Source organism: Cibotium barometz, chromosome 5 (assembly GCF_041138505.1).
Source record: "Cibotium barometz isolate CiBa-2024 chromosome 5, ASM4113850v1, whole genome shotgun sequence".
NCBI lineage: Eukaryota > Viridiplantae > Streptophyta > Polypodiopsida > Cyatheales > Cibotiaceae > Cibotium > Cibotium barometz.
The window spans coordinates 55,546,484-55,606,321 of NC_141050.1; the positions used below are offsets into that span (position 1 = coordinate 55,546,484).

At 45.2% G+C, this 59,838-nt stretch overlaps 1 protein-coding gene across 2 annotated transcripts; it reads left to right on the top strand.

Annotated features, from left to right (window-relative positions):
• Positions 1–9,993: 9,993 nt before the first annotated feature.
• On the top strand, positions 9,994–55,595 carry LOC147638662 (Golgi SNAP receptor complex member 1-2-like). 2 transcript variants are annotated; one of them, XM_086798613.1, is made up of 7 exons: positions 9,994–10,191; positions 10,303–10,510; positions 32,315–32,517; positions 54,284–54,373; positions 54,454–54,537; positions 54,638–54,767; positions 54,905–55,595. In XM_086798613.1, the coding sequence occupies exons 2-7, from the start codon at positions 10,393–10,395 to the stop codon at positions 55,000–55,002; spliced, it is 723 nt and encodes a 240-aa protein (XP_086654739.1). In that variant the 5' UTR covers positions 9,994–10,191; positions 10,303–10,392; the 3' UTR covers positions 55,003–55,595. The 2 variants fall into 2 exon arrangements, with proteins under 2 accessions (XP_086654739.1, XP_086654740.1); XM_086798614.1 differs by having other exon boundaries at positions 9,999–10,191; positions 54,466–54,537.
• The last annotated feature ends 4,243 nt before the right edge of the window (positions 55,596–59,838 follow it).

Here is a 59,838-nt window from a genome sequence, read left to right on the forward strand (position 1 = left end):
ATGTCACAGCAGCACTCTCCTCTGTACTCTGCCTCTGTACTCGACAAGGCAACTGTGGGCTTCTTCTTGCTGCTCCATGTCACAGCAGCACTCTCCAATGAAAACATAAATCCATTGGTAGATCTCCTGTCTGAGATGCTACCTGTCCAATCTGCATCTGTGTATCTGCAGGTGACTTTGGTAAAACAGAGATTAAGCATTCAATGTTTGGTCAAATCTTGTGTTTCTTGGCTTAATCCTCTACTAGACTGATTGCTATTGATGGCCTTAAAAGCATTTGAGCTCATTTGAACTCTAAGGCCTCAGATCTGGGCTCCCCGCATACTCTGTTTTTTGCACACAAAACAGAGGATTAATTTGCTAATCAATTAATCAGTGCTAATCACTATTTTTTGGTGCAATTGAGGGTTCAAATTAACCATTAGGTATCTGATAAAGATCCCTATAACTTCATATTGCAATTCGGAGATGGTTTGATACTTCAACCATTCCGTATAAATTGGTTACCCTTGATTTAATGTTGTTTCTGGTGATTTTATGCTGATAAATCTATTTTTGTAATCATCTCCTAAACACCAGATTGAGTTGTAAAAGGGTAGACACTGCCCTTGAATCTTGAAATTGGATCAAGAGGTAAGACCCCCTTCACATTACCATGAGTACGGCACAAGAAATAGCCAAATTTAATGGGAAGCAATTTTACACATGGCAGACAAAAACCATGTATCTGCTCATGAGAGGAAAAATTTGTGGGGGCTAGTTGAGGGAAGAGATGAATGCCCAGAGGTGAGAGGGGAAAATGAGTGGAAGAGTAGAAATGAAAAAGCATTGGGACTTATCGCACTCAGTTTAAATGATGAAATCATTCATCACATCACAGGGATACAATGGGCAAAAGATGGATGATGGGATGAACTTAATAAATTATTTGGCACATAAGCTAAAAATTCAAAGATAAATCTATTAATGCAATTTTGCAAATTGGATATGAAGGAAAGTGAACCTTTAATCACACACTTGAACAGATATAAAAGCATTAAGCAACAACTGGCAGCTATTGGCAAAAAGGTAGAAGATGATGAGGCACTAGCAGTGCTTCTGAAGAGTGTGGACAAAGGTGAATAAGTGTTGAAATATACAAGTGAATAGGGTGTGTGCGAGAACAAGCCCTTGGCTAGAGGCTGTAAAAGAGAATCTGTAAATGTGAGAGAACCTGTGAAAAGGTGAGAAGTATCTACTGGGAGAGAATAAAGGGTAACATGAGGAGATTTAGGAGGTGTGAAGATATTCTGGGAGAGGTGGAGAGAATCAAGCAAAAGAGGTGGAGTGAATCAAGGAGAAATCAGTGGGATTAGATGCTTGGATGTAAACCCTATAAATTGAGGCATTGGCCTAATGAGAATTTGCTGGTTTTTGATTATCCATGCCTACATTAATCTATCAATTAATTGCTCACTAATCACAAGTTAATTATCGTCTAATCTCTTTGTTAAACAATCACAACTCTCACAGTTGCCATCTTTGCAACCGGGGCAAATGTCTCCTCATAATCAATCTCATGTGTCTGCGCATATCCTTTGGCTATGAATCTAGCCTTATACCTACTTATGCTACCATTATTGTATGTTTCACCTTAGACACCCACTTAGATCAAACTCCCCACAATCTTCATGTACATAGTGGGATCCTCCAACACATAACCTACATCCGCACTAAGCTTGCCATTTTGATCTAATGGCACCAAGATTGGCTTACAATCAGCCATCCCATACTTGGACAACATGTCCAATGCATATTGTCACTTATGCATTGGACAACATGTCCAATGCATACTGTCACTATGATGACAGCCAAATACCCTCAGCAGGTGTGCGAATGACCTCAATTCCCAAAAAATAATGCAGATATCCCAAATCCTTCATCTCAAACTTCCGTTTGAGAAGACTTTTCACATGCTCAATCTGATACAAGTTGTTAGCCCCAACAATAAGATCATCTACATATATGGTGATGAGATCACAATACCCTTATCACTCTTGCGCACATACAAAGAGTGATTTGCATCTACCAAATGAAAACCAATAGTGACAAGATACTCAACAATCTTGTCATGCCATGCTCGTGGAGCTTGCTTCAGCCCATACAAGGCCTTATGAAGCTTACACACATACTCTGGGTGACCTGTATCCTCAAAACCTGGTGGCTGATCCATATACACCTCTTCTTGCAAGTCACCATGCAAGAACACATTTTTTACATCCATCTGATGTAAAAACCACCTGCAATCCCAACTCTCATAGTTGCCATCTTTGCAATTGGGAAAAATGTCTCCTCATAATCAATCCCATGTGTCTGCACATATCCTTTGGGTACCAATCTAACCTTGTACCTGCTTATGCTACCATCACTGTTATGTTTCACCTCATACACCCACTTATAGCCAATAGCTTTCTTGCCTTCAGGTAATGGCACCAAATTTCAAGTCTAATTTCTAGACAGTGCGTCCATCTCCTCATCCATAGCTTTCTCCCAACACACATTTCCAATAGCCTCATCAAAACATGCGGGTTCTACATCCTGCACAACTTTTTCCATATATGCATAGTGATGTGCCACATAATCATCATAAGTCAACATCTGCACGAGATTTTTGACTCTTCTAGATTTTTGTAACTTTACATTCATGGCTTCGATAGCCTTCTTCACACCAGGTGTCCTCATTGCTGGAACCCAAGCTCCTCATCAAGGCTCATCTCCGAGCCACTAGACTCTCCATCAACAATACCAAGGGACTCAACCACTTTTTCTTTGCCTTTATGTGATGTACTAACTACATTTCTAGGACTGGTATTATGACAGCCTGCCACTCCATGGTATATCAATAGAACCACTGGATGAGGACTCTCCTGGTCCATTCAATGACTGTGGTTGCTGACTTGCATTCTGTGCAACCGCATTTCCACTTACATCAGCCCCAACATCATCTTTTTTAGTAGCATACCAACTACTTATCTCATCAAATACAACATCCCTGCTTACCCTCAATTCACAACGTGTAGAAGGATTATAGCATCTATATCCCTTTTGCTCAACGGAGTACCTAATAAAACACACATTTTTCTACCTTTGGATCCAGTGTAGTACGCAACTCATCTGGCACATGCACATATGCAATACATCCAAAAACTTTCAAGTGAGACAAATCAGGTTTCTTGCTAGTAAACTTCTCCTCTGGTGTTACATCATGTATGGTTGCAGTAGGAGTCCTGTTCATGATATAAACTGCTGTAGACACAGCCTCAGCCACCAATAGCTATGTGGCATATTCTTCTCTACCATCAATGCTCGTGCTATTTGTGCAATGTGCTTGTTTTTTCGCTTAACAACTCCATTTTGGTAAGAGTGTATCTACATGTAGATTGTCTCTGAATGCCATTCTTTTTCAGAGAACTCATTGGAGAAGTATTCTCCCCCTCCATCTAACCTTAGGCACTTCACATGCTTTTCTGTCTGTTTTTCAACCATCACGCTAAAATTCTGAAAATGAGTGAACACTTCACTCTTCTCCTTCATGAAATACACCCACACTTTCCTCGTGTGGTCTCATCAATGAATGTTACGTAATACATGCAACCCCCCATAGACATAGTCTTCGTAGGACCCCAAACATCTGAATGCATAACATCTAGTAAATTCCTGCTCACATTTTCTTTGCACATTTACATGCCCAATTCTCTTATGCCACATATCTGTATCTGCAACAACTCCTGAACAATTTGCAAACATTGCAGCACTCACTTCAGGCATATTTACATTCAATGTAAACATTCTTCCCACTCTGTTACCTTTTGCAACCAACCTACACTTAGCTTTAAAGTCTTCTACATAATAGCCACCATCAGGGTTAAACCGAACCTGCAAACCTTGCTCAATCATTTGGCCAACTCAAACGAGATTCTTTGTAATGTTTGGAACATAAAGTACATCTGCAAGGTACTTCACCTTACCATCCTACATAGACAATGGCACATCTCCAACATGGGCAATCGGATGAGCAGTGTCATCCCCTGTTTCGACAAAACCTTGTCTTTCAAGACTCTTCATTTCCTTGAACCACTCACCATGACTTGTCATGTGGTTCAAAGCACCTGAATCAACATACCATACATCATCCTTACATGCTACTACATCATTTCCAGACATAGCATTAACTACATGTTACATAACAAACAACCTCTCATTATCCTCATTATTTTCGTTAGAGGACGCATAGTTATTTTGCTGCACTTTTCCATGTCACATGTCACTTTGTTTCTTATAGAGCAATCTGCCTACACATGTCTACGCTTAGCATAGTAAAAACAGCCTCGTGTATCATTATGTTGCCTTTGCCAATTACCACCACGACCTCTTTGACTCCCCCTGCCTCTAAACTGGCCTCTTCCACCTGTGTGTTGTTGTTGTTGTTTGCGAATCCTAGGACTGTTGCTACAATGACCATAATTCTGATTACTTGTTTAGCTACCACGTTGGCCACGTCCACAACCTCTACCTCGTCCTCTACGTGCACTTGTGTAGAAGGCCTGCTGCTCGAAACTATTTTTGTTTTGTGAATACTGTTGATCTTCACCCAAGTTCTTCTCTTCAATGATCAACATTGACACCAAATCTGTGAAATTGGGATTGTTCTCCCGAGTATGAATAGACGTCTTAAACGCCTTGTATTGTGGCCCGAGACAACGTCGTATAGACACACTTCCACCTTATCATCATCACATCATCAACAGAAACACCAATTGATGCAAGGGATTCCATAATGCCCTTGATCCAAGGCATAATCATTCACAGACATATTTTTGTTCTCCACAGAATGAAGCTCATTCTTCAAACTGAATCTTTTGTGCCTTGGTGTTAGTTTCATACAGCTTCACCAAGGTGTCCCATGCCTCCTTAGGTGACGTGGCATCCTGTATATGCCCAATCATGATGTCCTGTATACTAATAGAAAGCCAATACATAAATTTCCTTGCTCCTTGATTGCAATCCTTGAATTCTTTTACATCTACAGCAATTGGATTAATCTTTAGTATCTTTTGTGCCTCCTCATGTTCACCTCCTTCAATGTAGTCCAAGTAACCTTTTCCCATCAGGAAATTGTCAATCTAAACCTCCAACCATGGAAGTTGTTCTTGTCGAGCTTCTCTGCAACAATCTAGTTTATTCCATCATTCGACATCTTCTCTATAATATAAATTTAGCAAAAACAACACTCTTGTTTAACTTGCACAAACTGTTGTATTCTCTGTCAGCGGTATACTGCACCCAAAATGTCATAACCAATGAACTGAAAAACGGAGGTCTAGACACGCCTAAAACGCGTTTTTGGCCAAAAATGTTTTGTCAAACAGACAATATAGTTTCCCTGTAGCTCTATTACCGCGAAGAAAGCTCCTCAATTGGAGTTTGTTTGTCGGTGCCTTTCGAAGAGCTCCCGACAAGGGTGTAGTAGCCAACACAAAGGGAGAAGAGTAGATGAAGCTCTTACCCTCGTACTGCTTCCTGTGCTTCTCTTGCTTGCTACTCAACCCTTAGACCAGGCTCTCATACCATGAAAAGATGCAAGGGAGAAGAGAGCTTGAGCTCTTGCAAAGCACACACACACTCACACAAACCCTAGACGAGAACACACAAGGTGAGAGGCTAAAATTTCTTCTTCTTCTTCACACAACAAAAGAGGTCTACAAAGAAGATAAAGTGACTAACGCACATAATAGAGTATATACAAGTGGTCCATAATGTGAACACGCTAAGTGGAGTGGGTAGATGTGGACTAGTCGGTGTAGTCCGGTTGTAGAATCTCTGGCAAAGATATGTTGGTGCGAGCTACCGAACCCGCCAGTGATGTAAATGTCGAACGATCATGCAGGCGCCTCGTGAGTGTTAGCTTATGTTGAGCTTGACATCTCAACATAATGATGGGGCTTGTGTATCGATTGAAGACGCTGTGACTTGGGTGCCAACTAAGAACCACCGGCTCTGCTATTGGATGGCACTAGCTGCTATCACCCGTGCTAGTTGTGGTGGCTCTATTGCCCACGGGTGCCCCCACATTTCTTTGGTGTTGATGTAGACTTGACGATGTTGCTATTTTCGTGGCTGTATATGCTAAGAATAGCCGTTAGATATGGCTATTGGGCGGTACACCATCTATTGAAGAGATAGCGATGCTGTCGAGACACTCTTGCAGTTGGTTGTGCAATGTTGAAAATAGCCGTGCTTGGATTTATGCGACGGCTGGAGAAATCTTATGGCCGGCTGCTGTATTGGTTGCGAACAAAAGAGAAAGACGAAAAGCTTGCTCTCTCACAGCTATGGTTGTCGTACGGACGCAGCTTGTTGTGAGATTTCACAGAGAAAGCGAAAGATGAGGAAAGAACCATGCTTTAATACCAGTGCGAGATCAGCCATAGACCAAACAAAAGCCTAGCCTGATGGAACATAATGTGTATGTGTATGTGTGTGTATGTGCATGTGCATGTGCATATACGGTCAATGATTTGCTCTATCTCATGGATGGAAAATAAGCTTTGATTCTGGGTAGCCATTAGATGAGCAGGTCAAGGGTATTTGTAAGCTTCAATGTTTTCTTTAAGAGAACAACCTCTTCATCTTTAAGGAATGAATCCTGCCACTTGACATCATGCTCATGTGCATACTTCTTTGACTTCTTTGTCAAAACCATATTTATCTCAATGTATGTTGCATAGTTGACCTTTCTCTTTATGAAGATGGTTTCTTTGGCTTCTTAAACAAATTCCAAAGATTCCATCGTATCAAGTTCAAGGGTGAATTGAACCTAAAGGATAGTAACCATGAACATTTTTATTATATAATATTGAAAATAAATCAAATTTTATCTCTTTTTTGTTCGAGATTTGTTTCCATATGATGAGTAAGCATGGTAGACACATGTTTAAATGTATGGTACATTGACTTGGAAGCTTCTAGCCACATGATAGGCAAGTTTGGGGTCATTGCACCCTTAAAGAAGTGGCATTTCTTAGCATGACCTTCAATGGAGAGAAGAGAAGTATAGTTAGGATAGGCAAGTTTGGAGTAGGGTGGTCATTACACCCTTAAAGAAGTGGCGTTTCTTATTAGCATAACCTTCAATGGAGAATTTATTACACTAAGGAAAATTTAACTTCTTTTGAGCTTAAAACTAATCTAAGATATCATTCACGGTGTTGGAAACATGTCCTATACTTTCAGTTACCTATTTCGTAAATTGTGTGAAAGCACTAATTTCTCTCCATTATATGTTTAAGAGTCCTTCCAAATAGGATTTCATATACTTTCAGTTCCCTATTATGGAGGTGACAGCGCTTATTTCTCTCCATTATATGTATTAAGAGTCCTTCCCAATAGCATTCCCTATACTTTCATTCCCCTATTATGGAGGTGAAAGTAAATTGTGTGAAAGTACTCATTTCTCTCCATAGGAAAGGTTATTAAAGACATGGCAACATTTCCATGATGATATGGGAGAGTGCTTCAACTTCTTATCAATGTTGTTAGAGTAAGGGAAGCCATTGTGGAGACCATGCACAAGCACCAACATTACCCATGCATTCTTCATGTAATTTGAATGTAAAAAGTAAACTTAGTGCTACCCATTAAGCTACATGTTAACCTTACCCATGCATTCTTCATTAAGCTACCCATTAAGCTACACGTTAACCTTACCCATGCATTCTTCATGTAATTTGAATGTAAAGTAAACTTAGTGCTACCCATTAAGCTACACGTTAACCTTAGCTAATGTGATCTATAATGGCAACAATAATCCACTCTAAAGATAGATGCTATTAATAAAAGATGCCTCTAAATATAGATTACACTCTTTATAAGGCCCTACTAATTAGAGTCAATGAAATCTCCATGTAAGATTAAACACCCATGGAGCATAAGCATCCAATTAGTACTTAGACAAATTAAATTTTGGTATGCTTGACAAGAAAATGATAGCCAGGAAACCCTAACGATGGATTGGGGAGTCATGGACAAACTAGGACTATGCTAGACATTGCTTACCACAAAACATTTCATGACTTTATCCAGTGAGAAAATGATAGCCAGGAAACCCTAACGATGGATTGGGGAGTCATGGACAAACTAGGACTATGCTAGACATTGCTTACCACAAAACATTTCATGACTTTATCCAGTGAGAAAAGGCTCATAAGGGGTCTTTAAAGGCCCCATATAACACGATTCACTAAGCTAATTAGTTGTTGTACTAGGTACTTAACCAAATGTGGACCCTCTCTATGAGCTTGCTTTGACATGGTGCGATCAAAGTGATGTTGCTCAACACATGGTTGATCTCTAGATTTATATGTCTTGCTACTTAGGGATACAATCCTCTCATATTGTGGGCTCTGTAGGCTTGTGAAGTATTCCATCATGATGGCATATAGGAGCATGATGTGTACAATGTTCTTGTACAAGACTTTGTGTGTACTTGGATTGATCCTAAGAGATAAGATATCAACTCACTATTAGACTTTAATTGGGTCTACTTAGTGTTTTATTGACCATCCTCTTCTCACCTAGTCTATAAAGGGTCCAAGATTGCCACAAACTCAAGGTTACTACTTAGAACAAAACTAGGTTCAACTATTTGGGTTGTTGTATCCACCTATTTTTGCAAGTGTCTACTGAAAGGGGAGTATCTACCTATCAGGACATGGGTAGGACTAGGGGGAGTCGGGTAGTTCAGGGGAGTTCGGACATGTGTGGACATCCAGGGCTATTTTAGCCGCTAGGGTCTATATCCGATGGTTGGGTGGAGAGTTTTCTTATTCTCTCTATCAGGTTTCATGGAGAAGTTAAGAGTTGATCACACACACACCCCAAGGGATTCACTCACAATAAAGGGGGATGTCACCTACGTGCATAAACCTCAAGAAAACCCCTTATATATGATGCTCATAAGATGATAACACCCCCTCATTAAGCTTATAAAGATACCTTTAAAAATGACTATGTCACCCCCTTTCTTATATCTATGTTTTTTCTCCAGCATTTACACATCCCCTCTCCTTAGATTAAAATGTTACCTTGAACCTTATTGAGTGAACATAAGTTCTTTATACATGCTACCAAGAAATAGATGTCAAATACTAGGAAATCACTGTAAATCAGCCCCCCTTCCCCCCCTCGAGGCCCCCTCCCCCTAACTTAAATTTAAGATTTAGTATTAACCTAAATACATGGCCTTACCCCCCTACCTTATAAGCTTATGCCGCATTTCAAAAAACCCCCTGTTGTACACTCACGTAATATCATAAGTTTTGTAAGAGTGAATCTCTCGAGACACGCACGTACGCACACACACACACACACACGTATGCACGTACTACGTACGTACACACACGTGTGTTCATGCACATGCGCACACATGTTTCATCAAGCAAGGCTTTTATTTACAGTCAAGAGTTGACTACACACACACACACACACACACACACACACACACACATTATGTTCCATCGAGCTAGGCTTTTACTTGAAGTAGTCAAGAGTTGATTACACACACAAACACACACACACACACACATGTACACGCATGCACACACATTATGCCTCACAATCCATGCATAACTAGCTAGGCTTCGTTCCCACATTCAAGATTTGTGCACACACACATTATGTCCTAGTGGCATTGTTGCCCCACCAATCCATGCATAACTAGCTAGGCTTCGTTCCCACATTCAAGATTTGATTGTATCTACACACACACACATTATGTCCTAGTGACGTTGTTAAGACTTGTGTCATCCATGCATAACCAGCCAGGCTAGGCTTCCATTCACATTCAAGAGTTGCGATGGCTGTCCATGTCGTTATGATTCGTGGAGGCCTCTCAAATACCAAGAGAATCTTGGACCTTTGTCTTGAGTTCAAAAGGTAGCCAAATCGGCCTAGATCCAAGATCTTTTTGTATACTTACATTGCTTCGTTTCATAACAATTGGCAAAAAGCTTTGTTTAGTCCCCCCGACCCCTTCGCCCGGCACTCACGCACGCACACACGCACGCACACTCACTCTTTCTCACACACACACACATGTATGGATCTACCTGCTTTCATTGCGAGGCTTGATCCCCCCTAGCTGTACTGTTTAAGGTGAACGTTTTTTTAGATTTTGCATTTTCTATTTGGGTATCTTGAATTTCTGCAATTTTACAAATTTTGGGTTTGATGAGCATCTCTTTGATCTAATCTTTGTCTGCTCAGGAAATGCGAACGTGACAAGACCCACAGATCCGTGGTTTGCGTGCGAAGATTAAGGATCAGATCTGTGGTTTTATTCAACCAGAGATCATCATGGAGGAGCTTGATACAGGATGGGAAGATCTGCGAAGAGAAGCACGCAAACTAGAAGGGGACCTGGACATGAAGCTCTCCTCTTATGCAAAGCTTGGAGGCATGCTCGTCCATGGTGGTGGGTTCTCTTGAAGCTATCTTAATGACATGAAGAGATGCATCTATTTTATGAATAAACGTGCTAATACTGCATTGAATGGGCCTTAGTACATGCTTAGGTCAGTAAACTAGCTTAATTAGTTTAGTAGGTCATACTTGATTTAGTACTCATGCTTTTTTTTTTTTTGGATTGCTTCTGCCCCATTCCTGTATTGCATCTGCATCTCGGACATGGTATCTTCTTATGGCCATTCATGCTAGCGTTTACAGTCTATCACTCTTAAGCATCCATCCAAAGCATTGCCAATTTAAAGCCAATCAATATTTTGAAAGTAGAATAGTGGGTGTACTGTAGCGTTTGATGTGGCCTTGAACTGCTATGTGAGTGAAAGGCCTATTTATTGATCAAGTGTATAACTGTCAAATGCCTCTCACTTCTCAGGGCCTTGAAAAAAGAGGTTCTAGAGCACCCCCCACCATTTGATAAAGCGAGTGCCATAGTATGCAATCTGCTTAGGTGCTGCCATCTAACTGGGCGCTCATCATTTGAGATATGAGACGGAGGGGACATGCAACTGAGCAGCATACTTTTTCAAAATGGCCAGCTTTTCATGGTATTGGACCTGCTTCTTTCACATCCCCGAGGGATGTGTTGACACTCGTACTTTTTTTTTTGGATGGCAAAAGGGGAAGACCATTGAAGTGTTACATCACCGAAAAGTACTTATACAAGACAGGCCATCCACACAGTCGGCGAGTACTGAGGGTTCTTTGATTGGGTCTCATAGGCCATATTCAATCTTAGAAGAGGTAGGCCGAAAACTGTCCCGGAGCCTTTTCCAAAAATCTGAGAGAAAACACAATGAGAGGCCATGAGACTGCCAATGTCCTGCTGCCACTGGGGTGCCCTCGACCTCGGGCATATGGATCCTGTGGCCTAGCTGTGCGGTGTATGCCAAGAACGGGGTACTCAGAGTCTCCTCTGTGTCTGCAGGAACACGCAAAGTCCACTCCCTTGGGTCCCATTGGAGGCATGTGAGGGGCCGGCTCTTTCAAATCCATAAACGCCAGAGTCTCTCCCTGGTCACCTTGGTCGGAGCCTCCAATGTGGCCAGGGAGAGACTCTGGCGTCAATGTGCCACTCATGTGCATGCAATCCGATCACCCTCACCCTCTGCAAGGTGCATCCATTGAAGTCATCGAAGGGGGGCTCTAATCTCTCTAATCTGCCATGGGGCCCAATCGAGAAAGTGAGCAAGGTGCAACTCTCATCTGCGCCATGAACTGCCAAGAGAATATTATGCCTAGTAAACACACCCAGCCACTACGGGGGGTCGGGTCTAGGATAGGGGTCAACCACTCCTGAGGAATAGCAGAGTCGATGTCGAAGTTGAGTCTGTCTTTAACCCGGATCCAGCAAGGCCTCTCTCCAGAGCCTCTGGGGGGGAGTTGTTTAAATGCAAGCCAACTCCAAGGGATCTAGCAGGTACTGTGCTCAACGCTCCCCAAGATACATGAGGTCAGCCCCCAGCGTGTGGCCACTAGGTAAATGGATGAGGGGGTTCTAGATAAGGGGCTGACGAATACGCTCCTCAGAGGCTACCGAAACTGACTGCCAGGGGTCCGGCCTAAGGTGATCCCAAGCTCATAGCAGGCTGGCTGCAAATTCGTCCTCTGCAAGGTGCATCCATTGAAGTCATCCAAGGGGGGCTCTAATCTCTCTAATCTGCCATGGGGTCCAATCGAGAAAGTGAGCATGGTGCAACTCTCATCTGCGCCATGAACTGCCAAGAGAATATTATGCCTAGTAAACACACCTAGCCACTACGGGGGGTCGGGTCTAGGATAGGGGTCAACCACTCCTGAGGAATAGCAGAGTCGATGTCGAAGTTGAGTCCGTCTTTAACCCGGATCCCAGCAAGGCCTCTCTCCAGAGCCTCTGGGGGGGAGTTGTTTAAATGCAAGCCAATCTCCAAGGGATCTAGCAGGTATTGTGCTCAACGCTCCCCAAGATACATGAGGTCAGCCCCCAGCGTGTGGCCACTAGGTAAATGGATGAGGGGGTTCTAGATAAGGGGCTGACGAATACGCTCCTCAGAGGCTACCGGAACTGACTGCTAGGGGTCCGGCCTAAGGTGATCCCAAGCTCATAGCAGGCTGGCTGCAAATTCGTCCTCAAAAGCTAGGTTGAAGCTACAGGCCCGCATCTTTGTGAAGATCCATCTGGTGCTCTGTGGCCAAGGCCCTTAGGCTCAAAGTACGGGCTGATTGTAAGTATTGATTTTGGTCTATTTATAACATTTAGTTGTTTATAACTAATGTGAACGGTGTAGGTTCACACTACACTAAAACCTTGAGGACAAATAATAAACAAGGCGGACAACTCATAAGATTCGCCCCTTCATTAATCAAGTGTGGGCTGTCCTAAAGAGTGGCCATGTTGTCTGAATGTGCAGTGGAAATGAGATAGAAATCTGAGAGCAGAAAAACGCAGAAGTGCAAGAGAGGAGAAGTAGTGTGAAACTCTGCTATATACACAAGATAGCCGGTACAAAGTGTGGGGGGGGGGGGGGGGGGGGGGGGGGGGGCAAGAGCCTCTATATATATGGGCAAGGGGCATGCAGTCGGCTAGTAGAAACAGAATGACAGCCCCCCTACAGGGTCCCACGACCAGCATAGGCTGGTCGGCTGGCCCACGACCAGAACAACCTGGTCGGCTAGCTCCTAGGTGGGCCCCTCCTGGCCAATCACCTCCTACAAGCTGGCCAGGGAAAAAAATAGCTCCCACGACACAACAAAACTGGAAAACATGGAAAAAAATATGAACATGATTAGGGAGTCCTCCCACGGGCAGGCACACCCACATCGCAGGCCCTCACTGAGTATGGTACAGACAGGAGATGAATGCTAACACCCCCTCTCAGCTCCTGGATGTGGAACCAATCCCAGTGAGTTGGAGTGCTGACAGAGCATCTATTGAGGAAGAGGCTTCATGAAGAGGTCCGCCACATTGTCCTCCGTCAAACAAAAGGCTAGCAAGATGTCACCATCCGAAATCTTCTCTCGAACAAAGTGATATTATATCTCTATATGCTTGGTCCGGGCATGGAAGATCGGGTTCCGAGGAATAGCTATACAGCTCTGGTTGTCGCACTGGATGATCGTGGGTTTCTTCTGATGAAACCCAACCTTGCCAAGTAACCTCCTCAGGCACACCACCTCGCAAGGAGCACCACAAGTAGCTTGATACTTTGCCTTCTTGGAAGACAAGGCAATAGTAGGTTGCTTCTTGTTGCTCTAAGAAGTCGCTCCCGAGCCAAGGGTAAAGCCGTATCCTGAAGTAAATCTCCTCGTGTCTGGGTCTTCTCCCCAATCAGAGTCACTCCAACCTCGGAGATTGACTCGGTCCTTCGATCCCCCTCCAGTGTCAAAAGAGTCCAAGATCCTTCGTACCTTACAGATATTGCAAGATCCGCAATCTTGCATCCCAATGAGTCTTCAAAGGTGTCTGCATAAATGAGCTCAACAGCCCCATTGGAAAACTCAAGTCCAATGTGGTGTTCAGCAACCAAATCAATGAACCCGATATAAAGAGGCATCAACCTGCTCACAAGGATCATGTACAGTAGTAAGTTTGATGCCTTGAAGGCGGAGTGGACCTATAACCATGTGGCCAGGAGGGTCACTATTGGAGGAAATGTCCTCAGCGGAGCACCGAGAAAGGTGCAGATTCCTCAGCTGCAACCACGAAGATTCCAGCTTTTGAGCACTTGGAGATTATGGACACCGTAGCTTCATCTTCTTCGAGCAGGGAGGCGATTGGTCTCACTATTGGGATACTCGGGAGTGGATTTTGGATAGTGGTGCTTCCAAGCACATGAGTCCTTCCCGAGAGTTGTTAGAGGACCTTCGGAGGCAAACAGGTCACATCTTTATTGGTGACAAGTCCACTATCCCGATTCACAGTGAGGGCAGGTCGGAGATCGTCTTTGATGGCAGAGGGGGGAAGCACTCCTTCCCGGTTCTTTATGTCCCATCTCTTGGCTTTCATCTTTTGTCAGTGCATGAGGTTTGCAAAACTGGCATGCGGGTGGAGTTTGATGAGCATTCAATTGCTATTCGGAACAAAGCAACACGCCAGGTTGTTTGGGAAGGCAGACTGGAGAATGGAATTTACAAACTCTCAACACTCTCTTCTCTTACAAATACTCAGCTCGGTGATTTGTGGCATTTTCGTTTTGGCCACTTGAATGTGGACGGCTTGCAGCGCGCTTTCCGGGACCAGATGGTGGATGGCTTGCTAGATGTTGGAAGCAGGCAGGGACACTGTAGTTCTTGCATTCATGGGAAGCAGGCTTTGAAACCATTGGAGTTGGTTCACACTGACTTGTGTGGGCCTATGCGGACCCCATCTTTGGGAGGAGCCTTGTATTTCATGTTGATTGTGGATGATTGTAGCAAGTTCACATGGGTGTACTTTCTGCCACATAAGAACCATGCCTTTGCTTGGTTCAAGGACCGGTATGCTTTGGTTAAAAAGGAGCCTGGACTGTAGGTGAAGACTGTTCGGGCTGACAAAGGAGGGGAATTCTGTTCCAATGATTTTGTGCGGAGAATGGCATCAAGCGGGAGCTGGTCAATACAGGGTCTCCTTCAGAGAATGGAGTGGTTGAGCGAAAGAACCGGCTTGTGGTGGAGATGGCGAGGACGATGTTGGAGCGTTGCAACCTTCCTCGCCCACTTTGGGGAGAGGCTGTGGCTATGGCTGTCCATATCCTCAACCAATCTTCGACAACTGTAGTGCCTAAGATGACTCCATTTGAGACTTATTTTGGGTGGCAAGAAACCAGATGTGTCCCATTTCCATGTTTTTGGGAGTGAGGAGTCATGTGCCTGGAAGCACCACTATCGAGAATCCACTCCCGAGTATCCGTTGCGGAGAGTCCTCCAATCTCCTCCCTGCCTGAAGAAAATGAAGCATCGGTGTCCATCACCTCCAGGTGCACAAAAGCCGGAGTCTTCATGATTGCTGCTGAGGAATCTTCACCCTTCTCGGTCTTCCACTTGGGACACTGCCTCCAGTAGTGGCCTTTCTCGCCACAATCATTAGAGGTCCTCTCTGCCTTCAGTTTCTCGCGGTCAGCGTCGGACTTCTTCTCAGAAGACTTCTCCGATGAAGCCTTCCCTTTGCCCGAGTTACGGCCTTTCGACCGTTGGCCAGTAAAGGCCTCCGAACCTCCACCCTGAGGAGGGTTTGTGAATCATTCCTCCTGGTCTAGGACCATGGGCACAAGCTCCTCCCACGTGATGGTGCTGAGCCTGCCACTGGTAATCAAAGACGAGTAAAATGCTGAGTACGAAGAGGGCAAATGTGACAGCAACGTGATGGCCATGTCCTCTGATGATATCTCCTTCCCAGCCTAAAGAACTTCTTGCTGAAGAGCCTGCAGCTTGTTAATATGCTCCCGCATCGTCGACAACTTTGCAGGGCTCATAACCCGCATTTGTACTTCCAAGGAAATCCTCTTCATGGGCGATACCCTGTTGTAAAGTGAGGCCAAATGCTGCCATATACCTCTGGCCAGCGTCATGTGCTTTACATGATTGATTACCTGTGGTGTGCAGTTGAGGAAAATAAACGAACGGACCCTGGCGTTGACACGATCCCACATCTGTGTCTGGGCCTCCCGGTCCTTTCGGATCGACGGTAACTCCCCTTCCTCTACTTCCGGCCGTGGAACACCACCAACGACGAAATCGGCGAGGTCGTAGGACTCCAGAACGGATTCCATCATCACCTTCCATATGCCGTAGTTGCTCCCGTCCAACTGACGGTCCACCGGGAACGTGGGGAGTGTCGGGATCTTCACATGTCTCTCGGCCATCTCAAACAGATTTGCCATAGCGGGGATGTACTCTGAAAAGGGTGGGTGGGTGGGAACAAAGAAGAACTAAAACCTGCAAGTGGCTGTCCAGCAAATCAGCCCGCCTTCCTCTTGCACCTTCTCTTCCCGATCAGCCCAAAACAGTCCACCAATCAGCCACAAAACAGTCCCCCTCTTGCTCACACAAATCCCAAGACCTATCTAGGCTCTGATACCATGTCAGAATACGCAGCGGAGATGATGACCAGATCTGGGAACACAAGAGCAAAAACGCAGGCAGAAAAACAGCACAAGAGAGAGAGAGATGTAGGCGTGTAACTCTGCTTTGATATACACAAGCAGATCCATTCTCCTGGGGGACTTCAATGCCAGGACCGCCCATAACCAGACAGTATTTTATGATACATCAGAGGAGATGTTGAGGGAGCTTGATGTTAGGGATATGGGCCTATCTAGACTCTCACAGGATGAGGAACACATTGAGTATGGGCGGTATTTGATAGACATGGGGACTGCACATGGATTGGCCATCCTGAATGGCCTACAGAGATTCCCGGCAGCGGGCGGTTTCACTTGCTTTCCACATCGGCATGGTGCTAGTACAGTGGACTATGTTATGGCTCAGCCCAGTCTCATTCCCTCTTTTCAGGATTTTATGGTAGGCACTAGGCCGGTTGGAGTAGCAGTGGATCATGCTATCTTGTCCTTCACTCTCACATTTCAGTTCAGCACAGCTCCATTGGGACATCTCCACACACACTCGTTATACCTTTACGAGGGAGACTGACACCGTGTACATGGATGAGATATACAGACGCTTATATGCCGAGGAGCCGGGACGGCCATTAGATGAGCTCACTCAGATAGTGATAGAGACGTTTCATGCTGTAGCTTCACAGGCATATCCCCATAGTCAACCTACACGGAGACGATCTGGGAACATGCCCTAGAACAGATGGTATGATGAGGAGTGCAGAGAGATGAGGATCAGATTACAGAGAGAGGTGCTCATGGGTGTTACCACTCACAGACAGTCACGGATTACCTTCCGGTGCCTAGTGCGACGGAAGAAGAGGGCTTATCTTGCTCCGTTAGAGGGGGATTTGTATTAGTTATGTATGAGTCAGGACTCGGGCGAGGCATGGAGACTATTCCATGAACATTCACCATCACCAGCCATTACCTCCACAGAGATTTGGGGTGAGTATGCAGCATCCCTGTACATAGCACCAGGACAACCATTCCTGCTAGACCCATCGGAGCCATGCCCAGAGACATGTGCTTTCTTTACTGCTGAGATGGTAAGGAAAGCTATTGATAGGATGAGGACTGGGAGAGCATATGATCATGATGGTTTGGTAGCAGAGCACTTTATTCATGCCAGAGATACGCTTGCAGAGCTTATTGCTATGATGTGTAACCGAGCCATGTGTGAGGGTTTTCCTGAGACTTGGAATATATCCACGATTGTGCCTATCTTCAAGTCAGGGGATCCCATGCTTCTTGGGAATTATCGTACCATCATGATTGGTCACACATTGGCTAGATTATATGCATCTATTCTTGAGCAGGAATTGAGTAGATAGGCAGAGAGAGAGGGCATACGTGCATCAGGGCAAGCAGGGTTCAGGAGAGGTTTCTCCACTCTTGACCATATCTTGACACTCAGAGCTATTATTGAGGAGGGCAGATCATATGACAGGAGGATTTATTGTTGCTTTGTGGATTTCTGCAAAGCTTTTGACACAGTATCGAGAGCCAGACTGATGCGCAGACTACAGGAGATGGGAGTGCCCACAGAGCTGATTTGGGGAATCATGGCTTTATACAAGATAGTTGTGGGGCAGGTACGTACTACTCAGGGTATATCTGAGATGGTTCACTCCACTATTGGGGTGAAACAGGGCGGCCCCCTTTCTCCCACCTTATTTGGGATGTATGTGGATGAGGTTTCGGACTATGTAGAGCGAGAGGGTGACAGAGGAGCACAGCTAGCAGGGACATGGATTCCGTTGTTATTGTATGTTGATGATATTGTGTTGATCTCAGATTCTCCAGAGGGGATGCAGCGTCGTTTGGATGCATTGCACACGTTTGCATAGGACAGTGGACTGTCTGTTAACCTTGGTAAAACCAAGCTGATGGTGTTTAACAACACATCACAATGGGTTAGGAGGTCAGCACCCACCTTTACATATGGTCAGGAGACAGTGGAGTATACAGATGCAGATACTTACCTTGGTGTGGTTTTTAGTGGCCCACTATTTTCCTTGAGGAGAGTAGCGGAGACCAGATTGACCAGAGCTTATGTAGCATTGGGGAGACTAGAGAGGATGTGTTCGCAGGTTCAGTTTCAGGAACCTCGAACAAAGCTCTGGCTCTTGTGACACTTTGGTCACTTTAGCCATGCTGTATGGAGTGGAGATATGGGGACCCTCAGTGGATCACCACAGCCGAGCTGGTAGCACTGATAGATGGAGATGTATGGAGAGGCCCTTGGTTTCCATGATTTTACGGATGATTAGGGCCAAGGCCTCCGTACCACATGATATTACCCGTGCAGAGATGGCTGCCCCCCCCTTGGTAGTAGAGACACTCACTTGATCAGTCTCCTTTATACATAGCACTTGGGCTCTCCCTAGAGACATATATGCTCGCTTAGCCATGGAGTCTTCATGACAGTTGGCATCACAGGGAGACGGATCATGTTGGTATGCACAGATGACAGCTTGGTTCCAACTGCATGGCTTTAGTATGGACAGGCTACCTCCATTTCAGTACTCCCTGGATACACCCTCCCTCTCTCTCACACGGGCAGAGATTACCAGACTTACCAGGCAGGACTCGACTCAGCTGGACACTAGGAGGACATGGATACAGCCGACACACGAGCTTGGTACGAAGATGGCTTTCTATAGAGATCATCTTCTCCAACTCACGGAGGATGGGTTTGTGATTAGAACTAGCTACATGGATACTCATCTTTCTCATGGGGTACGGTGTGCTATTGGTCAGATGCACACATCCTCACACCAGCTAGAGATTGAGACTGGCAGACTCAGAGGAGTACCAGCTGAGGCCAGGATTTGTCAGTTGTGCCAGATGGAGCCAGAGACAGAGTTACATTACATATGTCACTGTCCAGTATATTATGAGATATGAGGCCGTTTTCACTGCCTGTTCAGAGAGGGTTTCGGACCACTTTCCAGAGTCATGAGATACCAGGATCAGAGATGCCTCGGATTATACTTGCTGGAGCTGCGTAGACATAGAGAGAGTCTCTTGAGAGGGAGGGGATCAGAGAGGGAGAGACACCTACAGAGGCATATTACAGACTTTTTTCGACCAGAGATTGAGCAGTCAGGCCAGCAGGCATTGCAGCTAGCCCCAGAGTATAGCCGCACCAGAGGTACACTGATTGATCAGGCTATAGAGCTCGGGCGGTCCAGGCGCCCCAAGATGAGAGGCCCATCTCGACATTGGCGGAGACTACAACAGAGGATCAGGACCATACTAGCACGGCATGGGAGACGTCCAGTCAGAGTACTCACCATGGAGGACATTGAGGATATCCGCCATCGACCAATGAGAGACATCTTTGGATAGTGATGTATATGATGCTTACCTTTGTTGCTGGAGTTTTCCTTCCCAGATGTTATCCATTAGGAGCTCCTAGTACCTTACGTTTCCTCATAGTTGTTGTTTCAGTTTCAGTTAGTTGTTTAGTTGTTTTAGCTTTTCTTACACAGACATTGTATCAGATCCACCAATTGTTGTAACCTTTTTGGTCTCATAGGTCATTTTGGCCTTTTGAAGACGTTAATATATCATTTCATTTCATTTCTCTCTCTCTCTCTCTCTCTCTCTCTCTCTCTCTCTCTCGCCATTGAGTTATGCAGAGCTCGACTGATGGGGAGAAACAGTTAGGGTTTCACTTGTGTGGGAGACATACACAGAGAAGCAAGGGAGAGAGAGAGAGAGAGTTGTGGGGATAAGTCAACTCATGAGGCATGAGTGTGTGACTCCCCTATCACACATGTATATTGCACTAGTACACATAGTGCACTTAGTACATTAAAAGTACTAAGTGTACTATGTACTATAACTTATGGGCTTGTACACACTATAAGGGTGGGCATAACGCCTTTACCCCAACAACCTCCCACTTAAAGGCATAGTGCCCTTAAATGAAGGAAAAGAAAAAATCAGCATGTACATGATAATATACAAGGCCAAATCAAGGGTGAAACTGGCCTCATCCAATGCCCATCAAGTGTCTGCAATGAGCAAACCGCTCCGGAGGCAAACTCTTTGTCAACAGATCAGCCGGGTTGTCATCCGTGTGAATCTTAACAAGCTGAATTTGCTTGTTCTCTATCACCTCTCTGATGAAGTGATACTTCACATCCACATGCTTCGTCTTTGCATGAAAGACAGGGTTCTTTGCCAACTGGATGGCACTCTGACTATCACAATGCAACAATGGAATATCCCCTGTATAGCCCAAATCAACCACTAACCGAGATAGCCATAATGCCTCCTTGCAAGCCTCTGTGGCTGCAATATACTCGGCCTCTGTAGTAGATAAGGCAGTGCACTTCTGCATCCTGGATATCCATGACATAGCACCTCCTGTGAATGTAAACACATAACCGGTAGTAGACTTCCGGTTATCTGGATGACCGGCATAATCCGAATCCGTGTAACCATGCACTAATGCATCCTGTTTGCCAAAGCAAATGCACAAATCCTGTGTGCCCTTCAGGTATCTCATGACACCTTTCACTGCTTCCCAATGCTTCTTCCCAGGGTTGGCCATGTATCTAGAAACCACTCCCACTGCAAATGCAATGTCCGGCCTAGTAGCAACCATGGCATACATGAGACTGCCACAAGCTGAAGCATACGGAATCTTGGCCATATCAGCCCTGTCTCTATCCGACTGTGGGCTGTCCATAGCACTGAGTTTCACATATGGAGGCAAAGGAGTACTAGTCTTCTTCCCCCCGTCCATATTGAACCTCTGCAAGACTTTGCCAATGTATTCCTTCTGAGACAAATACAACACATGCTGATTTCTGTCCCGAAGTATCCGCATACCCAAGATGTGATTTGCATCACCCAAATCCTTCATATCAAAGGTTTCATGCAGCCTCTTCTTCAAAGCATCCATCTCTTTACGAGATTTTCCGGCAATCAACATATCATCAACATACAAAATGAGAATCAATAGACTGCCATCCAAAGCTTTCTTGGTGTACAAGCAGTGATCTATGTCACTTCTCCTGAATTTCTGTGATTTCATGAATGTATCAAATTTATGATACCATTCTCTTGGTGCCTGTTTGAGTCCATAAAGACTCTTTTTCAGCTTGCATACAAGCTTCTCCTTTCCACTCACTGCATAACCCTCTGGCTGCTGCATATATATCTCCTCATGGAGATCACCGTGAAGAAAAGCAGTCTTCACATCCATCTGAATCAAGTCCAGATCATCATGCGCAACCAAAGCTAACACAGCTCTAAGTGTGGTCATTTTGACCACTGGAGAGAAGATCTCATCAAAGTCCACACCATATTCCTGCTTAAAGCCCTTTGCCACTAACCTGGCTTTGTATCTTGGCTTTGCATCTGGTGCAACTTTGAGCCTGTATACCCACTTGCATGGCAAAACCTTCTTGCCTGCAGGCAAAGGCACCAACTTCCAAGTTCCATTTTTGTGCAGAGAATCCATCTCTGATTTCATGGCACGCTCCCATAGAGCTTTGTCTGCCCTCTGTAAAGCCTCTTTATAACATGAGGGCTCCCCACAGTCAGTGAGCATCAAGTAGTCAACCCCTGGAACAAACCTGTCAGGGACTCTGGAGGGTCTAGTGGACCTCCGTACCCAATGACCATCATTTGCAGGTTGCTGTCCAGCCTGCATATCACCCATTGGTGGCTCCTGTTCCATGCCATAAGGCTGAAATATCATGCCCGGTATCTCCTCCAACTGTGGTATATCCATAGGGATATCTTCTGCCATCTCTGGCTGTCCATTTGGACCATTTTCAGCACCATTTAAGGGCTGGTTTTCCTGCTGTAATGGCTGATTTACAGCCCTTTGTTGTTGTCCATGATGTCCATCATCATCAAAGATGACTCTGCCAGGCTCCTGTTGCCTTGCAGGCTCCTTATACATGCATGTTTCATCAAAAATGACATCATTGCTGCGTATGATCTTTCTATTCATGGGATCCCAAAGTCTATACCCCATTTCACCTCTGTCACCATATCCTAGGAATATGCATTTATGAGACTTAGGATCAAGTTTGGTGCGCATTTCCCTGCGTATGTGCACGTACGCAACGCAACCAAACACTCTCAAGTGCTTGTATGACGGAGGCTTCCCTGTCCATACTTCTTCTGGCACTTTCCCACCAAGCCTCGTGTTAGGTGACCTGTTTATAAGGTGAACGGCTGTCATAACAGCTTCAGCCCAAAAACCATGAGGTAATGCAGCATGTGACAACATAGAACGGACCTTCTCCTGTATGGTCCTGTTCATCCTCTCTGCTGTCCCGTTTTGTGGAGGATCATAAGGAGTAGAGAGCTCCCTCTTGATGCCTTTAGCATCACAAAAGTCCTGAAACTGTTTGGACGTATACTCTCCACCATTGTCGGAACGCAAAGCCTTCAGTGTTTTGCCAGTTTGATTCTCAACAAGAGCAACAAACTTCTGAAACACTGAGAATGTATCACTCTTCAAGCGAAGAGGATAAACCCACACCTTTCGTGTGGCATCATCAATAAAAGACACAAAGTATTTTGCCCCTCCCAAAGAAAGCTGAGGCATCTCACATACATCTGTATGCACAAGCTCTAACTGAGCATCTTTTTGTCCAAGAGCTTTCTTGTGGGGGCACTGTAGTTGCCTACCATATATGCAATGCTCACAAAACTGAAAACTTGAAAACTTTAGAGAAGGCAAGTAACCCAAACGAGACAATTGCTCCATTCCCTTGACACTCATGTGTCCCAACCGGCTATGCCACATAGAAATTTCCGGCAGCTCGGTTGCATTTACATTAGCATGGTGACAAACACCTGCATGCATGAAATAAAGAGTGTCCACCTTAGAGCCTCTGGCAACAACCAGTGAGCCCTTACTAATTTTCCACTTTCCACTACCAAATGTGGTAACATAATCAGCATCATCAAGCTGTCCAGTAGAAAGCAGATTCTTCTTGATCTCAGGCACATGCCTGACATCATGGAGCATAAGCTGTGAGCCATCTGAAAACACAAGCCTCAATCACCTCTGCCAAGAATCTTGCATGCATGGTTATCACCCAAATAAACCACTCCTTCATTGCCAGCAGTATACCTGACAAACAAGTCTCTGCAACCTGTGACATGAAAGGAGGCACCTGAATCAATGATCCATGAGTGCATACCATGACCACCTGTAAGAAGTGAATGGGCATCAAGTGAAGAAGTAAATAGGACCTCATCCTCACTGCCACCTGCATGTGACACATTGATTTCTTCAATCTTGACTCCACTTTTGCCCTTCGGCTTTACATCTTTGGCTTCATCCTTGTCTTTGTCTTTGCCTTTTCCCTTTTCTTTTTGATCATTTTTCCATTTGTAGCATTGCTTTTTAATGTGTCCCTTCTTGCCACAATAATGGCATTCCAAATCCTTTTTGGAGCGAGACCTGCTCCTTCCCCTTTCTTGGCTTTTCCCCCTTTGCTGGGATCTCCCACGTGCATTCATTGCATTGGACTTTCCAACAGAGTTGTTTTTCCTGTTCATCTCTTCTTGAAGAAGAGCACCCTCAACATCTGCATATGACAGCATAGCATTCGAATTGCTAGTGGCTGTCCTGAATGTGTCCCAACTCTCTGGCAAAGTGCATAACAAAAAAGTGGCTTTGAACTCATCGTCCATTGCCAACTTTTTATTAATGACCTGGCTGACAATACCATTAAACTCATTTAGATGGGCTGTCATAGAAGCCCCTTCCTTCATCTGAAGGCCTATGAGTTTCTTCAACCAATACACTTTGCTTGAGGCACTTTGTTGGGCATACAAGTCCTGCAATCTCTGCCACATTCCCCAAGCTGTCTTCTCTTCACGAATGCTGAAAAGTAACGAGTCTGACACAGACAACATGATAGTAGATCTTGCCAGCTCATCCATATCTTCCCACTCTTCAGCAGTAAGAGAAGCGGGCATGACACCCCTTTCTTTGATAGGCTTGTGCTGCTTTTTCTGGAGCAACACATTGTAGCACTGGGTTTGCCAAATATCATAATTATGCGAGCCTTCAAGCTTCTTGATGTGAAGCAATGAAGAGCTCTCACCTGTGGTTGCCATAGCAAAATGCAACCTGTAATGCCTGACTCCCTGCAAATGTGCAAACACTGCACCCAAGATGTGCAAACACTGCACCCAAAGCACACAAAGTGCTCACAAATGTTCTCCCAAGCTTTATCTCCCACTGCGGAAGCAAGAATGCAACTTTTCTCCCACTTTATGTGATGAAAACACCAAAATCTGGTTGCTGCAGATTTTGGACAGCACCTTAAATGTGCTCTTTTGCCCTTCCAAAGTGCTGTACAGCAGTACCAAGTGCTCACCAATGATGTACCAAACCTGTACCGGCAAGTTCAGCAGCTGAAATTGAACCTTTTGGTCACTCAAAACAGTGTACAGCCATGCCAAAACATGCACAAAGCTGTGCCAAATCTGTACCAGCAGGTACAATAGCAATAATTGCTCTCCTGGCTGTCCAAATGAGTGAAAATCAGACTTTAACAGTCCTGTACGCTGCATACAACAGTCCCGAACAGAAATTGGGCAAAAGCCCCTTGACTGCAAGCTGATTTTTGAGGATTCAAGGCATAAATGTCTTGCCTGCTGCTTTGCCAAGCTCAACAAGCATACAAACTTGAAAAGCCCCTTGATTTGAGATCAATTTCTGATCATGCATGGTACATTGGCGCACAGGAAGGCATCCAGAGTGTTCACGATGCTTCCCCCTGGCCACATATACATCAAATACATGAAAGCCCCTTGATTTACAGGCACATTGAGTGCTTGTAAGGCATCAGCACATTATCCACAGCATCAAATGCGATTGCCTGCATGCAAATCAACCAAATCGGCACAAAAGCCCCTTGATTTGCACTGCAATTTGCTGCAATTTTGCCCAAATGTGCGATTTTTCACATCATACAGCATGTATGAGTGCTTAATTGCACAATTACATCAAAAGCCCCAAATTTCGACATCCAAGTTCCTGCAAATTGATCCTGATTTGACCAATTTCCTGCAAATTGATCCTGATTGTGACCAATGTCACCCAATTTTGCCAATTTTGCTCAAAAATTGAGCAATTCGGCGCCTGTATCTGCTCAATTAATGATTGCACCTGCTCAATTGCAAATCCCAAAAAGAAATTGAAGCAAATACCTTGATTTCTGATTTTCTGTTGCAGGAAAGGGGGGTGATGAATTCGGTGCTGATGTTGCTGCTGTTTTTCTTGGGAAGGGGTGTGGGCTCTTTTCTTTATTCTTTCCCTTGCGAGTGGTTTGTTCTGGGAATCAGCAAAACGACACCTGCACACACCAACCGTCACGAAGATGGCAGATGGCGTCAACGACCGTCTGAACAGCGCAGTTTGAGAGCTTCGGCAATGGCGGAACGCTTGGGCGATGGCACCGTGTAGGTGAGAGCTTGGGCGATGGCGCCGTGTGGGTGAGAGCGATGCCGCCTGTTTCGCCTAGTACTAAGACTAGTACTCGATGGACGCCCCGCTATGCTGCTTTGGCGTTCGCTTCAGTTCGCTCGCCTTGTGCTGCTGCCTTCGCCAATGGCTCAACGCCCGCCTGACGTATTCGCCTAGCGCCACTCGCCTAGGTGTGCGCTTATGTTCGCTCCACGCTTGACGCCACGCTAGACTGCTGTAGGCGCCTGGCTGCTGTGATTCAGCACAGAAGTGGCTTCCGCCACCTTCTCCTTACGCCCACCTATCTACTACAGCTGCGTGCTGGTCGCTTCTAGCTTGACTGGAGACTCTGAAAACAACAAAGGACCAGGGAAGAATCTGCTTGCACCGAATGGCTCTGATACCAGTTGATGGGGAGAAACAGTTAGGGTTTCACTTGTGTGGGAGACATACACAGAGAAGCAAGGGAGAGAGAGAGAGAGAGTTGTGGGGATAAGTCAACTCATGAGGCATGAGTGTGTGACTCCCCTATCACACATGTATATTGCACTAGTACACATAGTGCACTTAGTACATTAAAAGTACTAAGTGTACTATGTACTATAACTTATGGGCTTGTACACACTATAAGGGTGGGCATAACGCCTTTACCCCAACATCGACGCCCCAGACTCCATGGCCCTCGCCCACGGCCACGCCACCACAGGAGGATCCGGGCCATCATCGCAGGACCTTCTCGCGCCAGCTCAATTCTACCACCTTGAGCATCATGTCATAGCGTCCCATGAGGGATGCATAAGGGTGATATGAGAGCTCTCTGCTCATGTACATAGATCATATTTTATAGTTCTAGATTTTTGTTATCTTTCTTTATTCCTATTTTGTACCCAAGATGATGTACCTCATGGATATGATGTAACCTTTTGGTCTCATAGGTCATTTTGGCCTTTTGAAGACGTTAATACAACTTTCTTTCTTTCTCTCTCTCTCTCTCTCTCTCTCTTGCCTCAGTGCATAGGTGCATGTGACATGCACAATCACAGACTCTCATCATTGGGTGGGGAGAGAGAGAGAGAAATGAAATGATATATTAACGTCTCTAAGAGGCCATAATGGCCTATGAGACCAAAACTGAGAGTACATCTGAAGTTGGTGTCTCATCAAAGAGAACAACCAAATGAAACGGAAAAGTACAATAAACTGAATGTCTTACAGTTATAAGAACTGTAAGTAAGACTCCTAGATGATACTGAGTAGAAAATACTGGAAAATGTATATCAAGCAGATCCATGTATGCTGATCAGTTGAAGTGTTGCCCTCTCCTCATATCAAATATCTCCGCCATGGATCTGTCTAGAATGGAGAGGTCGTAGAAGAGAGGTAGGCGCCTCCGATGTCGAGCAATAATGGCTCTGATCTGGCGATGGTAAGGATGCCATGGTCGGGATCCTGGTGGGCGTGGCCGACGAGCACGACATAAGACGATTGCTCTATCAGTGGTGACTCCCTGGCAGCGTGGCTGGTGCCCTGATGGCGCGATGGAGGAGGTATCAAGAGGTGTGGGGGCTGGGTTGCTGGTGCTGGTGCTAGTGCCGAAGAAATCTGTCAAGATCCTCTGTCTAGGTACATCATGGCTCGGTCTCCTGTCTGCCAAGAGGCTCTCTTTGTGTCTCCTGAGCTCAAGTAGGAACAATCCCAGGCATCTCTGATCCTCAAACTCCATGACCCTGCATAATGGCCCAAAACCCTCTCGGAAGAGACAGCGATATCTCCCTCGGATCTCATAATAGACTGTACATTGGCAAATGTAGTGCTCCTTTGTCTCTGCCTCCTGGTAGCATAACTTACAAATGCGGTCATTTGAGATCTGATGCACGTATCGCCCTGTCTCAATCCACAGTTGGTGTGATGAGGTCTGGATTTGTCCAATGGCACAATGTATCCCATGTGATAGGTGTAGATCCATGTACGCCGGGCGGGTGATAAAATCATCTGGTGAGGTGTGTAGAAAATGGCTCTTGTAATGAGCCATTTTCGTGCCTAAGGGCTCAAGGGGACTAGTCCATGTCCGCTCTGTGTCCACTCTGACGATATCCATCCTAATCATGCGGTTCTGCTCTGAGCGGGTGAGATTCAAAAATGGACAATCCAGGTTGTAGTGAAAGGGTGGTAGTGCCTCTATCCGCAAACCATGTAGGTCAAACCATAATCTAATCTGAGCATACCAGCAATGAGTATCTCCATCCTCTGCCAACTGTATGGATGAGGTCAATGCCAATCGGGAGTACCTCTGTTGAGGGAGCTCCCATAGCCACTGTAAAAAGGTAATTGCCTGGAATAGGGCCTCGGTCACTACTGGTGCGGCACCCAGCTCAGAACAATCTCATGTGGTACCGATGATTTGCTCCGAATCATGCGTTCAATCATCACAATCAATGATCTCTCTAAGATCTGTGATGTATGCTGGGCCCCCAAATTGGAGCTCCGTATAGGAGGGTTGGTGTGACAACTGTATCAAATAGCCACAATTTGGTGCGTGGTATGTGTGCACATTGCCTCTCAAGTGCCCCCAAGGCTGCATGCCCTTGAGCTAATCTAGCTGCTGCTGCCTCCTTCCAGGGAGAAACGCGGTCCTGTGAAAGTAACTCCCATGTAGACATATGACCTGACGTACTCAACCGGCTCCCCTCGGAAAGTGAACTGAGGCTCTGATCTCGTCACCCATGCCTGTGTGGTGTTAAACATCATAACCTTGGTTTTCCCAAGGTTTACTGTCAGATCTCTATCTGCACACAGAATGCCTGTAATGCATCCAGATGTCTCTGTAATCCCTCCGGAGAGTCTGAGATTAGAACAATAACATCCGCATCAACACCCCTGCCAGGCATGCCCCTGGGCTTGCCAATTTGTCTACATAATCGGAGACCACATCAATGTACAATCCAAAGAGGGTGGGTGATAGCGGACATCCCTGCTTCACCCCTATCATGCCGGTGACCATATCGGATAGTCCGCCTGGAGCTCGGACTTTGCCTGTCACAGACTCATACAAAGCATATATCCCCCATTGCATATCCTCAGGTACCTCAATGTCATGCAATCTATGCATAAGCCTAGCACGTGGGACGGTATTGAAGGCTTTGTGGAAGTCCACAAAGCAGCAATATATCCTTCTCTTCTGTGCCTTGCCCTCTTCAATAAGTGCCCAAAGTGTCAGTATGTGATCCAAGGTAGTAAATTCTCTCCTGAAGCCGGCTTGTCCTTGTGCTCGATGACCATGCCTCTCTGCCCAGCGGCTCAGCTCTGACTCCAATATAGAGCCATATAGCTTGGCCAAGTAATGACCAATCATGATCGTTATATAGTTGCTTGGTACCATGGGGTCCCCACTCTTAAAGAGTGGTACAATGATATGCTCTGTCCAGCTTGCTGAGAAACCCTCACAAATGGCACGGTTAAACACATGTACGATTAGCGGAGCCAAAGTATCACGTGCATATGAGAAGTGCTCTCCAACTAGCCCATCATGATCTTGTGCCTTTCCATTCTGTAATTTGTCTATCGCATCTAGCACCATCCGCATAGTAAAAAAGGTGCTGCTAGCTGGTCTAGCTCCCAGTGGAGGGGGGGTGGGGGGCTGTCCTAGTGCATCATATAGCTCTCTAGCATAAGCATGCCATGCCTCAGGTGCAATAATCGGAGTACCAGGCTGTCTCTTGTAACATCTTCCATGCCCTCTTGCTGTCCTTCCCCAGGAAGAGTTGGTAGATCTCCTCCTCTAACTTAGCCAGGTAGGCTCGTTTCTTCCTTTGCACAAGGCGCCGAAAGATCATCCTGGCCTGTCTATGCGTGAGTCCCAATGGCAATCTCACGTTGTAGCTGTGCTCGTGTCTCACAACACTCATCATCGTACCAACTGTTCTGTGGGGCAGTGCTGCGGGGGGGTGTGGAAGGGATCATAGTGCAGGGAAATGCATATGAGGCGGATGCATGTAGTACACCTGCCAATCCTCTCGTAATCTCGTCCAGAGGGCTATGCGGGTCTAAAGCAAACAAGCCATCAGATATTGCATCTCGGTAAGCTCCAGCTGTCTCACGTGTAAACTGATATCTCGGGTACCTAGGTAGATGAGTGGCTGGTCCATCTCTCGGGGGTCTACCTACTAGTGTGAAACTCCGGTATGCATGATCGGCTGCTATGCCAATGGGCCGATTGGAAATCGTGAAACCCTACACATCAGGTATCAATGAAGGAGATCCCATCAAGTAGTCCACTGGGCTTGCTCCCCCTTTAGAGTTCCAGTGTGTGAGAGCATCTAGATTGTAATCCTTGCCATCTCGATAGGCCATTGTATATGACCAACCCATGTGCACTCCCGAGTGTGAGAAAATGCTTGCCATAGTCAGTAATCTCCCCCTCGTCCTGTGCTGATCTCCGCAACCCTACATCCTCTACCGTGATCTCCCGGTACATAGCCTCCTGAGTAGCATACAACTCTGTTTGCTCTGTGCCTGTACATGCATTAAAGTTTCCCAATAGTAATATGTCTCCCATGCTGGAAAACCTCATGATATCATCATATAGTTGCATATAGGGCGACTCTCCTGATGGTGCAAACCTGGAGTGGGCTGGGGGAAAGTAGCATACCGCCACACATATAGCTCGCGGAGCCCCTCTTTGCATACCCGGACCCACATGTACCTCACATCTGCATCTCTATGTACCACATATATTTTGTCACGAAGCTCCTCCCTGAAAAGTATTGCCACTCCTCAAGATCCTCTGCTACCTCCCACTGTGCGTGGCTGAGGGCGGAACACTGATTCCCATCTATAACCCCGCACGTCAAGAAGCCTCTTGTTTGTGCGTTGATGGGTCTCCGTATACGTAGCAATATCACTGTGTTTGAAAGTATCCTGCATCTGTTCCAAGGGCTCCATTGCAATTCCACATTGTGAATCGCAAGGTCTCATAGGCCGCGCACCGTCAAGCGGGCCTCCTCTCCGTAATGATGACTCGGCCATCTCTGTATACCGCCCATTTCCCCTCTTTCCTTGCCTCAAGCACACGTGGCATGTGTTCCTTCCAATGTGCAGTGTGCTATCTGTGTTGGTGTAAGGTCCTCATCCAAATAAATCTTTTCCTCCTTAAGGGCCATCCTTTTGGAGAGGAAGGCCTTCTTCTTCTCCAAGTCACCAAACGTGATGATCAATATCTTCGCCCTGGTTTCATCTCTGCCTACTTGCCATGCTCCAGTAATGGGTACATCAGTGGCTCCGATTTTTGTTGCAAGAGCTTTTGCATCCTCTTGGGGATTTCCCTTATCTTCCTAACCAACTACACGTACATGTAAGGCACGTGCCCGTCTCTTGGCTTCCTCTTCCAAAGTGGCATTCATCACCTCTACTTTATTGACTGGTGTATCCTTCTGCTTTTTTACTACTTCAATCCATGGGCTGACTTCCTCAATTTGTTTCTTTGTGGCATTGGCAATTTCAGCCCATGAATACATTTCCTTCTCACCCGCAGCCACTTTTGCCTTACATGATTCCAAAGTGTTTTGCATTTTTGTGATGTCTTTTTCGCGGCCGGCCATACATGTCTTCAAGGTGCCTTCGTACGATGCAACCGTTGTGCCAATCTCCCGGAGCATGTCATCCTTCCATTTCTGCATCTCTTTTTTCATTTCTGTGTGCATCAAGGCTTGGGCTACTTCCATCTCAACCCGTACGTGGACTTGCATTTCTCCCTTCAATTGGGCATATATCTCTTCCTTTAGCGTTTCACATATCACTTTCTTTTGGGCATGCATCTGCGCAGTACATTCCTTTTCAAGCTCCTCTCACACGGTGTTCATCTCTGTCCTTATGTGCAGCTGTATCTCCTCATAAAGGGCCTCATCTCGTCAAGCCATCTTCGCAAGCCTTCGTGAGCCAGGGGACATGATCCCTTCCCTCAGTCTTTTGCGGTAGGCATTTGGTGCCTTCGTGGGGGTGTGAAAGGTTGTCTCACAGAGAGAAAGAAAGAAAGAAAGAAAGTTACATTAAACGTCTTCAAAAGACCTAATGGATCTATGAGACCAAAAGTGATACAATAGTGTCCATGTAATCTCATCATGGTGGTTTTGAGTAAATTTGGATGTTTGGTGTTGGGCCAAGTCTAGGTCTCTCTTGTATCTTTATTTGCATATATGAAGAGTAAGATTTTTATGGCTTTCATCAGGGTATATGGAAAGTGGATCTGCATCTGATGTTCTAGGGGGAGATGGCTCATGGAAGTCTATGGAAATGGAGATAGAGTCCCTTTTGGAGAAACTGCTTGATGTGAATGATTCTATGAGTCGCTGCGCTGCAGCTGCTACTCCAACCATGTCAGTGACTCAAAAGCTTGCACGACATAGGGACATCCTTCACGAGTTTACGCAGGTTGTATACAATTGCAATTAAAAAAAAAACTTTTTGAGTGATAAGAGACATCTTCTTGTATTCTGAATTGTAATGGATTCTCTTTTGTCCTTGATAGGTTTCTCTTTAAGAAAGGAACGATTTAAGTTTTCTGAAATGTAAAGTTGTAGCATTGTGTCCAGTCATATTACATTTGTGAAGTAGTAATATTATGATAACTTTGGTCATGTCACATGAATCACTTCTAGACAGAAGATGCAGGTGCCATGACCCTGGTTCTGATATACCTCAGTACACTGTACCTCTTTCTTGGGAACACTAGGGTCAGGGTAAGCAGATAGTGCTGGCCATCGTGAGCACTACATATACATGGGACAGGGGCTCTGAGTGTGAACTTCACATCCTGAGGAGGTTCAGAACTCTGGAGGTGGTGGACAGATGAGTGATGTTTTCTCTATAGCAGAACAACCCTTGCACTATAGATTTTCCAGCTCTATATGCACAGTATCTTGTTCCAGTAATTATGTAAATGATGCAATACATGCAGCAACATCAGTTTCAAATGCATCAGCAGTATGGACAGCGCTAGGCTCAGTGCAGAAACTTAGTTCGCTCTGTTAGTAATGCCTAACATTAGAATAGAAATTTAATGCAGAGCAATCAGCCACAGAGAAGCAACCTCAGGATAATCAACTTACAATGTTTGGGTTGTAGATGTGGCATGAACAAACAGGCGAAGAAAGGCAATGCGCTTTGTCAGTAATGTGAAGAGGCAGAGGAGGCTCGAGCCTGCAAAAGAAGGAAGCCGAAGTAGATGGTCAGTGACGAGAAGAAGACAAGAGGCATCCTTGAAGATTTAGGTCATGTTAATCCAACTGTCTACATCAAGAGGTCCCATTCTTGCTAGAAAACCACCCTGGTCAAGGGCTCCAGATAAGGTAACTAACAGCTAATAAAGATGAATATACTCCCTACTTTATCCTGATTTGAAGCAGAGTTGATGGGTCCAGCAAGTTTGTTAGTACTCCATGAATAAACAGAATTAGGAAAAAAAATGGTGATTCCCTAAGTGTATCTATTATTCAGGGTTACCCAACCAAAAACAGGAAAACAATGAAACAGTTTCTATTGCATATAGCAAGTCGGTTTGTAGTTGCAGAAATCTGGTTAGAGTTAGTGAGAAGCTTTCACTTTTTGTTTGCACCTGGAGATTGAATGCTATGTGCAGAGTTTAAAATCCCCCTACTTTTGACAAAGCTCTTGCTTTGACTGAGGAGTTTGATTCCATTGTATGGAGAACGGTAAGAAGGATTAGTTATTCTCTTCAGAATCACCCCCTCAGAAGATGACAAGACCACCTCAAGCAAGGAGAAAAAGACCTTTGGCTTTCTATCTAAGGAGGAGGTAGATCGTCCTTTCCAAGAGGCATATGTTTCAAGTGCCATGAGCTGGGCCGCTCCAAGAAGAATGACCCTTAGTTACAGTATAAGCCAACTCCACCAGCATAAACAGCAGCGGTGTGGTTCTTGAAGAGGTATTTAAAAGGAAGTCACTGCACTGACCTCAGTTTTGGCTATGGCATGGTGAGGCGAATCTTTCCAGGCAATGTGTGATGTTAATAATCATGTCATTGAAATGGTATTGCAGTAGGATGGGTTTCTGATTGCATGAAAGTAAAGACTTGAGTTGAGCTAGTGCTAAGTGCACCTTCGATAGATGCATGGGACATTGGAGAAGAGTGCATGTATTATTGGCAAGAGATGTGCCAACAAGCATTCGATTGTGTAAGGTATATTTGTCAGAAGGTTAAGGTGCTGCATGGTAAGTCACCTGTTATATATTATGCCATCAGAAATTGAAGACAGATTGAGGGAGCTGTTGGCGGAGGCACTTTTTTCGTTCATTCCACATGGGGCTGGTGGCTTGTAAATGTGTTATGAGCAGGTGGCATGGCTCCTCACGTCTATTCAGGCTTGTGCTTTGATGAGTACAAGAGACTCAAGAGGCTTGTTCTTGCAGCGAGAATAAGATATTTTGGTAGTAATTTATAAGAAAGTGACATCTCATGATGCACAGAAAATCAGGTTTGATGTTCTGCCTCTTACTTCGAAGGTTTTCAAGGAGTGTGATGTAGCATCATATCCAAAGGTAAGATATTTTCTTTTGCAACCAGGCACACTTCATTACTTGCTTGAGCATCAACGCGGATCACATGTCAGAGATTCTTGCAGATGATAACACTTAACCAAATGGAAAAGAAACAAGTAGAGAGCATTCTTAATGATCACACCCACACGAGACACAGCATTGGTCCCAGTGGTCAGGAACCCCCCTCTACCCCCCACCCCCCTCCCTTCCTTCCCTCTTGGGGAGTATTTTGCATTACTGGATATGATAATGAAAGGTTCAATGGATGTAGCCCTGTTGCATCACCGGAGACTCCGTACTTTATTTCAAGGCAGGATCTTGAGGTGATTCTTTTAGAGTCCGTCCGTATCTGTCTGCTGAGGGGAAGACGCCTTGTGTTTCCTGATTTTTGGGCTGGGTGGGGTGCTGTAGAGCACAAGAGGGCTTTTTGCCCTTCTCTAAGGGGCTTTACACCACAGCTCCTAGCTATCCATTTGGGCTTCCTGGACGGGCTGTTTTTGGCACCCCTGGGCTGCTGGGACCATCCAAACCTGCCCCAGTGAGTCTTGCTCCCGTTTTCCTCAAACGCACACCTTGCCAGCATCCTGCATGTCCTCTTGTAATCAACAGTGTCCAACACCGGCTTTTACTTGCCTTCGGATTCGCAACTTGCTCATTCTCCTAGTTGCCTCCAGGCACTGGTTAGCTCATCACTGACGTCCATCCAAATGAGAGCTCACAATGGTCTTTCAGCTGTAGACTTGGTTCTTCTGGAGTAGAAAGTGGCTTGTATTCTTCCATGTGAAACCTTTTGAGGAAACTCTATGTACTTAGTTCGCTGCATAACAATGCCATCATCTCTATGCGTAAATTGTATGCCAAAATAGTAATGTAAAGGCCCCAAATCTGACATATCAAATTCAGATTTCAAATCAGCCTTGAAATCTGAAATTTCCTCTTCACAAGTCTTTGTTATGAGCATGTCATCTACATACAAGAACCTATGAGAATTTCGGCACGAAATTTCTGTTGTTAATCATGGGGGCTCATATGCGCATCAAGGAATGCCATGGATATGCATGATTAGGAGAGATTAGGGCTTGATAAAAAATCATTAGCTTAACCACAAGAGATTAGCTATGAGCATAATGACCATTGACAACATAATGGAGGAGATATCAAGTGTATTCTTCATGAGATGTGTGCCTCTTAAATAGGCCAAGTACAAGCATTAAAATACATCATGGATGATGTCAATCATCTCCTCAATCAACTCCTACATTCCTCCCCTGATTCTAGGCCCAAAATAAAGTGAACATGTTCCATGCATTCAATGCTCCCCTGGCTCCTAGTAAACTCGTGGATTCTTGGTGAATTCTAGAGCCTAGTAATTGATGTAAAATGCCAATGTTACACATAATAATAACCTCAGACCATATGACTCTTACATACATTGTTGACTAGAGATATTTAGTGAACACTATCTACCAACAAATCTCCTCTCAACAAATATCCTGTTACCTAGTGGTCAGTTATCCCAGGTACCATGCTCTGGGTTTGAAGATAGTCTGTTGCCTTCTAGTATAAACGAAGGCATATGTGAGAGCCCACGCTATGGGATAGTCGAAGATGAGAGTCATGGTCCTAGGCTTTTTTTAGGAAGCCCATTCATCAGCAACATGGTTGGCCTCATGTGAGGCCTCCTTCTCCTAGTCTTCTTTAGTTTCTTCTCCTCCTACAAGGAGAGCTCAAACCTTGTTCTTCAAGAAGCAGTTCTCTTCGATGTGATTGTTCTTTCCACAGAACCCACGAGTCTTGTTGTTTGTGTCGATGTAGCTCTTCTTGGAGTTCTTGCTGGAGGAGCCTTTGTTCTTGTTGAATAACTTTTTCTTTGTGTAGAATACCTCATCATGATTATGGATTGAGCTTTGCTTCTCTTGCAATCTCTTGTACTCTTCAAGTAGTGCGTCTCCACACCATCTAGCTTAGGTTCTGGTAAGTTCTTCAGACCAGACACAAGATGTGAGTAGTCCTCACTAGGCATACTTTTAAGAAGTATTGCCATGGTATCTTCTTCATCTACTGGTGCACCTATAGCTGCAAGTTGAGCCATGAGGCTCTTCATGTAATCAATGTGCTTTGGGAGGCTGTTAGATGTTTTCATTTTAAGCTCATAAAATTAGATTTTTAATCCTATCTTCAAATGTTTCCCTTTTTTACCAAAAATCCTTATGTGCACTCTTAGTCTTAGTGATATGGTGCATGTTTGTGTCACTCAAACCTAGGACTATAATTGCAAATGCTTTTTCATTCTTTGTGAACCATAGAGTTTCATTATCTCCCCTAGTGGTTTGTTTCTTATTCTTCCCATTTGCAATGTTCTAGAGTCCTTTTTTCATCAATACAAACTTGACCTTGGTTTGCTAAGTGTGAAAGTCTTTTCCGTGAAACTTATCAGGGCGACCCTTAGAATCCATTGAGCAATGTCTTACCACTTGGCTTATAGCTCAAGGGCAGTGTCTATTACTTTACAAAAGTTTGATTTGATTAGTGTAAGATGAAAAGATTAAGCAATGATTAATTTTAACACTTCCAAGTGTATGAGCAGAAAACAAGATGATTTGGAGTGAGTATTTGATGCACTTAATCAAAGGGTTTTTGTTATGTGATATGATTTGAGCTTGTAGTAAGTCCCCAATGGCATGAGTGAACTACCAATTGTCCAAAAGCAATGGGATTAGGAGTGATTAAAGCTTAATTAGTGAGCTTGACTCATTGTCTCACTGTAGCAGAAAACAAAGCATCTTGAAAACATCAAAATGAAGTGGTTATGCTCGGAGTAAGCTCAAATTCTCTCAAGGACATCAGGAACAATGTGTTAACTTTGCTGGAAGATCTGGCTCCAGCAGTGCTGACGATTACTCCATTGTGCACTTGGCATCATCTGAATCCAGCGCAATGCTTGATGGTCAGTGCGAACCTCAAAGTCTCGGCCACAAAGGAAATGCTTCCAGTGATTCAGGGCATGAATTACTGCTAGGAGTTCCCGATCATAGATCGAGTAATTCTTTTCCATGGGCAATAACTTATGGGACATGTAAGCTACTAGATGGTCATTCTGTTGTAACATAGCTCCAATCGCAATGTTACTCGCATCGGTGATTACCTGGAATGGCTCGTCCCGTGAGGCAAGCGCTAGACAAGGAGCTTTTGACAAAGCCACCTTGAGGTTCTTGAATGGAATGCCTCCGACGCTTGGGGAGTCATTCGGATCCGTTGCCTTCTAGTATTGACACCTTTAAGCAAATCGGTGAGATCTACTGAGAGGTCAAAGGATCTGTCTATGTGGGTGGAATATGCTTGGCATATGCCCACAAAGGATTTGATGTCTTCTGCGGTCTGTGGTATCTCCCAATTGACTATCTCGGTCACCTTGGTCGGATCAAGTGGGATGCCCTCAGCATTGATTATGTATCCAAGGTACTGAACCTCAAACAGATAAAATTCCGACTTCTTCTCATTGACGTAGAGCTTGTTGCTTTCCAGCAACTTCAAGACTTTCTCCACATCAATGTCATGCTGCACAACCGTAGCTGAAAGTACCAGTATGTCGTCCAAAAATATGAACACACTGTCCAATTACGTCCTTGAAAATCCACATCATCATGCGGTTAAATGTGGTTGGAGCGTTCGTCAAGCCAAAAGGCATGACCACAAATTCATAGTGAGCCCGTTCCGTATGGAAGGCTGTCTTGGGGATGTCCCTCTCAACAATCCTAACCTAGTGGTACCTATGGGCTCTTCAAACCCAGTTTCGAGAACACCTTGGTCCCATTTAACCTCTTGAGAATGTAATCTATTTTAGGCATCAGGAACCTACTCTTGATAGTCAACTTATTGAGTGCACGATAATCGATACACAATCGGGAAGACCCATCTTTCTTCTTGACGAACAGGATCGAGACTGCAAATGGCGACACACTAGGACGTATGAAGCCAGATTGCAACAGACCTTGGAGTCGAGGTCCAACTCCGATCCATTATCTTGGACAGGCAGTATGGAAACTTGCTTGGGGGATCCGAGCCTAGGAGGAGGTCTATCTTGTGGTCCTCCGGTCTAGACGGGGGGAGCTGGGGAGGAAAATTATTCCGAAGAAAAATCTTTTGGAACTTTTCATGGAGAGCCTAGTACTTTTCTGAAGCCCGAGCCATCGTCTTGGTAGTTTGGATATAAATCATTGCACATTGTGTGCCTTTCTTGATTTCTTGTTTAGCTTGCAAGTGGCTTATGAGAGGAAAGTTCGGGATTACTAGCTCACACTTAATGGTCATTGGGGCTTTGGACACATTCCGGGTAATCCTAAAAGTGTGCCTGTCTGTCCCAATCAATGTTTGGCTGGAACTTGTGAAACCTTTGAATTCCCATAATTATGTTTGCTCCTACAAGAGGACATCCTCTGTGTTGCCGCTGTCAAACAAGACAATAACTCTCTGGCCACCGGTGTAGCCAAAGGTCTTGAGCAATTCGTTGTGCTCATACTCTTGGTCTTGGGCGCCCTTCTACTTATCTTCGAGCTTTCAGCTAACAATTGCACCAATTTAAGAATTGGGATCCGAATAACTAGGGACGACTGCTAAGGTTTGTGTGGGAGTTGGGGCCATGGAAGTTGGGGTGGTTGTTTGTGGAGTGGTAGTCTTCTTTGGACAATCCTTAGAAGTGTGTCCTTCTGTGTGACTAAAGAAACACCTACCCTCCTTGTACTGAGCTGTCTCTTCAGCACTCAATTTCCCACCAGTCTTGCCTGCGTGAGCTTTCTAGTTTGGAGTAAGCTTGGGCACGTTAGTTGAGTTCTTGGAGCTAGAGGCTCGCATGCTCTGTCTTGGGGAAGACCCCGTCTGGTTCTGGCCTTTTCTCCCCCAGGTGAGTGCCTTGGGAGTGGAAGGCTGGGAAGTCATGGGCTTTCTGCCATTGTACTTCATTTCAACACTCTACGCAAGTGAGAGTGCATCCTCGAAGGTGGCTGGCCGAAACATACGCACTTCCCATTGGATTTGCGTGTCAAGGTCTTAAAGGGGCTGTCTTTTCTTGTCCTTGTCAGATATGCCCAATTGCAAACATAAGTTTGAAATTTTATTGGGAAATTGCAAGACTGGTTGTGCGTTTTGATGGGCTTGTCCCAAAACACCGATCAAGACTGGTGAAGGGACCAAATGGTGACATCTTCCATCAATCGAATTTCCATTGCTCGCATGTGCAACTCTAGGGTCGAGCTTGGTTGCGGTCGTAATCCTTCAGAAGAGTTGTCTGGTAGAGGATCTGCTATTGGGATGTGGGAAATAGAAGGAGACGGAGAAAAAGGGGCTGGAAAACGGGTTCTTTCTTCTGGGGCCAAGATCTGTGTCTTTCTTCCAATTTGGTGCTCTGGTCTGCGATTGCTCGCATCATCGTTTGGAACATATCATGCACACATGTCTGCCGCCCTCGAAGGAGTGCCTGGTGCTCGTTGTTCCGAAGTCCTTTGTTCTCTCTCTTCGTTGAAGCTCGCCATAGCGGGAAAATGCACTTCCTTTCCAGAACGCAATTTGACCATCCACTATGCGCGTGGGAGACTTTCCGGAGGCTAAAAACCAACCGTCCTTCTAGGGACAGGAGTCACACCAAAGGGGTCCTCCGGAGTCTAGAAACCGACCACACAAGCGAGAGAAAAAAAATTCTCTTTTTTTCTGGTTGTCTGGCTGAATCTTCGCACATTAAGAAGGCTCTTATACCAATGTAAAATGCAAAAGCTCGGTGGGAAGATCGGTAACTTCGATGCTCAGAAATTCAGCAATTGTTCACGATGAAGGTAATGCACAACATAGAGAGATATGTGCAGAGAGAGAGAGAGAAGAAAGAAAGATATATTAACGTCTGTGAAAGGCCAAAGTGGCCTATGAGACCAAAACGTAGTACACAACTGATGGTGTCTCATCAAAAGTAAGACAAAAAGGACTAAAAAAGTCCTAAACAGCTATGGAAGGAAAATACTACTGAGGTACAACAAAAGTGTATAATATCTACAACTAGCATAAGATTGGTGTAATCTGCTCATCTCAGTATCTCTCTCATGGGGTGCTGTAAAATAGAACTAAAATGGCGGGGTAGTCGTCTCCTGTGGCGGGTGATGAAGCAGCCGTGGACGAGGTCCTGGTAAGCGTGGGCGTCTCGCTCGACAAAGTGCTATGGCTCTGTCAAGGGTGACTCCTCCTGAAGGATGTCTGGCTCGCCGAGGGGGTAGTGGAGGTCTTGGTCGTATGTGCCGGGGTGGTCCTAGCCCTGAAAAAATCTGTCATGGCTCCCTGGCGGGGTGGGTCCTGGTGTGCTGTCTTGGCTCGTAGGAGAGCCTCTCGATGGCGTCTGAGCTCCAATAAGAAAAGCCCCAAACACCTTTGATCCTCAAACTCCATCACATGTCGTAATGGTCCAAAACCCTCTCGGAAGAGACACCAGTATCTCCCTCGTATCTCATAGTACACAGTACATCGGCATATGTAGTGCTCCTCTGACTCCACTTCCTGTTGACATAGCTGACAAATGCGGTCTTCTGGCTTCATCCCCTCGTATCTGTCAGTCTCTACCCTCAGTTGATGTGATGAAGTCTGAATCTGGCCAATGGCACTGCGAATGCCATGTGAGAGATGGGTGTCCATGTATGTAGACTGTGTCACAAAGACATCTGGGGAGAGATGTAGAAAATGGTCCCGATAGTGGGCCATCTTCGTGCCTAGTGGTAGGGGGGGGGGGGGGGGGTTGGACCATGTCCTTTCTGCATCTAGCCTCATGATGTCCATCTTGATCACCCTATTCTGCTCAGAGCGACTAAGGTCCAAGAAGGGGCAGTCCAGGTTGTAATCAAATGGAGGGAGTGCATCAATCGTCATGCCATGTAATCTCAGTCTTCGTGCCTAGTGGTAAGGGGGGGGGGGGGGTTTCACCAGCCTGGACATTTCCCAGTCTGAAAGGGGTCTGGTGGACTCCAGGATGCTTAAATATTTGGAAAGTACAAGCTTTGGGAATGGGGGATTATCCTAGAATACAAAGGACCACACTCCTAAAATTTAGGAGAGTTGCTATTTTTGGCCCGACTCCGATGGAAATTCTGTTCGCGTCCTTACATCTGGAATTGAGTAGATACCAAGAGTTGGCAAAGTGCCTATGACAGAATGTCTACCAGTTGGGATATTTTTAGAGGTAAAGATTATGGAAGGACCCATCTCTTAGATTGGGACATGTGGCAAGAAAGTGGACCAAAGTGAGACAAGTGGCTTGACACTTGTTAGAAAAAGGGATCAAAGTGAGACAAGTGGCCTCACACTTGTCACTTCAGCTATTGTGTGGCTCAACACTTGTCATCATAGCCTTCTCTTGCCATTTTAGCTCATAGGAGGCCCAAATCTATAAATTGGAGCTCTCTCTCTTCATTAATGGAGGCTCTCTTGCTGCACACTAGCCTTTACCACCGTTATAGGCTGCCCTAATGATGGCTACTCTCTTTCTCTCTCTCTCTCAGGCTGCCCGTGAAGAATACCGGCTGTTGGGGACTGTTTTGGAGGCTTCCATCGCGAAGAAATACTGAAGGCAAGGGTATTTAATCATTTATTATGATTTCTAGCCATTGTACTTGTTGCACCAGCATTTGTACTTGCTGTACCTGTTGTACCAGCCACCGTACCGGCTGTACCAGCCACTATACTTGCTGTACTAGTCATTGTACTTGCTATACCAGCATTTGTACTTGCTGTACCAGCCACCATACTTGCTGTACCAGCCATTGTACTTGTTGTACCAGCCATTGTACCTGTTGTACCGGTTGAATGGAGAGTTGTACTTGCTGTACCAGCTCTATTGCATGAAGACCCGTGGTTTTTGGGGAAGAATCAGTACCCACACGGAGGTATATGGATTATATTGTTGGCTCGGCATTTCTACAGCCTATGCTCCGGCTTGGTTGCCTCGTGTTGGGCTGTGTTATGGCATTTGTATATGGATAATCCGGCATCTCCCGTGGGGAGAGTAAGGTTATCAAAGCTTGTACATGATATTATTCTCCTTGGGTAATAAAATACTCAAGGGGGGGGGTCGGCTCATTCCGGCCCGTGGAAGCTCCATTTTCAGCATTTGTGGATGTTTTGTCCAACTTTATGTTTTATGCAAAGTGATGATGGATATGTGTTAAGGCTGTGGCCATGTTTAAATGTTTTAATATGCATTGATGGTATCAACAAGTGTGTCAAAGGCCCTAGTCCCCCGGGCACCCGTCGCGAGTTTCATTGGTATCAGAGCATAGACTTCCTTGGAAGCGGAGGCTTCTTTCTATCAATAAGGAAGAGAAAAGATCTCAAGTGGAGACCACACTTACCATCATTGCTATTAAGCATGGCCAGCCACTTTAGATCCTATGAAGCAAGAGCATGAGCAATAGACAGCTTGGTCTAAGGATTTATGAATTCACAAAATTTATCTTGGAAGTGTGGAGTTGGCTTTATGTGCACACGTTTAGCACTCTTTCCATATGGATATTGTGGATTATATTATCAAGCTTACAGGCAAGCTATATGGAGATACTCAGGATATCTTAAGGATATGGTGACGAGATATTTCTTTTGGCTTCATGATCAACCTGGCAAAGAAAAGCTAAGTATACTTTGAATTTACAAAGTTGGTGCTTTTGCTATTTACTATGAAGTGTTTTTGATGTTCACTAACCCTTGTATAGCCATGCAAGGAGAAAGGTGTTGTTGTTTGCCTTGAGATGGTTTCAGGGAAACATTGTTTATGGCTCCCTTTAATGGGATGAATTCTTTTCATGGCTTCCTTTATTGGGATGGATTATATCTATGGAGATTTCTTTCTTGGACGAGATTTATATAGCAATTTCTATGGACGAATCTGTCCGAGTTTATAGAGAAGAAATCTTTGGATATCTCATGGATATGATGCTTTTATGGATAAAGTCCACCTCTACTCCAAGGTGTGTGGTTAGCACGGAGTATGTGGTAAGAGTTATGGTATACAAGGATTATGGTATACAGGTCTATATATTCCTGGACTTCTTTTGTAGGGATTTGGATCCATCCTCAGGTTTATGGATTATGTTTATGACTCCCTTTTACTGGGATGGATTATTCTTTTTGGCTCCCTTTATTTGGGATGCATTGGACTTATGAAACTCATGGTTCACATACCCTATGTAGTGTTCTCTTGTCCTACGTGCTCTCTTGAAGATTGTTTCTACCATGTGTGGGTGGAACAATAGAGAGCAGATGGAAGCGAACATGGGCACTTCAAAGGGTAGTGACAAGCACAATATACCCTGCGTAGTGTTCTCTTGTCCTACGTGCTCTCTTGGAGATTGTTTCTACCATGTGTGGGTGGAACAATAGAGAGCAGATGGAAGGGAACATGGGCACTTGAGAGGGTAGTGTGAGTTGGTAGCCGAAATGCCTACAAACTATTGGTGGCCGAAATGCCTATAAACTATGTGTAGCAGAAATGCTTATGGAACACCAAGTTATCGACGAGTGATTGTTTTATCTTGTTACTTGAGCCCACCTCTCATCCAAGGTGTGTGGTCAGAGTACCAACACGGAGTGCAAGTGGTAAAGTGGACATGACGGGACTTATGTCTATGCCAAGGGTCATGTGGACTGATGTCTTGTTGGCAGGAGACTTATTTTGTCTCGCCCATTTACTTGGGACATGGATTATGATATCTGGACTTATGGGGCTGTTTTGTCTCGCCCATTTACTTGGAACATGGATTATGATATCTGGACTTATGGGACTGATTTGTCTCGCCCATTTATCTTGGGACATGATTATGATATCTGGAGTTATGGGACTGTTTTTGTCTCGCCTATTTATCTTGGGACATGATTTTGATATTGGTATTATGGAGACTTATTTAGTCTCGCCCATTTCTTTGGGACATGGATTCTTCAGTTATATTGGATTTTTGAGACTGTCTCGTCTCGCCCAATCGATGGGACATGATTATATCTTGAATATATGGCTTGAAGCTTAAAGTTGCGGACAACTTTTAAGAAGCTGGGGAGAATGTCACCAGCCTGGACATTTCCCAGTCTGAAAGGGGTCTGGTGGACTCCAGGATGCTTAAATATTTGGAAAGTACAAGCTTTGGGAATGGGGGATTATCCTAGAATACAAAGGACCACACTCCTAAAATTTAGGAGAGTTGCTATTTTTGGCCCGACTCCGATGGAAATTCTGTTCGTGTCATTACATCTGGAATTGAGTAGATACCAAGAGTTGGCAAAGTGCCTATGACAGAATGTCTACCAGTTGGGATATTTTTAGAGGTAAAGATTATGGAAGGACCCATCTCTTAGATTGGGACATGTGGCAAGAAAGTGGACCAAAGTGAGACAAGTGGCCTGACACTTGTTAGAAAAAGGGATCAAAGTGAGACAAGTGGCCTCACACTTGTCACTTCAGCTATTGTGTGGCTCTCCACTTGTCATCGTAGCCTTCTCTTGCCATTTTAGCTCATAGGAGGCCCAAATCTATAAATTGGAGCCCTCTCTCTTCATTAATGGAGGCTCTCTTGCTGCACACTAGCCTCTACCACCGTTACAGGCTGCCCTAATGATGGCTACTCTCTCTCTCTCTCTCTCTCTCTCTCTCTCTCTCTCTCAGGCTGCCCGTGAAGAATACCGGCTGTTGGGGACTGTTTTGGAGGCTTCCATCGTGAAGAAATACTGAAGGCAAGGGTATTTAATCATTTATTATGATTTCTAGCCATTGTACTTGTTGCACCAGCATTTGTACTTGTTGTACCTGTTGTACCAACCATCGTACCAGCTGTACCAGCCATTGTACTTGCTGTACCAACCACCGTACTAGCTGTACCAGCCACTATATCGACCGTACTAGTCATTGTACTTGTTGTACCAGCATTTGTACTTGTTGTACCAGCCACCGTACCAGTTGTACCAACCACTGTACCTGTTGTACCAGCCATTGTTCTTGTTGTACCAGCCATTGTACCTGTTGTACCAGCTGAATGGAGAGTTGTACTTGCTGTACCAGCTCTATTGCATGAAGACCTTTGGTTTTTGGGGAAGAATCAGTACCCACACGGAGGTATATGGATTATATTGTTGGCTCGGCATTTCTACAGCCTATGTTCCGGCTTGGTTGCCTCGTGTTGGGCTGTGTTATGGCATTTGTACATGGATAATCCGGCATCTCCCGTGGGGAGAGTAAGGCCCTCAAAGCTTGTACATGATATTATTTTCCTTGGGTAATAAAATACTCCAAAGGGGGGGGGTCGGCCCATTCCGGCCTCTATGCGGTGTCACACGTGCAAGCTCCATTTTCAGCATTTGTGGATGTTTTGTCCAGCTTTATGTTTTATGCAAAGTGATGATGGATATGTGTTAAGGCTGTGGCCATGTTTAAATGTTTTAATATGCATTGATGGTATCAACAAGTGTGTCAAAGGCCCTAGTCCCCCGGGCACCCGCCGCGAGTTTCGGGGGGGGGGGGGGGGGGGTCTGGACCATGTCCTTTCTGCATCTAGCCTCATGATGTCCATCATGATCACCCTATTCTTCTTAGAGCGACTAAGGTCCAAGAAGGGGCAGTCCAGGCTGTAATCAAATGGAGGGAGTGCATCAATCGTCATGCCATGTAATCTCAGCTAGGTACACATCTGGGCGTACCAACATCGTGTATCGCCATCTGCTTCTAACTGCCTGGAAGAGATAAGTGCTAGGTGTGGGTATCTCTGTTTGGGGAGCTCCCATATCCTTTGCAAAAATGTCATTGACTGGAACATGGCTTTGGTAACCACTGGTGCGGCTCCTATCTCTGCTCTGACAATCTCATGAGGTACCGATGGTTTACTCCGAATCATGCGTGCGATGAGAGAGAGAGAGAGAGAGAGAGAGAGAGAGAGAGAGAGAGAGAGAGAGAGAGGCCATAATGGCCTGGGAGACCAAAAGTGAACTGAGAGTACATCTGAAGTTGGTGTCTCATCAAAGAGAACAACTAAATGAGACTAAAAAGTACAATAAACTGATTGTCTTACAGTTATAAGAACATAATTGTAAGACTCCGAGATGATACTGAGTAGAAAATATTGGAAAATGTATATCAGGTAGATCCATGTATGCTGATCAGTTGAAGTGTTGCCCTCTCGTTAGACCAAATATCTCCACCATGGGGCTGTCTAGAATGGAGAGGTTGTAGAAGCGAGGTAGGCACCTTCGAATGCCGAGCAATAATGGCTCTGATCTGGCGATGGTGAGGATGCCGTGGTCGGGATCGTGGTGGGCGTGGCGGACGAGCACGACATTAGATGATTGCTCTATCAGTGGTGACTCCTTGGGAGCGTGGTCCGTACCTTGATGGCCCAATGGAGGAGGTATCAGGAGGTGTGTGCGCTGGGTTGCTGGTGCTGGTGCCGAAGAAATCTGTCAAGGTCCTTTGTCTAGGTACATCATGGCTCGGTCTCCCGTCTTCCAAGAGGGTCTCTCTGTGTCTCCTGAGCTCAAGTAGGAACAATCCCAGGTATCTTTGATCCTCAAACTCCATGACCCTGCGTAACGGCCCAAAACCCTCTCGGAAGAGGCAGTGATATCTCCCTCGGATCTCATAATAGATTGTACATTGGCAAATGTAGTGCTCCTCTGTCTCTGCCTCCTGGTAGCATAGCTAACAAATGCAGTCATCCAAGATCTGATGCATATATCACCCTATCTCAATCTGCAGCTGGTGTGATGAGGTCCGGATTTGTCCAATGGCACAACGTATCCCATGTGATAGGTGTACATCCATGTACGTTGGGCGGGTGATAAAATCATCTGTAGAGAGAGAGAGAGAGAGAGAGAGAGAGAGAGAGAGAGAGAGAGTTGTATTAATGTCTTCAAAAGGCCAAAATGACCTATGAGACCAAAAGGTTACATCATATCCATGAGGTACATAATCTTGGGTACAAAAAAGTAATAAAGAAAGATAACAAAAATCTAGAACTTTAAAATCTGATCTAGGTACATGAGCAGAGAGCTCTCGTATCACCCTAATACATCCCTCATGGGCCGCTGTGACATGGTGCTCAAGGTGGTAAAACTGAGTTGGCGCGAGAAGGTCCTGTGATGATGGCCCGGATCTTCCTGTGGTGGCGTGGCCATGGGCGAGGGCCATGGGGTCTGGGGCGTCGAGCTCTGCATAACTCAGTGGCTCTGTCGAGTGTCACACCTCTCAGCCGAGCTCCTACACTAGCTTGTGGTCTGGGTATGATGGGTGGATCGGCCCTCGGAGTGCTGGTATGGAAGAAGTCAGTGAGAGCTCTCTGTGCTGGTCCTCGAGCAAGTACAGCTGATCTGGATCTCACTAAGGACTCCCTGTGTCTACGGAGCTCTAGAAGAAAAAGTCCCAGGCATCTCTGATCCGGGAAGTCCATGATCTTGGAAAGTGGCCCGAACCTAGCTCAGAAGAGGCAGTGGAACCTCCCCCGAATCTCATAGTACACGGGGCATCGGCATATGTAATGGTCCTCTGTCTCGAGCTCTGTGTGACAGAGCTGGCATATCCTGTCCTCTGGTGTGGCCGCTCTAAGCCCATATCTGGTAGTCTCCACTCTCAGCTGGTGGGATGAAAGAGAGAGAGAGAGAAAGAAAGAAAGAAAGAAAGAAAGATATATTAAGCGTCTACTAAAGACCCAATGGGCCTATGAGACCAAAGTGGTACAATAATGTCCTTGGCATATCTCATCATGGAATGGAAAATAAAACAGAATGAAAAAATAAATATAGCTATCTCACTGGGTGATACAAAACTGTCCATGGAAACTTGTCATGGAATACTAAGAACATAAAAACATGGGAGCAACATCAGCTCCGAGTAGATGGTATACCGCTCTCCAAAATGTCAAGCATGGGGTTGACGAGTATGGCCGAGAGGTCTCCCTCAGCTATGTCACGTGGAAAGGTAGCTCGATGGCGGTGGAGCATGTCCTGGATCTGGAGCTGGTGAGGTGATCGTGGCCGACGGGGGGGTCGAGGGCGTCGGGCACCCTGGGGTGCAGAGGCTCGGTCCGAGGTAACTCCTCTCGGGCGGGGTAGGTCCATAGCAGCTCGTGGAGGGTCCACAAGATCCACTATGTCGGTGTCCTCCACCTCCTGGGTCCGGAAGAAACTGGTGATGGTTGGCTGCTGAGGGAGGGGGCGGGGTGGCTGGGGCCTGTGTCTCAAGGTGTCCCTGTGCCTGCGGAGCTCAAGCAGGAAGAGGCCCAGGCAACGCTGGTCCTGGAAGTCAATGATCCTGGAGAGTGGACCGAATCCCTCACGAAATAGACAGTGAAACCTCCCGCGGATCTCATAGTATACTGGGCAGCGGCATATGTAATGCTCCTCCGTCTCAACCTCTGTGTGGCATAGTCGGCAGATCCTCTCCTCTCTGGGTGTCCGTACGAGCTTCCCGGCTCTGAAGATGCACTCAGCTCTACCTGTCTCCATTGAGGCGGTGGGAAGAAACCCGTATCTGGCCAATCGCAATCCGCATGGCATGGGACATGTGAACACTCAAGTAGCCCGGCTGCTGGATGAATCCATCCTCAGTGAGTGTGAGGAAGTGATCTTTGTAAAAGTGCATCTTCGTGGGGAGCTCCGGGGGTGTGATCCATGTGCAACGTGTGTAGAGGCTAATAAGATTTGACCGGATAACCCGGTTGGTATCCTCGTGAGACAGCCGGAAAAAAGGGGAGTCCAAACTGTACTGAAGGGGGGGTAGGCGGTCCATGCAGAGCCCATATACTGAGAACCAAGTGGAAACTAGTGCATACCATACTCCAGAGTGCCCCTCAAGTGCTAGCTGTTTGGAGGACTCCAGGGCAAGCCTCGGGTGCCTATGGGGATCCATGTGAGTGATGCGATGAAGGTACGTGACTGTCTGGAAGAGTGCCTCCACTACCATCGGGGCTGCAGCAAACTCTGCCTGGATAATCTGGTGTGGGACTGATGGTTTGCTGCGGATCGCACGGGAGAACATCATGACCTGGGGCCTCTCAACTCGCTGCCAATCCTCATCGGACTAATTTGGCCCCCAGAAACCTGCTCCATACATCAAGGCTGGTGTGACGAGGGTGTCAAAAAGCAAGCCCTTCGTCTTGGGCTCCTGGAAATGTGCCTGGAAGCACTGCCGCTCAAGTAAGCTCAAGGCTGCATATCCCCGCGTCACTCTAGCATGTGCTGCGGGAAGCATGGTAAAGCATGGGCCACTGAAAGTGACTCCAAGGTAGACATAGGATGAGACAATCTCCACAGGATCCCCTCTATATGTGAAGCTCAATCTGGATGTGACGGGGCGAGAGGTATTGAAGACCATTACCTTGGTTTTACCAAGGTTAACAGAGAGGTCCCGCTGAGTGCAAAAGTCATGTAAGGCATCCAACTGTCTCTGAAGCCCTTCGGCTGAGTCTGAGAGGAGGATGATGTCATCTGCATAAAGTAGTATGGGGATCAATATGCGTGCCAGTGTAGGACCAGCCCCGCCTAATCCATCAATGAAGCTCGAGATCTTATCAATGTGGCCGAAAAGAGTGGGTGATAGAGGGCAGCCCTGTTTCACCGCAATGGTGCTGGAAATCTCCTGTGATGTACCTCGTGGGGCTTTCACTCATCCGGTGATGGACGGAATTCTAGGAGATTAGATTTAGCTTCTAGAGCTTTGGTGGCTAATCAGGTATTGCTTGTCTCAGCTTGGTTTATTGCCTCTTGTTGGTGCTGCTCTCGTGCGTGCATTGGCCAATTGCGGAGATTGATCTGCAATTTTCTTTGGTTGGGTTTGGATGGCACCTCAGACACTCGTGCCAGGGTAGCTTGGCTCACAGTTATTCAGCCCAAACGAGAGGGGGGCTTGAATATTATCGATCCGGATGTTCAGTGCAGGGCGTTGCTTTGCAAACTTGTGTTCAGAGGTTTCCTACTAGGCATTAAGCCTTGGAAGGATTTTTTCTTGTCTCAAATTTCTAGATATACACCCAGGGTCGGGAGAGACTGGATGCCCAGCACACGTTCTTTGTTCACAAAGGCTGATTTCAGGGCACCATCTTCCCCTCTTATTGCAGCTATTGTCAGAGCATGGAGAAGCATGAGATCTTTTTTGCGACAAAGGCCTCCTAGGTCTTTGGATGAGGTTGACCGACAACCTATTATGTGAACCGAGCTCATTAGGGATGAGGCTGGTCGGCCACTTGGTGCATCTCGTTATATGCAGTGGTCAAAATGGGAGAGATGTGCACACACAGTTCTTGCTTGGAGGACCTTTAAGAGTCTTCTGAAGGATCGGAGAGGTGCATCCATTCAGCATCTTAGGGGCTCTTGCATTCGTATTGATTAGATTGATGCAACTATTCCGCATGAGTGGCTTTCTGGGACCTTTCACGGAGACTATCATCCGAGTTGGCTTGGAGTTTTTTCGAGGATAGGCATACCTCTTCAGGTCATTGCTCTCCCGGGCCAGGAGGCTACATATTGCATCATTTACTCTATCATGCCTGGAGGGAGATTGAGGAGATGTAGTATGTAGGAGATCATCCCAGATACTAGACTTAGTCCAGTGAGGATTTTTGGTCATTCGGGGAAGCATTGGTTCATTGACCCTTCTCCTCAGATAGTGACTCATGGCTCTTGGTGTTTGTGGTTATATGGTGGCAGTCCTATCAGATATCTTCTGTGGGATCTAGGAGAGTGGGAGTGGATTGATGCCTTCGATCCTTGAAAAGCCTTCCTTTTTTCAGTTTCACTGTCTGGAATGCTAGGCTTCTCCTCACTCGACAGATGCATAGGATCCCTACTCTCAGGCCTCATTGGGAGAGCTATGATATCTCTCCAGTGATACAGCGCAGATATTGGCATAGACTTTGGCACTCATACAGAAGGAGCCAGATCTCTTATTTCTTTTGGTTATTCTTACATGGATGTCTCCCCACCAATCAGTGGAGATTCGTTTTCGGTGTAGCACCTTCCTGTCCTAGGTGTGCTGCAGATTCTGAGACTGTACAACATTGTTTATGGGGATATTGCACTGCACTGCACAGCAAATTTGGGGTTCTGTAGCCCAACTTATGGGCAAATTGAGTGGCTGAGCCATGCATGTGACTTGGGGGGCAGTTGCTTGGCTCTCCCAGTCCGGTCCGCAGCTTTTTTATGAGGGCAATGGTACAGATTCTGCTATTTTCATTCGTAGAGGTATTGCCCAGCATGGCATATTGCAGGATACATCATGGCAGATCTGGAGAGCTAGATGCACGGAGGCTATTGAGGGTGTCCAGATTTTTGGGTCTCAGTGCATTAGTACTATATGGGGTGATGTCATCCATACTCTTATGGCTACTTGGGCTTGCATTCAGGGGCCCTCTCGTTCTGCGCAGTTGAAGCGTGTGATATTTATGCGGGAGTGGTGGGACCATGGCATCTTCTTTTCCTCTAGTACCACAGGTCTTACATGGCATCGTACGTTTTTCTCATACTTAATAGAAGTCTCTTTCTGAAAAAAAAAATAAAAAAAATCTGCACTCTTCACCTTGGTTCTTCTTGGCTGTCCTGGCCCATGAACTGTAGCAACCCCTTGTGAATAATGAGATGCTTGGACTGAATTCTGGTTTACCTATTTATAGGTCCTAACCATGCTGGTCAGCTGGCCCAAACAAGGGTTGGCCTGTTCTATATTTCTCCACAACCTGGTCCCTAGGCATTTAATGCCTTTTATCCATCGTTTCACATTGTTACTGACTGGCCGTCCAGGCTGTGCGTGGCTGCTGGGCAGCACCTAGACCCTGGCCGACTGGCTGCTGGGAAGCTAGTAAGGCCTGGCTGGGCTGGCTGGGCTGGCCTCTAGGGCCTGTCGGCTGCCTGGCCAAGCCCCTTGGGCTGGCTGACAGCCTGCCCAGCCCTTCGTTGGGCTGGTGGGCAAAGCCTAGGGCCTTCTTGGCCCTTCTTGAGTGGCGTAGAGCTTACCCAATGTCCACTCAAGAGATAGAATCTCTCTTCTGGGGTAGCCCTAAGGGCTGGATCCCTTCTACATGCAACCTACATGCTTTTCCTACAGATGCCTAGCATCTGGTTGCAAACCAAACACCCAGGTCACTTGACATCATTCTAGAGGGAGACTCACAGTACGGATTGGCATTGCTTCATGTGCAAGACAATACACACTTGTTCTTGGACGCTTAGAGTGAAACCCTGGTTGACTCGTCCCGAACTCGGCTCACATGGGACTAGTTTCCACTCCAGGTCCTAGACCTTCTTGTTCAGATATGTCCACGTGGCATCCAAGTGCGGGATGCACGTGACAGAGACTGAGCTCGAGTGACTCGTTTATCAATGCCCTCGAGCTCTTTGTGAAGCTGTCTGTAAATCTTCTCTTGCTCATCACGTACTATGTCGCTCTTCTCGGCATGTTGCTGTTTGTGATGCTCGAGCTCCTCAACATCAATCTACATACCATATATTCACTAGTAGTTATTATTGACTAGTCACTTCAACTTTTTTTTCAGTATGGGTACGGAAAGCATGGTACCGGCACGTTAGCTATTGAAAGTACTGAATGGATGAGTACGAGTACGGAATGCAACTATGGAGAGACATCTAGAGTACATAGAGAATGCGTGGAGGGTGAATGATGGGAAAAAGTGCCCTTGGTTAAGCTCCTGCTCATATGTAGCACTACCATAAGTATGCATTTGCCTTCATACCTGTACTTGCTTCAAAGCTAGAAAATATATTTTGAAGACTTGCTTGAGTGTCTTTCATGCTCTTAAGACTTAATTGCTGTGTATGAGGGGATTAGAATCAAGATGTGGTGTCAAAACTAAAAGCTGTCGCTAGTGAGTGTTGTTTGATACCAGCGATATATAGGAGATTGGAATCAATTATTCACCTGTACTTGCTTCAAAGCTAGAAAATATATTTTTAAGACTTGCTTGAGTGTCTTTGAAATCGGCCTTCAAAAACTCTGATGGGCAGTAAACAAACACTTCACCACACACAAGCACTTTAACTGAACTGAGACATGAAAATAAAGAGGGAGATAGAGTGGGAGTTAGAATACTCCTGCACAAGAGAACTGCGTTGGCCCCAAACCCTGGCGCCCCTTGTGGTATTTCTTTTATTTCCAGAAGTTGTTGCCCCCCTATCCCTAGGCCTTCCTTATATAGGTCCCTGGCTGCCCCAGCTTTTTAAAAAGCTGTGCTAAAAAAGAAACTTTAACTTTTTACAACAAAAAGCCTCTGCTTTTTGCACACACATGCCAAAAAGTGAGGAAAAAGCTGAGCGCCGATGTAAAAAGCTGCCCTCCTGCCACACTCAGTCACCATGTGTAAGCACGGCTGACCTGCCTGCTGTCCACGGCCTGATCTGAACCTGTGCGCCTTGCTGTCCCTGCTGTCCGCTGCCAGATCAGCAGCAATCTCTTCTTCTCTCTCAACACATCAGCCCAAAGCTTCTACATTCTCTCTCTTGCAAAGAGGGCTGCAAACTACACCAAGCGGTAACAGTCTTTCATGCTCTTAATTGCTGTGTATGAGGGGATTAGAATCAGGATGTGTTATCAGAACTGATTCATCTGTGGTTTAAAACCTGTTAAATATTCATTCAGGAGTTCAAACGAACCCGTGGTAATATAAATTCATTGCGAGAGCATGCAGAGCTGTTGACATCAGTACGCAATGACATCAGTGAATATAAGGTGAGATTGTTGTCTTGCTTTGCATGGTTTTAAGATTATCTGTTCCAGGGTTTCCTTCTCAGAAGTGCTGTAACATTCAGGTGCACTTGCAGGCATCTGGGAGTTCATCACCTGGACCAAGTTTACTTAGAGAGAGGGCAGCTATTCATGGTAACATTAATCAGGTAATAAGACAGTAAAAATCCAATGAAATAGTGTTTATTTGATTCTGCATGCGTGAGGCCCCATGCTTACCGCTGAGACAAAAGTTTCGGATTATACCAGATAGAAGAGGTGATCATTCAGGCACAGTCAACAAGGGGAGCTTTATCGACCCAGCGCAGCATGTTCATGGAAATCCAGGGGAAAGTCAAGCATCTCAGTGATCGCTTTCCTGTTATTCGCAGTGTATTGGGTAAGGGAAAGATTACATTTGAGTGTGGCATGTATGTGTCTTTCTCATCTTTTGTTATGTGGCTATTTTTGGCTGCCCAGACTTCTTCATGTCTCATTGTGCTGGTAAAAAATAGCTATGGCATGAATTCCTTGCAGGAGCCATAAGGAGAAAACGCTCAAGAGACACAATGATACTATCAGCTGTTATTGGGGGCTGCACCCTATTTCTTCTCATTTATTGGTTATCCAAGTAGTCTGCTCAAAGCAAAGCATCTGGTCCAATCACGGCATCGCACACATGCTGCCAACTGTTCTTTTGGTCTGGTAGTTCTTTCCATTGTATTTCACTCTAGCTGTTGCAGACAGAGCACACAATGCCACGTTTGTAATTTTTGACTGGCAGTATCTTCGAGGAGAGAGTCATGTTGAGCAAGGCATGCAATGGACACGACCTTGGCAGAGAGATTCTATGATTTTGGTGGGCATGTTCACCAATGTTTTTATAATTTCCTTTTTGATAGAGAGTGGCCTTTAGAAGGGATTTTCCATTCTCAATCAAGCCTTGAATCCAGCTCACAACAAACAAAGGTGGAGAAGGAGAATTTTACGAGGGAGCACTAACTTTCAATTTTTTTTTTGGCTTTCCAAGAACACCATGTCTTTAATGCTGATAGAATCAAAGCATCTGCTTGTTTTAGAAACAGATTCAACAATGCTAAGTCCCCAAGCACATATCTATGCTGAATGGTCCCCACCCTTCTGCTTCAATAACCCATATCTTGAACAGAGCTCTTGGGCCAGGTGTTATTGTAATGTGTCATGTATGATAATGTTAATCACTTAAAAAGTGTGGGCGAGAGGTGGCACATTTTCCTAGTTTTTCCAGAAGAATGTCCCCCTTGTGTGTCAAGACCATACCTTTTTACCATGTATCATGTGTCATCATAGATATGCCAACAATATCTGTAAGAGCTTCAATATTAACCTACCCTTACTTAAATCATGATATAGTTCTATATCTGGAAAGAGAAATTTTAATTGACATGAGAGGGATTTGTATTCACACCACTAGAAAAAGCACATCACTTAGTGAGACCATGCACTAGTGCGGAGGATTCAAAACAACAAATCCGTCTTGTCACTCACATCTATACTTTGAAGCGTCGGGTTTAACTTGTTAAATATCCCTAGAAGGTAATGCATTGTTGTGGTTTCAAATGCTAGAAGACTCACAAAAAGGGACCATGGAGGATCTCGAGCTAGCATTTACCATGGGCTTCTTAAAGATTGGTGTCAAGCACAGCTAGTTACACAATTGTATCAATTCCAACAGCTTGAGTACCAATCTGTGAGGGATTGTATCAACCGCCTTAAGAACTTGAACAATAGATTACTTGTTGAGGAGAAACCATGCCAAACCAAGCTCAGGTAAATTTTAATTGACATGAGGGGGTTATATATTCACACCACTAGAAAAAGCTCATCACTTAGTGAGAACATGCAATAATATGGAGGATTCAAACCAACGAATCCGTCTTCTTGCTCACGTCTATACTTCAAACCACTGGGTTTAATTTGTCAAGCACATCACTTAGTGAGACCATGCACTTGGTTTAACTTGTCAAGTATGCCGTGTTTAAGCACGTCGTGGGCCAAAACCTTGTAAAGCCAACTCTCTTTTTTTAGAGTGGTGATTTTTGAAACATATTGTTATGTTGCCAAAATCTTGTGTTAGAGCTTCTCCACCATCACCTGCACCATCTCCAAGCAAGCACAAGCAATCCACAACAATTTGCAAAAGTGTAGAGCAATCAAATACTTGGGTGGTGTAGTGGTGGTTCGTTCACGCTACTTGCAAGCGTGAGTCCAAGCGTGAGCCATGTGTGACCATCTCTCCTCAAAATCAGGTTGTTACAAAGTCCCCTCATACCCTTTAATTTTTGTTTGTTGCTTTGATTGCTCCTTAGTAGAGTTGGTATGGTTTGGAGTTTTTCTTTTGTTTTTGTTTTTTTTTTTTGCAGGTTTCCCATCACCTAACCTTGGTTTTTTGCCTTTGGCTTCAACACATACTTCAATCCTGCTTTGCAAAGACAAAGTTTCTACCTTTCTCAAACTTGGCTTTTACTTTTGCTCAAATCTATGATTCTATAAGCTTTGCATAGTATGTAGTTTGATTTTTCTCCATTTTGGGCCTTTACATCATGCAAGGTTCCTACCTTTCTCTAGCTTGGTTTTTACATTTGCTTAAGTCTAAGCTAATAGCTCTGTAGAGTTTGCATTAATTTGGCTTTTGGTTTTTCTCTGAACGCAACCAGATTGCCAGTAGTTTACTAAGTGTCAACCTATGTTTTCTTCCCCTTGCTCACAACTTCTGTCAAATGAGTCCTCTTCATAGAGTTTACTTCCTTGCTTGAGTCATCCTCCTTTCCTCCTCCCAAAAACACTTGTGCACTTGCCAACAAGACTATGGGATTAATCCGAGTACACGGAAAGGAACTTAATAGGAATCACCATGTCAGAGGCAAAGACATCAGGTCGGAGTCTCCCCCGCTTTACACTTCATCGATACTCACAACAAAAAACCACAACACAAGAGGAAGTGCTAATGCTTGACGGCACAAAGAGGCGGATAACCCCGGATAAAGGTGTTGTTCGAAAGGCCCTCAACTTTCTCGCACTGTCTCAAAAGTTTCATGGAGGCCACATTGCCATGAAAGAGGATAAAGACCTCTCAAGCTCAAGAGTCTATGCTCAAACACATCCGCATTTCAGAGGTCTTGTCCCTAGCATGTGTCGTTACATTTCTATCTCAATAGAGGGTAATAGATTGTCACAACAGGCTCCCCCTCATGGTGCTCTAGAAGCTTCACCAAGGCTGATTTGTAATGTGGGCAAATCTTTTCACCCATGAGCTGCAATGATCCTACAAAAATTGTGGAGAGAGAGAGCTTGAGTTCTTTGCAAGAAAATAAGCATACACAAGAGAGCAAGACACAAGAGAGAGTAATAGACTGCCACAACATGGTCATAGACTGTCACCACAGGGTCCCCCTCAAGGTGCTCTAGAAGCTTCACCAAGGTTAGTCTACAACGTGGGTATAACTTTTCACCCATGAGTTGTAGTGGTCCTACCAAAACTAGAGAGAATGTAGGGGAGAGAGCTTGAGTTCTTTGCAAGCAAACACACATAGACAAAAGAGTAAGTGTACACAAGAGAGATGGATGGTTACATTTTTTTCTATCTTCTTCTCTTCTACAACCATAATCTAAAGAGATAAGATTGCAGACTTTAAGGGAAAATACTCTCTTACTATAACATATAATGGTCGGTCCAAAGTGTGAACCGATTATATGAGCTGGCGCTCTAACTCTGCCATACTCTAGTAATCCAAGTGTGGCTATCACATAACTCACATAACTTGTCATCCACTGGTAATATATCAACCATAATCTCACCAACTGTGATAGTGGCACAAACGTGGAAGCTATCACCCATGTGGGTCATCAATGTCCGCAGCACTAGCTGAGCTCGAGATCTCAACACTTCTCCTCGAGCTTAACTTCACACATTGCACTCCCAGTAAGCTCCTAAACCTGTGGAAGTTATGTGTACCAGGTGCCTTCGTGAAGATGTTAGCTACTTGATCCTTTGTGTTGATATATACCGAATCCACATCATGTGCTAGAACTTTCTCTCATACAAAGTGATAATACACCTCAATATGCTTTGTCCTAACATGAGAGACTGGGTTACTGGCCGTCTGTATGCTACTTATGGAAAGATTTGTGTTCATAAAGTCCATAACCAACTATGGACTTTATGTAACTAAGAATCTGTCTAGCCACATCCAAGAGTGGCTTTCTGGGGGGCTTGCATAAGCTGACTCACAAGTCCAACACTATAGCTCAAGTTTGGTCTAGTAATGGTCATTTAGATCAAGCTACCTACTATGCAATTGTACATAGTGGGGTCCTCTAGAAGCTCACCTATATCTACAGAAGCTTTGTGTTTTCCTCAAATGGCATTAAAATAGGCTTATAGCTTGTTATACCATACTTCGACAACATGTCCAAGCCATACTGTTTCTGTAACAACAAAATGCCATGAGGTGATCTCACCACCTCTATACCCAAGAAATAATGTAGCTCAACCAAATCCTTCATCTCAAACTTTTGCTTTAAAAGCATCTTGACATCATGTATGTCAGTATCATTGTCACCCTAGTGATAATCAAGTCATCTATATAAATGACTAATAGCATAATCTCTCTATCTGTCTTTTTCACATAAAGTGAAACGAATGCATTGGATATCTGAAATCCAATGGTAACAAACAAGATACTCGTTGATCTTCTTTGACCATGCTCTCGGTGCTTACATTAAGCCATATAAGGCTTTGTGTAACTTACACACAAAATCTGGGTGTGCATCACTCCTCGGTGGTTGCATCATGTATACTTCTTCTTGCAAATCACCATGCAAGAAGGCATCCTTTACATTCATTTGATGTAACGAAAAACCCTTCACTATAGCCATAGCAATGACAACTCTCACAATTGCCATGCTTACAATTGAGCTAAATGTCTCCTCATAGTCAATGCCATAGGTCTACACATAACTCTTAGCCAACCAATCTTTTTTGCTCACTGATCCATTCACTTTATGCTTGACCTTATACACCCACTTACATCCAATTGCCTTCTTTTCTATAGGCAAAGACACTAACTCCCATATTACATTTGCATCCAATGTTGTCGTTTCCTCATCCATGGCATCTTTCCCTTTTTTTATTTCTAAGTGCTTACTCAAAACAAGTAGCTCTAACTCTTGTATTGCTTTAACCTTGTAAGCATAATGATGGGTTGTATATCCATCATATCTTAATCTGTCAATAGTGTAACACACATGCAGTGGAATTATGTGTAGATGTAGAAATCTATCACACAAAGTCTCACACTGCCTTCTTTATCCTGAGTTTTACGAGTCTTTAACAATCCACTTTATCACTTCACACTTTAAGAGATGAGAGAGAGAGAGAGAGAGAGAGAGAGAGAGAGAGAGAGAGAGAGATCTGTATACCTTATTAGGTC

Coding starts and splice junctions, on each gene's coding strand:
- LOC147638662 (XM_086798613.1), top strand. CDS start 10,393: ATGGAGGAGCTTGATACAGGATGGGAAGATCTGCGAAGAGAAGCACGC. Junction 10,511..32,314: donor AGGCATGCTCGTCCATGGTG/GTGGGTTCTCTT, acceptor GGCTTTCATCAG/GGTATATGGAAAGTGGATCT. Junction 54,768..54,904: donor TGTTATTCGCAGTGTATTGG/GTAAGGGAAAGA, acceptor AATTCCTTGCAG/GAGCCATAAGGAGAAAACGC.